Below are 72,089 nucleotides of genomic sequence, written 5' to 3' on the forward strand. Positions count from 1 at the left end.
ACACCAAACTTCAATACTTGTTGACACGCTTATCGAGGCTCATTGCCATTTCAACAACACCTTCTTGGTAAATGAGGGTGGAGGGTGGCACAAACTTCAAGGAATCGTTGGTACACAATTGAAGGTTCGGGACACGTTTTACGAGGAAACAAGGTATGTTTATCGAGGCAAATTGAGTATACGATTGTGGTATTGTAGAGAGATGTTAGAGAGAGAAAGGAGAGCAGGTTTTAGTGTGCCAAGAGTGAGATCCCGACCTTGCTATTTATAGGCAAAATCTGGTGTCCCATCGCGGTACGCGATGGGCTCCTGGGCACCCGTCGCGTACCGCGACGTAGCCCAGGTGAGTCACAATGTAGGTCTGCCACGTGGCGGACGTTGTGCCACGTGTCGGGACACGTGGCGACCGATGTGCCACGTGTGGACACGTGGCTTGCCACGCGTCTCGTTGTCGGACAACCCATCGCGGTACGCGATGGGTGTTTCTTCTGTCTCATCCCGTAGCGCGATGGGTCAGGAAAACTAATTTTTTTCATTTTTAACCCTCCAGTTTGGATTTTGGCAATTTCAGTCCCTAGACTTTGGAAATTTGATACTTTGAACTTGAAATTTTCGCGTTGTTACATTATAACACCACTTTGACTTCTCAAAAAAGGGGGGTAGCCGTTTGGGGGTTGAACTGAAAGAAAATCACAAATTGAAGCTTAATAATCTTGAATCTTAGTTATATTATCATCATTGACTTGTGAAGGTAGCTTGGTATGTAATTTCTAAACCTAGAATTCATGAAATGTAGATGTTTGCCAACTTGTGTGAATTGATGGTCTAATATGCGAATTTCAAGTTAGATTATGTTTAGATAAAGCTTACGTAGTTACATCTCTCTAAGATTATGTTAGATACATCAATCATCATTGTTGAAGTTGTACCTTTGTTGCATGTTTTGGGTGGTGAAGTGAGGGTTGATGATAAACCTAAATCATTTGTCTATTTGTGATGTATGTCAGTTAATTACAATTTATTTAACATGTTTATAATATTAGAAATGTTTGAACTTCATGGTATAGTCATAATGTTCGGCAACAGTATAAATAAATGGTTGCCCCACTTTTTTCCCCGTTATAAACCTCGTTACTACGTTACCCCTTGGTAAAAAATGTAAAAGAATAAAATGGAAATATAAACAAATAATCAATACTCAATCGAAAGTTTGTTAAAAAACAAAGCTATAAAATAACAAAACTAGCAATTTTATAATTTTCGTAACAATATGAGTAAAGCAATCATTTTGTAAGTTATTATTGATAAAGGATATTGAAATGGTTATATATATATATATATATGTGTGTGTGTGTGTGTTATATAATCGTTAATGAGGTTTGGTCACAATTGTCGTTATTATCCCAATAGTTAACAAGAAATATATATCATTGACTTAACGTAAAAAATGAACAGAGTTATAGAAACTGACGAAAATGACAAGATTCGGAAGCCTTAATAGTCTAGATACAAAAAAAAACATTAGAGTTGCGTATGTGACCAAAACTTAGGAACAAAAATGACACTTTACTCAAAATGTAAGCATAAAGTATTAATACGTGAAAATAATATAATTTAGGTCAAACATATTGTGTTTAGTTGAACCCAGGAATATGCGGATCATGTTCGAGTTCACGTGTCACGATTTTCAGGTTGGGTTCGTATAAAATTTCCAAGTTCATGTCACGTTTTGTTTTTAGTTTTTTTTTAACTGAGTATAGTACATACTAAGTTATAAACCCGTGTAACACAAGGGTTTAAAAAATTAAATCTCATTCATTATCTTATTACCATGTACAAATAATACATCAAAACTTTTAAAAAGTCACAAAAGCTGGAAAAAAGCTGCTTCTAGTTATATTGTTGTGTTTGTTTCAACATATATTGCTACTGAATTTGTTGACTATTACTTGTTAGATCTTGCTCTACAATCTGGTTTGGTTTTGTAGTCCAAAAAATCTCGTACCATGACGTATCTGGAATAGTAGTAATTAGTGAAACAAAAAGACTTGTACAGACCACGGAAGTTACTCCATCTCCCACGGTCCAAAGACGGAAATCTTTGGAATATTCTGAATCATTTATGAACATCACAACAAAAATGATTAAAACATTTACGGCTCCTACGTAAATAAGGAGCTGCGCAACAGCTACAAAATGGGAATTCGATATAATATAGAATAACGATATACAAACAAAAACAAATCCCAATGAAAAAGCAGAATAAATGGGATTCAGACCCCCTAATAAAAGACCTAATCTCAAAAAGACTAAAAGAAAATCATGTATTAGTCCAGGTAAATCCATTATATATAAGAGATAAATAAATCAAAATATTGCATAACTTTATTGACGAAAAAAGAAAGAAGCCTCCACTTTTTTCTATTTTATAATAGTTCTTAAATTTTTAATTTGAAAAATTCCATTTTCATGGATATGGATTGATGTAGATGTAGTTATTGGCCTAAACTCTCGAATGAGTAATTTAAATCTATATATTTTCAAATCATCAATTTTCAAGTCATCAATCATCAATATAGACTATAGAAAAGAAATATATTTTTCATATTAATATAAACTAAAACACAATTCTCGCCGCCTAATCCTAATCAATATAATTATGAATATAATTGTAATTATTCACCAATTGCAAGACTTTTTATGGGTATAAAAAAATTACCAAAGGATTCAAATTTAGATTTTTAATGATATTAAATTATTAACCATCCAAACCAACAAAAAATAAACTTGTGTGGCTTACTTAATGTATTTTTTTTTTCTAATTTATACCTTAAGTTATGAAATTAGAAACAAGAGCAATTATATATTTGGTAATATCGGCAAAGAAAATGTAACACTAATAAAGTTATAGGCATTTTATAACCATTTTTTACGGTTTCAAACACCCCATTTTATTAACACATTTTACTCAATTCCAATAACATACAAAAAAACTAAACAGTTATGGTGAGTTTTATATTTGTGTTTAAATGTAAAAAAAAGTGTAAAGAAAACATGTTCGAAACCAAAAGGTTATTTTTTTCTTAAAATTACCAGTTCTGACCCTAACTTGTACCGACCAAATCGGTTCTTATGCGTTGCGCCGGCTTATACGACCCGTCATTTTTGCCGGTTATAAGAGAACACAAGTAGCAAATTTGACCCATTTATTTAAAGGGTAGAATACAGGTTGAACTTCCCCGAATTGTTCCAAGTCATATTAAAAGTGGGCATGTTTCAAATGAAACTTGTTGTGACCATTACATAAATCAGAGTAAAAAAATAGTTACAAAGATTTTATTTCACAACTAAGAAGTATCACACTGAAAACCAAACAATCATTCCTCCCATATATCAAACAATTTTGAGATTCTTGTATAGAATATAGAAAACAAACAAATCATAATAATAAACTAACAAACTTAAAAGAACCATATTAGTATTTATAACAACACCCTTATAATGATTTTGTATAAAATCGGTTTGCAACACACATAGTTACACAATTTTCCTATCATTTATATTAGTCAAGTATACTTTATGGGCTTAACGTGTAAATTTTTTTTTTAAAAAAAAATGAGTATTGTGCCTATAACAAACAACACAATGTCACCATCACTAGGATACTCCTCGAGAAATATGAATTTTGCTTCATGAATATAAATGGATATTATCTAGGAAACCAAACTCACCGTGACATCAGTGTATTTTAGGTATTAAAACAACTCATTTTCTATATCAGTTTGGCCCGAGACTCTAGTTGATGCAAATTTGTGACAATGAATAAGCACAATGAATTTCACTATCAGTTAGCATATATAAAAAAATACAAATAATTATTAGATCTGAAAGAAAGAGTACTGGTATACACCATCATCAAGCCACCATTCTCCTTAAGTGCTTAATCATGTCACTTTAACAAAAGTTATCAATGCATATAAAATGGTTTATATAGAGAATTAATAGTAAATTATAATCGAGAAAAGACGAATCATGACACTCTCTAAATCGGTCACTAATAAACTAAAAACATACAAGTATACAACGTAACTTTACACACACTAAATGAGTTTCAAAAGTTCTGCATATGTTCTTTTATTTTTAATTATATTTTTTTACTACTATAAAATTATAGATAAATCATTAATATGAAATGTTTAAAATATTTATTTATTTTTTTAATTAGATAATTATGACTTTACTATTATAAAATTACAGATAAATCATTAATATGGATTGTTTACAATATTTATTAATTGTTTTAATTATATAGTTATGTCTTTTAAAATTGAACAATATTGATGTCACTTGTCAAAATAATGGGATAATTAGGTGCCATGTAGCACAATAATATTTTTGTTTATTATACTAAGCGTGGTGGGCGACGAATTGGGGCGAGAAAGGGGCGACATGGGCTACAACACCGCCCCAGTGGGCGATTTGGGCGGGGGCGAGAATTTTTTATCTGGCGAAATGTGTTTGTGTGTAGTGTGTGTGTATAGGAGGGTCTAGGACGGAACTACAGGAGGGTCAAAGGGGTCCGTTGACCCTCCGGTCATGCTCCAGCCATGTATGTTTTGTTCCTTTGCCTAATAGGTTTTTTTTTATCTTGACCCCTTAAATCGTTAGTTAAAGAATAGTAGCAACAAATAGAAGTGAAGTTAAAGAATCAAATGTAGAAAAGTTTAAGCAAAATTTCTTTCTGTAACATATATAGATGTTGAAGATGATGGGTGAAGAAGAAGATGTGCACGAGAAATGAGGGGTTATTTTATAATTAAACCAAAAATAATGAAAAGGCTATGGTCTAATAATTAAAAGTCTATGATCTCCACTCCTGCCACATATTTCTTAAATGCATTAAACAGTGTATTTTTAAATCGTGTAATAATAATTAAAATACTAATAATACTATGAATCAACATAAAGTCTTTTATTTTGCCACTATTATACTTTATATTTATTTCTACTTTGTTCGTTTATTTGATTATTAAAAATTTGTTGACTTTAGTTTATCACTAACTTAAATTTTTTTATCGGTAAAAAGGTTATTATTATTAAACTAAAAAGTTTCTGGTTTTGTCGCCGCAACGCTTATGGTTTAAAAAAAAAATCTAAATTAAACATACATTGACCCACCATATAAAAGTTTCTGGTTCCGTCACTGAGGAGGATTATCCTAAAATAAGTAGTTTCCTAGGAAGACTAAGAATAAATCATAGCCATTGGATCATGTTAATCAATGGTTGAGATTTAAAATTGCCAATAACCAAACATAGTTTCCTATAATTACTCTTTTATCATTATAACCGACATAGTTTCCTTGATTATTCTTTCACCATAACTTTTAATGTCAAATGTCAAAATTTTGTTGGTTCTTATCATTCTTAGGAAACTCTTTATTCTTATTGAACCATTTTCTATATATATATATATATATATATATATATATATATAATTAGGCTACAACACAATTACACCCCAAAAACAAAAATCCATCATTTACATAACGCAAAACGCCTCAATTTGTAGTTCTCCACTACGCATAGCCTTATCTATACTATATATAATACACCAAACAAGGGTAAATTAAGACACTCATTTTTAAGTAATTTACAACACTTAAAGCATGAGGTACATGTGTTAGTAAGGCTAAATATGTCTTTTAAACACAATCTATTCAACTTACAAGTTTGGTCCCTCATCTTTAACTATATTATGTTTTTAATGTAACTTGTAAACTAACTTCCCACCCATGACTTTTAAATGACTATAGCCTTTTCATACGCTAATATTTTTATAAACAAATTGCACCATAAAAACGAGCATTTTATTCTCTTTAATTTGGATATAATATTGTTGTAATTTTTTTTTCATTTTAAATAAATTAATATGTTACGTATGGGTGTTCAGTGTCGGTTTTGATGGTTTTTAAGTTAAACTTGTGAGTCCAACCGTTAATACTGATTTTTTGTCGTCCAAAACCAAACTCAACCATTGAAAGTTGAAACCGAATCGTTACTAACGGCCTAGTTCTGGTTTGGTTTCACAATTTAAACTTTAGTAATAAATTTAGTTTAAAATAATTAACAATGTAAATGTACCGTCAATGTTAACTAAAAACCAACATAACATGATACTTGAGATGATCATAAAAAAAATGATAATTTTAGCCACATAAATGGTAAATATTAATGGAAGATTTAGGACGTGAAATAATAACAACAAATATTACAAAATGAATCATATTGCAATTAGGTTAATTTACAGTCTTTTTTGGTTTCATATGGCTGGTTGCCGATATAAACCGCGAACTAACCGTTACTACGGTTTGAAAATTTTGAAACCGAACAACAAACCGAAAGTAAAAAAGAAAAAAGAAGTCAAACCAATGACCGAATTAAACGTTTGCAAGGTTTTAACCGAACCATAAACACTTTTTGTACGTGATTAACAAGTTCAAATACCCGCTGCATCGCGCGGGCACCTGTCTAGTAATAGTATATGTAATTAATATCGGGTCAAGTGGAGCACCGACTATACCTGAAGTTTGACCCGGTTTATTCAGATGAATACACACACGCAAAACAACATAGTTGCCGGTTCATAGCTACTTAAACCAATATCTGCTTTGCTTGGAATCAGGTATTTATTATTATTTCACTTTTGATTTGTTTGTATCAATTTGCAATGAATTTTTGTGGCTTCAATTCGTTAAATTACATATTATAGGATTTGGACTTCTGATTGATCATGTTATTATTAAAATCACGTCAGTAGATTTTGACTCGCCGATGAAAAATAAATTATGTATATATAAATAAACATCTTCACCAACTGATATCTGATTGATAATAAAATAAATTCTAGGGTTTTGCTTTGCCACATATTTGGGGCAAACTGATATCTGATTGATAATAAATTATATACACGCCAAACACGACATCAGGCGCGTAACCCGTGCCGGTACCCGCATAATCCAGCCTGCTGTTACCAGTGCCGGTACGCCCGAAACCCTGCCTGGTGTCGGCACACGTGTAAATTTTTATTAGTTATCTTCTTAAATGATTTTTGTGCATTTATTTTAACCCAACCTTTTCCGACCCCTCCTGTTTGCCAGTCCTATATGATTCTGGATTTGTTTCATTTGTAGATGAATTCTGATGATCTATGCAGTCAATATCGGTGGTATCTCGGTTATCGGTCTGCATGCGGCGATATTTTACCAACATTCCCGATATCAGTGTGAGTTTAATTTGTTAATAGTAGGAGAGTATGCTGAATTGTTGGTGTTAGTGCTATATATATGATATAAATTCCGCATGATATTAAAATTACTGCTATCCCGTCACGATAACCGATATCTCAAATATCAGTCCTCGATCAATATCCAATATTTTATCGCATTAACTGTTTAGCGAATGATTAATATGTTATTAACCAACCTTCTTTTGTTGTTATGCAGATTATCCTTTTGATCTTCCCGTGTTTAGAAGTCTTCATGTGGAGAAAACGTAACGTCATCGTTGCCACGGGCTTGCTAGCTTTTGCAAGTGCGGGATTAGCATTCCCCTTTGACATGGCGTAAGTAGATAGTTCTTCATTGTTAGTCGGTTCGTATTATCTTTTCTTGAACGGTAGTTATATGTTGAATTCAGGACTAGGTCGTCAAAGACACCCCTTATTGATTCATCAAAACCACTGCCACCTCAAGCAACTTTCCGAGGACCTTATATCAATACCGGATCGCGTGACGTGGGTCCCGATTATCAGACTTACTCTAAGAAATAGCTCTTTTTCTTTATTATGCACTGTTATGTATTTACTGGACTATTTTGAAAACAATACTATAATAATGCCTGAAAACTGAAATGAATTCGGTCATGTGGGTGTTTTTTGTTACGGTCCGAGTTGGGTTGGCTTGAAACGCTTTATGTTTAATTCTGTTTCAGTATAATATGATCAACTAGTTGTAAAAATATGATTTATAGATGTTTTGTATTTCAATGAATATTTGGTTGTTTTTGTAAACTGATTTGAGGATTTGTGCAGTAAAAGTAGGTTAACCCTTTTGATCTCTCGTAGACTCATACACGGTTCCATTTTAGCTTACATTTTTAGTTAACTCGTTTGACCCATCAGCGATAATAATTAGAGGATACAAGAGGTATGCTAGAAAGTCAAAAACTTGTTAAAAGGTTGTACAGTTGTAAGGTGGATGATAAATCCAGTTTGCCACATCAACTTACAACTCAGTTTTGTCGGTTTCCGTCCTGTGCTTTGTTGAGCTCACTCTGTCCACCCTAACTGTGGTTTGGAATTTGAAACCAGCCAAATTGGGTCAGTCAGCTAGACCAATAAGTTTTACTATTTTGACAGTTTTACGGTCGTTTAAACCGTATTTTTTTCATATCTAATGGATAAAGATGATCAATGGTTATAGACAGAGATAATTACATCTCGGTGTTTTTCACTGAAAGTTCTTTAAGGAGATTAGTTGAAATTAATATGTTCCCACATGAAGGTTTAGTTTTTGATTGCTCGAAACTCAATATGGATCCCAAAAAAAATTATTTTTTTTGTTGGCGAGCGCGGTTGGATTTAAATACCAACAAAGGTGGCACTTGCTAAACAGATTATTTTCCTTCCGTCGATAGTGTTTGATTTTGCGGAGCAGCCATCGAAACATCTTAATTCTGATCATTTGTTGATCTCATGTGCAACGCGGTTGAGGTATGGAAGCTTGTAGGAGAGTGGTGTAAGATTCTAGTTAGGTTGGGCGGGTCCGTGAGCGAGAGGTTAAAGTTCAAGGAGTGTGCCACACAAGTAGTTGGGTTTAAACATAATATTGATCAACGCAGGGATGCTTTGGAAAGCTAGGAACGGTTGGGTCTTCGATAAGAGGAGAGAATGTCACTTGGAGGAGATCAAGACTATGTTGTTCTTACGGTTAAGAAATATAACTAGTTTTTACGATTGGAACATGTTGTGCTCTTTGCTCTTTTGACATTTGTATGTAATTGGTTTTAATGATCTAGCATCTTGCTAGTTTGTTTTATTTTTTCTTTAATAGTAATTATCTTTGTCGTTAAAAAAACACAATTAATATTTTAAAAATGAAAAATATATAAACAACAAAAGTTGATGTTGCAAGTTCAAAACCAAACCTAATCGTTACTCACAAAAACCGAACCGTGAACAAAAACCTTAGAATTTTCAACGACTGACATGCTTTGATTAAGACAACTAGGTAAATTTCAACAACTTCCTAACACAATTCTTTTCAACATGCCGAAAGAGGATTCCACACGATATAAATCAATAGTCAATCCCTTTACTTACAAACAATTCCATTTCATGATTTCAAATTAAACAAGCATTATTCCTTTCATCTCTATGGTTCAATATCGACCGTTAACTGAAATTAATCGATAATCGACTAACTGAAAATCAAATAAGCCTCGATTATTGGTTTTTTTTTGTACTCTCAGTTAACTAAAAAAACTAAACTGAACCACTCGTTATCATTATACCTAAATTTCATAGGTGTGCACGGTTAGGTTCGGTTCGGTTATTAGCATTAACCGAACCGATCAGTTATCGGTTTAGTTATTTTTTGTTAATAACAAATATCAAACTTGGGCTAAAAGTTTGATTAAAAATACCTTAAATGAATGCTTAAATACATGAAATGAATGTATAGCTACATGAAATGAATGTATAAATTATGAAATTGAGATATTATATTAGTACATGAAAATGATAGTTTTAAACAATTAAAACATATAACACATAAAATAGAGGAAAAAATGCCTGAAAATATGAAGAAAATAAAATGAAGAGTTCAGTGCGGTTCGGTTAATTCGGTTTTCGGTTTTTTCGGTTCGGTTTCAGTTATTGTTCGCCCCTAAAATTTCATGTATTTATAACTTCATGTAATTCTAAGCAAATTATTTTTTTCCAAAGTTTGGTTTTGATGACTAATCGAAATCAATCGAACTAAAAACCAACAAACTAACCGAACCGATTTTAGTTATCTATTTCGGTCGATGAATTTGCGAAAACCGAATTCTGATTTTCGATTCAGTAGAGTGGAATAACCGAACCGAACTAAACCAAACTCATACCCACCCTAGTTCAAGTACGAAACGTCTAGCGTTCAGACAAGGTTGTTAGATTTGGATCTTTGCTACAAACGTATTACTAACTTACACGCATAGTCTTCTTCCTATTATCACACTATCACTTAAACTCACTCCACATCACAAAAAAAAAATCAAATTAAAAAAATAATAATAAAAAATAAAAAATGGCTTCTTTACTCTTCCCAACGCCACCATCAACCACCACCACCAACCGTCGGTTACTCCCATCCCATTCCCGCCCTTTCCACCACCACACACTCCTCCGGCCACCGTCATCTCGCCGGAAAACACTCCTCCGTCCACTCCACGTATCCGCTCCACCGTCACCCACCACCACCACCGATCTCGAAACTGAGGAACTATTGGATAATTCAAAATTCACATGGAGAGATCACTGGTACCCGGTCTCGTTAACCGAAGACCTGGACCCGAATCTCCCAACGCCTTTCACTCTCCTTAACCGGGACCTCGTTATCTGGTTTGACAAAACCAATAACCAGTGGGTTGCTTTGGAGGATAAATGTCCCCATCGGCTAGCACCTTTATCCGTAAGTTTACCGTTTATGGTTTAAGGTTTAGGGTTTGTAAGTAAATTAGTGTTGTCATTTAGAATTCGAGCTTGGCTCGTTTAATTTACACAGAGCTCGAGCTAGGTTCATTTTGATCTTTATTTCTAAAGCTTGAGCTCGGCTTGTGACTAGTTCAGCTTGTTTACTATTTATTAATTAATATTTATATATTTATATATATAACATAAGAAATATTATGTAGTTACTTTATCATAAAACTAGGGGAAAGTTAACGTACAAATGAAATTAGCGTGCTAAACGTGAGAATCAGGTAAAATAATTATATATACAAGTAGAGTAATTATGTAATTACGTCAATTACTCTATGACGTAATTACATAATTACTCTACTTGATTCTCACGTTTAGCACGTTAATTTCATTTGTAATTAATCCAAATCCCATAAAAGTATATATATTAATGATTAAATATATGCTCGACAAGTGAAGCTCGGGCTTGTTTATTAACCAACCTTACTTTTTAGGCTCAAGCTCGGGCTCAGACTTGTTTAGGCTCGGCTCGGTCGAGCTTTTTCACGAGCTGATCTTGAGTAGCTCGGCTCGTTTGCACCCCTAGTGTTGATGTGGATATTATTTGAAGGAAGGAAGGATTGCTGAGAACGGGCATCTGCAGTGTTCGTACCACGGATGGTCTTTTGATGGGTGTGGGTCGTGCTCTAGGATACCGCAGGCGGCTCCGGATGACCGGAAGCTCGGGCGGTTCAGTCGCCGCGAGCTTGTGCAACCATGTTCCCGACTATGGTGTCTCAAGGTTTGTTATTTGTGTGGCCGGATGAAAATGGGGTGGAACGAGCTCGGGCGACCAAGCCTCCGATGTAATTATCTGGATCTTTTAGTATGCATATGTGATCTAGTGTTTAGTTTGGTTAAATGATTAGTTGATTAATCTTGGATATTTATTGGTTAAGTGTTAATATAATATTTCATTAAAAGGCTACTTTTCTAATAAACAATTAGTGTGTTGAAACAATGGTTAGAATCATAATAATATTATACTTTTGAGTAAAATCAAATCATTTAGAAGGTTTTATGCATTGAAAATACACTCTTGACTGCTTGTTTTCGGACATGTTTTGTTTATAAGTGTTGTTCACTAGTTTGCTTTACCCATTTGGCCCGTTAGTTTAAAACCTAATGCAAATTGACCGACCTATTGATAAGTAAATGAGTTGAAGTTTCCGACCCGTTAATTAGTAATTGGGTCAAAGTTTCCATGATTTGAATGCTGTTTTTGGTGATAATATAGGTTACCAGATGACTTTGAAAAGCCAGAGTTTTCCACAGTGACTATTCAACGTGATTTATTCTACGGCTATGATACTCTAATGGAAAATGTTTCTGATCCCTCACACATTGATTTTGCCCATCATAAGGTGAACAAATGCAAGCCCAAATACTTGTATATATTTAGCTCAATTCTTCTTTTTTTTCGTCCATAAAAACCAAAGACCGATTATTATAAATTCGATATACTTTTACAGGTTACTGGTAGAAGGGATAGAGCTAAACCACTGCCATTTAAGATGGATTCAACGGGCCATTGGGGCTTTTCAGGAGAAAATGAAGGGAACCCGAAAATCAGTGCCAAGTTCATCGCACCTTGTTACTATATAAACAAGTAAGTTTAGTTGCATCTCGTATGAAAAATTAATACATCGAAAATATTGATTTTGGTCCACAAGGTTCCTCTGTTTTGTTATTGTTGATGGATATTTTGGTTTTCACACGCTTTTATAGATTTATGAAAACACGTAAGGTATTGTGTATTATGGAGTGTTTGGATAGTTATGATAGAAACTTAATACAATCGTGAGTCGTAATTATGAAAAAGACAATCTATAATTAATAGTTCTATCTAGTAACTTCTGTTGAAGTATGTGTTTGATTAAGTTTAAGTCCAGGGCCGTCTCCGAGAATTTATATACCTCAGCCGAGCCGAAATGAAAAGGGCCCGTAGGCTCTAACGAGTAACGAAATATATAAGCTAATAACCTAAATTTTATCCAATGGATTTTGAATAAAAACTTTTTTTGGCCCGATAAATTTAAACAGGGATCAAAATTCAATTATAATACATAAGAATTATTTTATATATATATATATATATATAGGGTAAGGATCCTAAGACAACCCTTTGCAAATTGAGAACTTTGAGAACCATTTTGAACCACTAAAAACACCTTTAAAAAAATATTTAAAAAAATCATAAAATAAAAATTTTAAAAAAGTAAAAAAACCAAAATTCTTATATTTCATTCCGGTTTCATTAAAAAAATAAAAAAAAAATAAAAAAAACGTCGTATTATACACATATGTATAATTTTATATAATCTTTAGTTACGTAATATACACATATTTACAGTATCATTTATCTTAAATTATACACATGTGTACAAAAAAAACATGTAAATGTACATATATGTATATATTATACATATGTGCATATAATTTAGCTAAACAGAGTTTTTTTTTTTTTTTTTATGAAACCGGGATGATAAAATAAGAATTTTGGTTTTTTTACTTTTTTGATTTTTGTGTTTTTTTTATTTATGATTTTTTTTATTTTTGGGTTTTTTGTAGTCCAAAATGGTTCTCATGGTTCTCAATTTTAAAAAAGTTCTCTCATGATCCTGATCCTAAATATATATAAGAAAAATACATTAAAAAAACTGGCCCCCAAAAAAACTGTGCCCCGGCCGAGGGTGCGACTCGCACACCCTCAAGGCCCACCATGAGTGTAACAATTGTTTATGGTTGAGTTTATATAGTTAAAATGATCTTTATGTTGTAGACACTAAATGCATATGTAATTTGTTTCCTTGCAGATAGATCTTTGTTCATATTTGTTAAGAATTATATAATGGTTTTGCATTGTAAATGTACTTACTCGTTGATTACTGTTTTCGTGCTGCTAGTATTGTCCAAAACTAATTATCTGGTCTCTAAAGAATTAGATAACCGGAAGTAGAATATGTTTATCCAAACTTAAAGCTGGTCTTTAGATCATAAGTTTCAAAAAGCAAATCCAAACACCCCCCTTGATGTGTTAAACCACATATGAAATGATAAGGTTGTATCTTTGTTGTGTTTCCAGAATAGAAATCGACACAAAACTCCCTATTGTCGGTGACCAAAAGTGGGTAATATGGATTTGTTCCTTCAATGTACCAATGGCACCCGGAAAGACTCGTTCCATCGTTTGCAGTGCTCGAAACTTCTTTCAGTTTACGATGCCCGGGCCCGCATGGTGGCAGGTAACACTTTGTTTAAAATCTCATTATACAATGATACAAACTAGGGGTGGCAAATGTGACCTATTGGGTTGAATGGGTTGTATTAAAATGTATATAATGGGTCAAAATGAGTCAAACTAAAAAAAGAAAATGGTTGAAACGGGTCAAAACGAGTTGACATTTCTCAAGTTTTTTTTTTTGTGGAACGAGAAAAGCGGCGGAAACTTTTTAGTACTTTTACTTTTTTAGTTTTTGATTTATATTTCGAGTTATAATTTTTTATGAGGGGTTTTTGAAATGGGTCAAAATGGGTTGAGATTTCAAGAACCCCTCGTTACAAAATTCAAAAAAAATAATTAAAAAATTATAACTCGAAATATAAATCAAAAACTAAAAAAGTAAAATTACTAAAAAGTTTCATCCGTTTTTCTCGTTCCATAAAAAAAAAAACTTGAGAAATGTCAACCCGTTTTGACCCGTTTCAAGCATTTTCTTTTTTTAGTTCGACCCATTATATACATTTTAATACAACTCATGTTGTGGGTCCCGTTTTTGTTTAAACGTCTAAAATGTTGTATATTACAGGTTGTTCCAAGATGGCATGAACATTGGACTTCAAACAAAGTATATGATGGAGATATGATTGTGCTTCAAGGTCAAGAAAAAATCTTTTTGTCACAGTCAACGGACGGTTCCACTGATGTCAACAAAGAGTATACAAAACTTACGTTTACACCCACACAAGCGGACCGGTTCGTGCTAGCGTTTAGAAATTGGCTCAGACGACATGGCAATAGTCAGCCCGAGTGGTTTGGTCATGCGAATACCCAGTCATTGCCCTCCGCGTATCTTTCCAAACGCCAGGTACTACTAGATAACTGATATGTTGGAAGATGAGTGGGTCGGATTTTAATGGGTCTTTTTCGTTTAGGTCGAAACGGGCCGGGTTGGATGGCCTGTAAACTTTTTCTGCTTTTTTACAAATGATTTTTAATGGGTCTTTTTAGACTCTATGACTCATAGTATAATGTAAATTGTATGTTAGTATAGTCGACCAATTTCCATCCCGATCTTCTTTTAACTAAACCTTTTTATTCGACTCACATTGGACAAAAGTAGGGGTGCAAACGAGCCGAGCTACTCGAGATTGGCTCGTTAAAAAGCTCGATCGAGCCGAGCTTAATCGAGCATGAGCCCGAGCTCGAGCCTAAAAGCAAGCTCATTTAATAAACGAGCCCGAGCCTGAGCTTTACTTATCGAGCTCGAGCCTAAACGAGCTTGTCATTTATATAATTTTTTAAAATATATATATAATGTTATAAAAAATAATAAAAATTACTAATTAATACAGTATATATTATTTTATACAAAAAATTATATTAGAAAAAAATATATAAAAATAATTATATTATTTAAAATTAATTTATAAATGGTAAACGATCCGAGCCCGAGCCGAGCTCGAGCTTGAAAATCTACCCACGAGCCGAGCTCAGCTTTGGAAATAGAGCTTGAAACGAGCCGAGCTTGAGCTCTGTGTAAGTTAAACGAGCCGAGCTGTTTATTCGGATCGATATTGACACCTCAATGTTTCATAATATTTTGTTATGTGTGACAGATGCTGGATAGATATGAGCAACATACTCTCAAATGTTCTTCATGTAAAAAGGCTCATAAAACATTTGAGACACTGCAAAAGCTGTTAACCGGGACAGCTGTTTTATTTTGTGCTGCTGCTGGTATTCCTCCCGAGATCCAGTTACGTGTTATTTTTGCTGGGCTGGCGGTTTTGAGCGCAGGTTTGGCTTATTATTCTCATGAACTTCAGAAGAACTTTGTTTTTGTTGATTATGTTCATGCTGAGATTGATTAATTGATTTGTTTGTTTAAACAATGTTAAATACATGTTTTTGTAAGGTGGTCATATAAATTAGAGTGTTTGGTTCGTTCATATATGTATAGCTAGATTGTATTATGTCTGAAGTTAAACCAAGATTTGTGTGCATATAAACTGGTCTTGTACGCTTGTGTTAGCCTACGGGTTTGGGCTCTTGTATTTGTCAGTTTCCTTGGGTTTGTTTATTTTTTCGGTTGAGCCGAACTTGAACAAAAACAGAATTCAGAAGTGAAAACCGAACAAAAAAATAATTGTGATTCATTTCGGTTTCGCTTTCAAACCAAAGAAATGAACTTTTGGGTGTTCGTTGAACCGAATTCTTGGTTAAATGTTGAAAGAATTTACAAGTAGAAAAATCTGCAGCCGAATTAGAAGTGCACAAACCGGTTCGAGTTAAGCGCGTCCGTTTTCGGTCAAAATCAGGTTTTGTTCAAACCAGAACAGTTTTGAAACAGGTGTCTAAGCAAATAAATGCACTGGCTTGAACCCAATTTTAATCGGTTCGATTTTAACCGATTTCAGCGAAGAAGTTATGCTGATGGTTCAATTTGAAATTGGGACTGGTTTCACCAAACCTGTACATAATCAGGTTGAAAACAACCAAATTTTCTTAAAACCAAAAAATCTACCTTATTTATGTTGAAAACCTAAAACATAATTCAGTTTTGCATCAGTATGTAATTAAATGTCAGACACCTTAGTTTAATCTTAAATATTCTGTTTCAAACAGTTTCGCTTCAATATGTAATTTAATATTGAATTTGGGCATTAGGCTAGTTGTTGTGGGCGTTAAACCCATTGTTGTGGGCGTTAAACCCATCGGCGCCAAGTCACTTGTTGTGGGCGTTAAACCCATCGGCGCCAAGGCACCTCATTGCCGTTAAACCCATATATCTAGTTTAGTAATTTTTTTATGTAGCTTTATCGTTTTTATTAGTTAATCAATCATTTAATTCAATAATTTAAAGCATTTTTATAATATTTCTTATTTTCTATAAATTGTTTCATGATACATCTATTTTAGTATTTTATGATGTAGCTTTATCATTTTTATTAGTTAATCAATAACCGTGATAAGTTTCATTCAATGATTTTAACTTTTGTTATTGTAAGAGTAATCGGTTCGATTAACATTCGACAATAGGTCACCCTTGGCTGTTCAACTTTGTTTGTTTATTGTTTAACTTTGTTTTTTTATTGCCACAATAACTTTGTGTTTGTGTGTTGTTTTCGTATTGTTTTCACAGCTTTTGTCGACTACGAAAAAATTTATATAAGGGCACATTTTTTAGTATTTGTTCGGGGTACCCGAGATCTTGAATACAAGCCTAATAAATAATAAAGGAACAAAAACACCAAACCGTAGAAAACAATTATGGGAATGTTTTATTTTTTTGATTTTTTCCCTGAGTAAGCCGCCTGTTAAACCTTTGAATAAAAACCGATCACAAGAACACCCACCGACACAAGTTGCATGAACTACGCACCAGTTTTTATTAACAACACTTAAAACAAGTAAACAAACACAACCCCCCTATATATGGAGTTAGTTTATTCAACCGATCGACCCTACTCAAACTAAGATATATATAAACCACAAACGAGGGAAACATAACTTGAGCCAACTTAATTTCCTCTTTACACTCTGGGCTTAACGTTGCGGAGGCCGTCCCAGCCGGTGTCCATGACGTTGGGCTTAACGTTGCGGAGACCATCCCAGCCAGTGTCCATGCCGTTAGGCATAACATTCTTGTTGCGGAGACCGTCCCAACCTGTGTCCATGCCGTTAGGCTTAACGTTGCTGAGGTCATCCCAGCCTGTGTCCATGCCATTAGGCTTAACGTTGCGGAATCCGTCCCAACCGGTGTCCATGCCGTTAGGCTTGACGTTACGGAGCCCGTCCCAGCCGGTATCCATGCCGTTAGGCTTGACGTTGTGGAGGCTGTCCCAGCCGGTGTCCATGCCGTTAGTGGTGGTTCTAATTGCAGAAACCACAGAAAATGCAAAGATGGCCGTGAAGGTGAGTGAAAAGAGTGCAAGTTTTGCCATGTTTCAAACACTTAAGGTGTTTGATGGTTTGGTAATGAAGGAGTGGGCTTAATTTATAGTACAAATAGTGGATTTGCATGCTAACCACGTGGAGAGGATGCAGATTTGTTGGAAAGTGTTTGACTGACCTAAATGGGATAAGATCTTCACACTCATCTACACTACTTTTGTTTGCGGTGATGCCAAATAGACTTTTACAAGTGGATTTGTTTTTATATGCAGTTTTGTTTTTACACTGCATGCATCATGCATGGGGAGCACGTGGATAGGATTATAATATTAATAATTACAATACTTATAATTTATTTAGTTTTTAATCAATCGCAGGGTGCAACACTCTTGAGTTGCTAATCACAATCGCCGGTGTATCGACCTTTGATTTTAGTTTTAAATTATGATCAATGGAAATGAATTTTGATTTAAATTAAACGTCAGCATCAATGTGTCAAGTGTGAACAAATGAAAAAAAATGTATTAGTCTAACTTCTAAACTCTTTATTGGTTAAGAACTCTGACTTTAAAACTTGATTATGTTGTCCATGTATATAAATCAAACTTAATACACATTTGGCTATAACTATGACTCAACTAATTAAATTTACAATAATTATTGTCTAACACATGTTCTATCATAACTCAATAATATTCTATGATAATAGATAGCAAACTAATTAATTATTAATGTTTATTAGTTGACATCGACACCAAGTTAGGGCATGTTTGGGATTCCTTATTTACACCTCCTTATACCTTATATAAGGAGTTTTTCATAAGTTACAAAATTCTAACAAATGAAAACACATTTTTACTCCTTTAAAATGTTTAATAAGCTATATTACCTAAATCGGTTCGAGTTAAACGCGTTCATTTTCGGTCAAAATTAGGTTTTGTTCAAAACATTTTGAAACAAGTGTTTAAGCAAATAAATGCACCGGCTTGAACCCAATTTTAACCGGTTCAGTTTTAACCGATTTCAGCGAAGAAGTTATGCTTATGGTTCAATTTCCCGCATTTTTTTGTATGTATAAGTATTTCAGATTTCCGATAAAATTTCTGAAGATTAAGCCACAACTTTTTATTTTGTGCAAATGAATCCTGTCTAATTTACTAATTCGTGGAAAGATACTGAACTTTTGTATTTGAAAAATGTTTCAGGAGGAATCACTGAGGTAGATGGCGGTTGATAAAGGAATCCTTTATCCTAATTTCCAATATGAATACTATGCCCAACCTGAAACTTGTGATTAGTAGTAAAACACCGATTATCGCGCTGAGACATAATTCTATCTGGATAGATTTCTCGATATATTTTCTTACGAAGTTTTGTTAGAGCATCTATTATTGCTTCTGATTTAGGTGGACAGCTCAGCAAATAGACATCTACAGGAATTAGCTTATCGACTCCATGAACAGTACTATAAAATTGGGACTTTTTTCACCAACCCTGTTACATAATCAGATTGAAAACAACCAAATTTTCTTAAAACCAAAAAATCTATCTTATTTATGTTGAAAACCTAAAACGTTATTCAGTTTTGCATCAGTATGTAATTAAATATCAAACACCTTAGTTTAATTTTAAATGTTCTATTTCAAACAGTTTCGCTTCAATATGTAATTTAATATTGAATTTGGGCATTTGGCTAGTTGTTGTGGGCGTTAAACCCATCGGCGCCACGTCACTTGTGGGCGTTAAACCAATCGGTGCCAAGGCACCTCATCGCCGTTGTGGCCAGTGGCAGAGCTACCTTTACGGGACCGGGTTCACCTAAACCCGGTCTATTTTCGGTTTTATATAGAACGTATAGTATTGCATTAACGAACAAACTCATTCTTTAACGACAATCGAACCCATTATCATTTTAGAATGAAAGGAAGAGAATATGGAAGATATAGTGGTGTTTTTAATTTCACGTCGGCGGATTAACTCTGGTTCTAAATAATAAAGATAAAGAAAAAAGTTTAGAAGAAGACCCTAGAGTATAAATATAGACCATTTATCAAACCAAGATTAAATATATCTAAATAGAAAAGAGGTCACATCGTACACACATCATTTAATTCAATAGTTTAAAGCAATTTTGTAATATTTATTATTTTCTATAAGTTATCTCATGATATATCTAGTTTAGTAATTTTTTTTATGTAGCCTTACCGTTTTTATTAGTTAATCAATCATTAATTCAATATTTTAAAGCAATTTTATGATATTTTTTTATTTTCTATAAATTGTTTTATGGTATTTCTATTTTAGTATTTTATGATGTAGCTTTATCATTTTTATTAGTTAATCAATAATCGTGATAAGTTCCATTTCATGTAAATTTTGTTATTGTAAGAGTAATCGGTTCTTTTAACATTCGACAATAGGTCTTAACTATTCAACTTTGTTTTGTTTATTATGTTTAACTTTGTTTCTTATTGCCACGATAACTATGTGTTTGTATATAGTTTCACAACTTTTGTCAACTACGGAAAAAAAAAAGAAATTATATAAGGACACATATTTTTAGTATTCGTTCGGGGCACCCGAGATCTTGAACACAAGCCTATATAAATAAAGAACCCAAAAACCTTGAAGCCGTAGAAAAACAATTCCTAACTCCGCATTGATTGTGGCGGGCTAACGGGAGTGAAGGGTGTTTTTGGGATATTAAACCACATCACAAAGTAAGCCGCCTGCTAAATATATAGGCATTATGAGAGTGTTTTATTTTTTCCCATGTTAAAAGAAAGCTTATAATAAGAATTAGATTTTTCCTAAAAAATATAGAAAGTGTGGTTTTCACCATTATATCTAATAAACACAACACAATAAACACACCGTAACTAAAATAAAACACACTCCACAATAAATATATTTTTCATATTCACCATCATATCAACATATCTAACGCACAAAATTACTTTTTACACTTTTTAAACACGCTTCGCTTCTTATTTTGTTAAGCCGCCGATAACAAGAACACCCACTGGCACAAGGTGTATGTACTAGGCACCCGTTTTATTAACAACACTTACAACAAGTAAACAAACACAACCCCTTTATCTACGGAGTGAGTTTATTCAGCTGACCCTACTCAGCCTAAGATAGATACATACATATATATATATATATATAATCCACAAACGAGGGAAACCAGCCCAATTTACTCCTACACTTTGGGCTTTATAACGTTGTTGCGGATGCGGAGGCCGTCCCAGCCAGTGTCCATGCCGTTGGGCTTAACGTCGCGGAGGCCATCCCAGCCGGTGTCCATGCCATTAGGCATAACATTCTTTTTGTGGATGCCATCCCATCCGGTATCCATGCCGTTAGGATTGACGTTTCGGAGACCATCGGGACCTACGTGTATGCATGCGTCGCCTAGGCATAATTCGTTAGGCTTGACGTTTCGGAGGCCGTCCCAATCATCACGGCCTACGCGTATGCATGTGTCGCCTAGGCATATTTCGTTAGGCTTGACGTTTCGGAGGCCGTCCGAATCATCACGGCCTACGCGTATGCATGTGTCACCTAGGCATATTTCGTTAGGCTTGACGTTTCGGAGACCGTCCCAATCATCGCGGCCTACGCGTATGCATGTGTCGCCTAGGCATAATTCGTTACGGAGGCCGGTGTCCATGCCATTAGTGGTGATGATGGTGGTTCTAATTGCAGAAGCTACAGAAAATAATGCAAGGATGGCCGTGATGGTGAGTGAAAAAAGTACAAGTTTAGCCATTTTCAAACACTTGAAGGTGTTTGATGGTTGCTAGTGAAGGAGTGTGCTTAATTAATTTATAGTACAAATAGTGGATGGGGGCGGCGTGAAGGGGCAGTTGGGGGGTGGGGGGGATTCGCCTAATCGAGTGTGAACAAACGAAAAATTAGACACAAGATATAAATGAATTAAATTGAAAACACACAAACTGACGAACATAAATGAACGAACTTAAACCAGCGTAAACGAAAGAACATAAATTAGCGAGTGTAAATGAATGTTGGCAAACATATATAAACGAATGAGACGTGTGTTCATGTTCCTGCTTTTATTATATCAACGAGCATAAACGGACTTCCTACCAAACAGTTTTGAGTACATTGATCGTATCTTTTGTTTACAGGCTTAACATGGCGTAACAGTAACTATTCGTACGTGTCAAAAATTAACACCTCAATGTTTAACCATTCTTAACATGTTGGTTTCATATTTCCTTTTATGTTTTATTAATTATTTTGTAATTTATGACATATACTGGATTATAGATATGAACAACATACTTTCAAATGTTCTTCATGTAAAAAGGCACATAAAACATTTAAGACATTGCAAAGTTGTTAACCGAGACGTTCTTATTCCTCCCGAGATCGAATTACCTGTTACTTTTTTTTTTCGGTGGGTCGGCTTATTATTCTCCTGAACTTCAGATGAATTTTGCTTTTGTTTATTATGTTCAAGCTGAGATTGATTGATGAACTTAGTCTTAACAATGTTAAATACATGTTTTCGTAATCTGGTCATGAATTGGAATTTTTAGTTGGATTATAGTTCATAGATGTATAGCTAGATTATATATAATCAGACTTTATGTTTGAACTTGAACCAAAATTTGTATGCATATAAAATTGGTCTTGTTTAAGCCTCTGCCCATTTGGTCTTTTGCGTCTTTAATTTTAGCCTTTTAGGGGTGTTTATCAGTTTGGGTTTGTGTTTCGGGTTCTTGTGATTGCCAGTTTGCTTTTTGGCTTGACCATTTTTTCAGTTGAATTGGTAATGTGTACCAAACAGAATTTGGAAGTCAAATCAGACCTATAGATTAAATTTTGTGTATTCATCACTCCAAGTGATTAAGTAAAACTTCAAAACAATTAATTAAAGAATAATTGGTTTCTTAACTCAAACCAGTACTGCTTCTATCAAAATCCGACTCTGATTAAATCTAGACAGCATCGAAAAAACATTCATACAGTTTTTAAAGGGGCTGATAATAGCATGGCATTAACCAAGAGAAGTTCATAACCCAACAGCTCAAGTTTAAATTGGAACACTCTTTAACGACTTCCATTACACAAGACATAACCAATTTTGATTTCTTGAAACAAAAAATAACTAATCTGATCATGTTAAAAACATACATAATTCAGTTTGCAATTAAATAAATACCAAACACCTTATCTATATCTTAAATTCCAAACAATTTCACTTCAATTTGCAACAAAATAATAAAACTGGAATCTTGGATTAATTCTATTTCTCACAAAGAAACATTGACAAGTGCAGAGTCAATTAAACCACCAAAACAGATAAATTTTTTTACAAACCCTAAGACCAACACAAATCTAAGAGCTAGTAAACTTAGTAACCGCCTTCGTCCCCTCGGAAACCGCATGCTTCGCCAATTCACCAGGCAACACAAGCCTCACAGCCGTCTGAATCTCCCGGGACGACAATGTATTCTTCTTATTGTATCTGGCAAGTCTAGACGCTTCCTGAGCAAGCTTCTCGAATATATCATTAATAAACGAGTTCATAATCCCCATTGCCTTGCTTGAGACCCCAATGTCCGGGTGCACCTGCTTCAACACCTTAAAGATGTAAATCTTGTACGTCTCCACACTCTTCTTGCTTCTCTTCTTCTTCTTGTCGGCTGCGCCTGCACCGGCTTCCTTCGGTAGCTTCTTCCCGGCTTTCAGCTTCTTCTCGGCTGGGGCTTTCTCGGCTGGTTTCTTTTCTGCTGCCTTTGGCGCCATTTTTTTGAAATGATTTGGGTTTTGTAGAGAGAGAAAGTATTAATGTTTTGGGTGTTGGGTGAGTGAAAGATGTGTGGGTTGATGGGGTATATATATGTGTTGAGAGATGGGATGTGATTGGTGGATATTGGTGGTGTTGGATGGTGAATAGGAACCGTTGATCTAGTGGGTTTTTTAACGGACGGGATTTGGTTTATGGAAAAGTGTGGATAGGTGGATTGACGCAATCTGGCATATATAAAAAGAGGTTTTTCTTTTTTATAGGAATATATAAAGATTTCTATGTTTATCGAAGTAAAGTGAATGATTTAGACTTGAATATTAGTGTGTAACAATTTCTAGTATACAACGTAAAATAAAGTCATGGTCTCATGGAATGTACATTGGCTGCATAATACGACCGTGGATGGTCCGTTTAGAAAATCATGTCGTTTGAAAAATCAATAAAAGCTATTGTTTTAGTTTATTCAAAATGATGAAGTGTCGGGTGATTATAAATAAATAATATCAAATAATGAGACATGAAAAGCTATAAAGTGATCATTTGGAAATCTATTAAGTTGTTAAGTCCGGGTTTTATGAAACGGTAAATAAAATAAAATAGCAAAATGCTTATAGTTTTTATTATTTCTCATGCATTAAATATCATTTTGCTGTTAAAATGAAAGATATGTAAAACAATAAATAATCTTGAGAAGGAACTATTTTTTAACTAGGCCAAATAGGGTTGGAGGGTCCCTGCCTGGGTCTTGAACTTAATATTAAGAAAACCGAAGTATTTTGGCCGTCGTGCAATGGGGTTAAGGTGCAGGAGGGGGTGTTTCCCTGTGAGATTGGAAGACCGGTGCTAGGTGTGAAACTCCTCGGGGGAGCCGTTAGCCGGGATGTCGGGTTCATCAGTGAACTTGCTATGAAAAGGGCTTCGCGAGCTGTGGAGTTGATGAGCTATCTCCCGCATTTGTGGGACCCACAATGCGAGCTCCTTTTGCTCCGCTCATGTATGTGAGTTGGAAAGTTGTTGTTTGGTCTCATAACATGCAAACCTGTGTATGTAGGGTAAGCAGTTTCTGTGTTTGACAACGGCCTTCGGGGGCGATTGAGGACATCGTGGTTTGTGGTGGTCCCTTCTTTGGAGATTTTCAATGGAGGTTGGCATCACTTCCGACTCGTTTTGGAGGTTTGGTTTTATGTTCAGCTTCAGAAGTTTCTACTTATGCGTTTGTCGCCTCGAGGGCGCAATCTTGGGAATTACAAGACCACATTCTTCGAGGTTGTGGTATTGACGGGTTTAACTTTGATTATGGGAGTGCGATAGATCGGTTGCACATTTCACTTCTCGATTTTGACATTAGCGGTTTCTCTAATAAAGACACCGCCCCCCCTAAAGCCCAATATGCTTTGGCGAGTGCCCTTTATAGTGGAATCATCAAGAGTTTGGAAATGAAGTTTGATTTATCCCCTCGTCAGAAAGCGGTGTTTGAGTGTCTTCGAGCTCCTCGGGCTCAAGATTTCTTAAGTGTTCTCCCTATTGAAGGATTGGGCCAACATCTGTCGGCTTTGGAGTACCGGGCCATCCTGAAGTATCGGTTAATGATCCCTTTGTTTCCGGTAGATGAGCTGTGCCCAGTTTGCCGTAAGGTTTGTTTGGATTCTTTTGGCGAGCATGCGGTTCACTGCAAAGAGTTGCCTGGGTTTAAGTACAGACATGATTTGGTGAGGGATGTTCTATGCGATGTTCTTAAATGAGCCGGAATTTCGGCTAAAAAGGAAGCCCCCGTAAACTTTCTTACGAATCCTCGAGAAGAAAGATCTATATTACGACCGGCCGATATACTTGTTTTTGGGTGGGTAGGGGGAAAACACGCTTGTGTCGACCTCACAGGAGTGTCCCCTCTTGCTGGGATTAGGGACACTGGATTTGTAGCAGGCCAGACAGCATTGAAGGCGGCATTGGACAAGGTTGCTAAACACGAGAGAGCTTGTTTGGAGAATCAACACGTGTTTATCCCCTTCGCCTTTGACACTTTTGGTTTCTTAGCTCCGGATGTCGTAGACCTTTTGAATAGGGTTCAGAAAGTTGTGTATAGTAACGTATCAGCCCATAAGAATTAAAACTTTGTTTTTAGTCGGATTGGGTTTGCTATCCAAAAGGGGGGTTGCGGCGCAGCTTGTTGCCCGCTTACCTGCCACTTCGTTGTAAATCGTTTGGATGTTTCTATGAAATAAATTACCCAAAACATATACAAAGAAAAAAAATTAAAAATAATAGGTCTCTACACGTGATATTTATTATAAATTATAATTTGTTTGACTCAACTATCATGTGTTTGTCCAATATTACTTTGTGTAAAAGGTACAAGTGAACATAAGGTATCCATGAGTAAAATTACCCACACAAGTTAAACAACGGCTAACTGTAACCACCAAAAGTTACCGATCGATGAACTAAAGTTGATAGGAACTCATGGTGTACCGTTACATGGCTTTCACGTGACTTATGGTATAAACTTTTGTTTTTAGCATACTTCAACCACACACAATGAATTTACATGTTTTCCTCCTTACAAACTATTTGTTTCATGTGTTTTCTGGCAACGAGTGGCCCACCGTGTCCATTACCCGATCAACACCCTTATGCGACTAAGGTAACCTACAACAAGTTGGTAACTCTTATTTTATAGTTATGCATGTATACACGTGAACATTGGTGAGATTTTTTTTGAGTTTTTTACCAGACTAGTGTACCTGTTAAAATTATTTACCAAACTAGTATAGTTTAAAACATATTTATTAAAATGGGTATTTTTAGTGGGACCCACCACCCACTCAACCATTTCTTCTTCCCAAACCACACTTTCTCCCTCTCCCTCTCCACCCTCTCTCTATCTAGAACAACACCAACCATCTCCGGCGGCCACCCGATACCTCCGCCGTAAATCGCAGTCAAGGAGGAGTTGGACATGGAAAAGAGGGCTATACCTCCTATCCTCTCTCTTCCGTGCAATTTCTCAATCCCTAATTAATTGCCGCTGCTGTTAATCATATGGTCGTTCCAATCCTCCGAATTATTCGATTTTCGGTGAGAATCTGTTTGATTTGCGTTCGTTTTTTGATTGAATTACGCTAGATTAACGAATTATGTTGTGAATTTTGCAGATCTGGATTGATTACGATCTGCAAGTTGAGTTTTCGGCAAGGATTTGTTCGATTTACGTTTGGTATTCGATTGAATTACGCTTAGGTTAACGAATTGTCCAGAACTGGTGTTTGGGATGCTAGAATTTGCAGATATGTGGAGAGTGTACAATGGTGTTTGGTGGAATGAAGCAATAGAATTCTTTATTTCTTCATCGTGGTGTTTTTTGTGTGACCTGTTCACAACACCATCGCGTATTTTCGGCGGAGGTATCGGGTGGCCGCCGGAGATGGTTGTGAGAGTTGGTGTTGTTCTAGATGAGAGAAAGTGTGGTTTGGAGGGAAGAAGAAGAAGTGGGTGGTGGGTTCAATTTAAAATACCTATTTGAATAAATAAGTTTTAAACTACACTAGTTTGGTAAATAAATTTATCAAATACAATAGGTTGGTAAAAAATTCGATTTTTTAAAGTTATTATAAGAAGACAAAAAGGACATTGCATAAACAAGAAGGACATTTCTTGTTGGGGCGGGAATCATGTTGTACCCCCGTCACATGACTTCTCACATGACTTTTTAGTATAAGACTAAGGGGTGTGGGGCTCCAGCAGAGTTAAAAACCAATAATATTATGACGTGTGGCAGAGAGAGAAACTGGATAAGGGGGGTGTTGGAGCCCCTGGCCCCTGGTGTGGGTAGCGCCCATATTAAAGCCCCACATCCTCTCTCTCTTCTCCCGCTACCATGCTCACGGGTGGTGTTTGCGCCTCGGTAGCGCCCCCTCTAGCGCCCATTTGTAAGGTATTAGCGCCTGGGGGCGCGAGCGGAGGGGCTCTAGCGCCCCCTTTGAAGCCCCCACACCCCTCAGTCTAAACTTGTGTTTTTTTTCTTTTTAGCCCACTTCGACCACACACTTAATCAATTCACATATTTCCTCCTTACAACGCTATTTGTTTCATGTTTTTTTCTGGCAACAAACGACCTACTTTTTTAGCGAGGGCCTCCTGAATGAGGGTAGGGAGGTCGACCGCCTTAGGGCTGATTATCCCGAAGGCCCAAACTTTTTTTAAAAAATTACATATATATGCTAGTAAACCTTCTAACTCGTTTTTATCAGCCTTATAGCCCAATTATCATTGTATCATATATATATGAGCTATCGAATTTATATGTTACTTAAGCCTCGAATTTATATTTGTCGTCTACCTAAATTTTTTTAGTGTGTTTAGAGACGGCCCTGCCGGCAACACACATCCATACATATGCAACTAGGGTACACAGAACAAGTTAACAACTCTTATTTTACAGTTGCGTGTGTAGAAGCATCACGTTTTGAAAATGAAAACCAAACATAATGATAATTCCGGTAACATCGGTATTGGTAACGGAAACCCCGTTCCGGATATGGAACCGGTTCACTACAAATCGGGTCCGGTTTAGGTACGGGTTGTTACTAATATGCATACCATATATGTACTCTACGGGTATGGTTGAGTACAGATTCGAGTATTAAAAACCCGGCTATAAAAAATGGCTACAGTGTTTTTTTCCAAGTCCATTTCCAGGTTCGGGTTTTTTGTGCACCTCTACTTATAAGTGAGTCCGCCCCTGCATACCCGGCACATACCCACGAAAATTTTTAAATCCTAACCTCATACTTGGCCCATACCCATCAGATTTCGGATATACCCGTCCCAATTGTTTTTGGTACCCGTCTAAGTCGGGCCTTTTTACCATCCATAGTTAAAATCCTTATGGAATCTTCTTATAAAAAGCTTTACAATTCCACCACCTCCAAAAAAAAACTTTCAAACACAATTGTTAATTCCAATTCCAATTATTGTTCCTATCGTCTCTACCAAACATGATAATTTATATCCTCATTGGCCTGCTACAATGAAAATATAAATATAAATAAATGAAGTCAGTTTTCAAATCAATTGTATAACCGCTTCGGTCACAATGATTCCGTTGTTGATCACTCCGCGCCTCCAACCTCAACTGATTATTCGTGTTCTTTCGTCGCGTTTGCCAGTTCAAACTTTGAGGGTGAGGGCTTCGTCTGATGATCAGCTTTCGTCACGATACATACTAATCTCATTTGATTTTAACTTAATTGCAATTGTAGGTAATTTATTAATGTTAATTATAGAACATACACGTGCTAAGTAATATTATTTTAAAAATATTTTAATATTTTTTTTACAGGAACAAACACTAAAACTTATAAGAAAGGCATCTTTTAAAGGATCAAACACCTCATTTGATTATGTGGCTGCTATCATGGATTATATTAGCATGAAGAAAATAATCCAAAATTACTTCGCGAAGAACAAGAACGTGTGGCTTGTGCCACCGACAATTGCGGTATGGGTGGTTTACAATCACGCTCTCTATACCCAATTCGCACTTCCAATGAAGAAAACAAATGAACCAAAAGATGAAGATGTTCGGGAAAAGAAATAAAAATAGTTACTTTAGATTTAACTTTTTAGTAGTGTATTTTATGATATATTGAGTCATTAGATGAAAAAGAGACCCGGTTGCAGCACGTAAAGATGTATTCTCTGTTTGCTTGAAAGTTTTGGGGGAAAAAAGAAAAGGAAGTATTAATTACATCTTTGAGCTAGATCGGAATAAAAATATATGAAAAAAAATTATAACTTTACAATTATGTTATCATACCAAAATGAAAAAGAGAATTAAAACATGGTAAATTAGTAATATTGTTATGAGCTATAAAGTTTTCTTCACAACCGTCAACCAGACCATATTTGACTGGAAAGTTTTTGAGGAAAAAAACCCTAACTTTTCTTTATATTTTCTTTGTTTTTTTTTAAAAAAAACTCAAGAATGAAAACAAAAAAAATCTTATTTTTCTTTTTCAAACCCTTGAATAAAAATCTCAATAACGAAGTGTTAAGAAAGGCTACCTCACACATCTTTTACAGGATCAAATACCACCTTTAATTATGCTGGCTACTATAATGGATTATATTGGCATGGAGAAAATAATCCAAAATTACTTCGCAAAGAATGTGTGGCTTGTGCCACCGACAATTGTGGTATGGGTGGTTTACAATCACGGTCTTTATACTTAATCCGCACTTCCAATGAAAAAACAAATGAACCAAAAGACAAAGATGTTTTTGTGCACCTCTACCTAGTACGACGGACAAATAAATCAGTCGTTTGAGATAATATGATCAACCGATAAACTACCGCAAACACGAATACAAACATGAACATATAACGAAACTTATTTTTTTTATATCTAAACAAACATAACTAAACAATCATAAACGAGTCACATGAGCATAATCGACCAACACATAAATGTATACAAACGAACATGATTTAGCATTAATGAGCACTGACAACAAGTCTAATACATCAACATTCATCCAATAGCACATCTTAATTATTGAAGGCGGCCAAGTAGGAGTCGACACACATGAGAGCTTGTGAAGAGGAGGTGACTGTTGCCTGCTGAGCTTTGTGTCAAGTGAATAAAGGAACAAATCCCCTTTTATGTATACTTTTTATATTTATATAAATTTAACTACTTATGTATTTCAGTATTTACTTAAATTTAGACGCACATAAACAAACGAACATCAACAATTCACTCTAATGATTATTTAAAAAGTTCCAAACCAACCCATATACTTTCCTTAATATCACAAACCAACCCATTAACTATTATTATTATCTTCTTCAATGTACGCTCTCCGTACAAACCCCAACTTCAACTCCACATGACGGCACCAAATCAATCCCCTATGCGGGTCTTAATCCGACCACCATCATCTCCGGCCATCACTCCACCGTCAACCACCACCACTCTGCCACCACCGCCGCCACTCCCACCTCTGCCTCCACCGTCCCGACAAACCGGCGTCGTGGTGGTGGGTTTTATCGGCCGCCGTAAAGCGGACGTGAGCCAATTAATTAATCGGATTATAGATGATAATGTGTATGGGTCCGGGAAGGGTGACGTGGCGTATGGAATTGAGAAAACAGTTGAAGGTGTGAGTGAAGAGGTTAGGGTTTGGTTTGAGGAGAGAGGGGTTAGTTATTATTATGAGGAGTCAAAGGGGGTTTTGTATTTGCAGTTGTGTTGTAGTAAGTGTCCCGTGTTTGATTCCGAGGATGGTTTCGGTTCGGGTTTTGAGAAACATGAGTTTGGGGAGATGCAAGGGATGCTGTTTATGTTCTCTGTGAGTTTGTTTGCTTATTTGTTTGTTATAAAGTTTTGAATTTGATGTGTTACGGCTCGTTGAAAGTTTTAGTTATGCCTGTAAATGAACCGAACAAATGATTGAACACGAACAATTAAACGGACGGAGTGTCTTAATGTTTGTTTGTTGGTAGATGGACGAACGGGTTAGGAATGCAAACGAATGCAAGTGAATGGCGTTTACTGAAACATAGATGAACGAACATAACTGAGTGACTGTCAATATGTTGGATGTTAAAATTTATAGAACTAGACTAAGTTGTAATCGGTGATATGTTAATTTCATAAAATTAGACTAAATGGTAACGAGTCTAATTTTTATTTATTGAATATGTAAACAAACTAACAAACGTAATAGGACGTAAACGAACAAACATGAATGGATATAAATGACGAACGTATGAACGACATGTGTGTAATGTGTTCATGTTCGTTTAGCTAAATGACCAAAAACATTTATTCGTGTTCGTTTACTAAACAAATGAACATAAACCGCTTCTAGTCGAACGGTTCACTGAACGTCTGGTTCATTTACAGGCCCAATTTATGTTTATAAAACTTAGTGTTGATTTTCCTATTAAGGCTATTATGTTCTTTTGAGCTAACTAGTTTACAAGATCCGTAGTACGGATCATAAGAACAACTGTGGATGTAGGCAATTGCTGGATCACACAATTGGTTTAGTACAATTTAGGGTTTATTTGATTCTAATATAGCTGTTAATGTTTTTGGACAGATAAAACTTGTTGATTTGTGTGAAAACTGTTATTCTAGATGACTAGGAACACAATTTGACTTAATTCCGGTAAATTAAGGAATGAGAGTGTATGTTCTTAGAGCTAACTAATTTTCAAATTCTACTGTAAGATTCATAAGAACAAATACTATTTTTTCTTGTGTATGATTGGTGATACTCACAACTCTATTGATTTCTTGAACATGCCATGGTCTTCTTTGTTAGTTCAGAACTACAAATTTGATATGTTATGACTTGTAGAAAGTTCAGTAGTTCACATTAAATGTTGTTTGATTCTAGTTAGGTTTGTATACTGTAAACAAACTGAATGAAACAAACATGGTATGTTTGTCTTGGTTCGTTTAACTTAAATGAAATGACCGAACTCGAATTATTAAACGCACGGAGTTTCTTGTTTGTGTTCGTTTGTTCAGAAGATGAGTGTTCGTTTATGTATGTTCGTTTATAGTATAAACGAACGGTTCACAAACGTAAACATACACAAACGGACAACTTAGTTGCACATAGATGAACGGACATTAATTGAAAGTAAACATAAACAGCTATATGTTGGATGTAAAAAAGCAATAATGCTAGACTAAATTCTATTGGTGATAGTTTAGTTTCATAAAATTAGACTAAATGGTAATGCTCTAGATTTTTTTAATGAACGTGTAAACAAAAAAACGTAAACGAACAAACATAACGAATTTAAATGACGAACGTTCACAAATATAAGTGAATGAGCAATACATGTGTTCATGTTTGTTCGTTTAACTAATTGACCAAAAACATTGTTCATGATCATTCGTTTATTAAACAAATGATATAAACAAACTTCTTGTCGAACGTTTGATTGATTTGCAAGCATAATTCTAATTATTTTGTTATTAAGTCATTGTGATTTGAAATGCAGGTCTGCCACATGGTCATACTTCTGCAAGAGGGCTCACACTTTGACATTCAAATTCTAAAAAAATTTAGACTTTTGCAAGGTGCGAAGCGCGCGATGTTTCCATATATTAAACCGCAAATGCTTCAAGCAACATCATCAAGATCACACACATCACCTTCTTCAAGAACTTCTCAATCTGGCCCACCTTCCAAAAACCGATCTCCCGGTAAAAACGGTCCATCGGTCACATCAACATCGGGTTCGGGTTCATTTACTTCTTTATTTCCTGGACATTATACCCCGGTTATACTTTTTGTTTTTATTGATGATATATGTGACCCGGATGAGTTAAACGAGTCCACATCATCAAACTCGTCTTCAAATTTGAATAACGTAAAAGGGCCCAGTTCAATAGTTGTATTATCACGCCCCGCCACAAAACCCGAAGGGGGGTTGAAGAAAAAGTTACAATCGTCTCTCGAGGGGCAGATTCGGTTTCTAATTAAAAAGTGTCGAGTGCTTTCGGGTTCCGAATCGGGTCCTCCCGGGTCAAGAAGTGGGCCTGTTTCAAACCCTGCACCTTTGTTTTCACTTGATGCATCGAAAGCGGTTTCGGTTCTTGACCGAAAGTCGAACCTGAAAGGTGAACCATTGGACTTTGCTACGAGTATTGTGGAGAATGTTTTAAACGGTATCTCAACTTCGGATTCACTTTTACTTGAGAGTCATAGTCAAAGTTCAAATAAAGAAGATATTGCTTTTATTAAGGAGTTTATTTTTAAACAATGTGATATATTAAGAGGTCGGGGCAGTTCGGGTTTAAGCACAAATAATGTGTCGTCTGGTGGTGTTGGAATGGTGGCGGTTGCAGCTGCCGCCGCCGCTGCCAGTGTAGCTCCCGGAAAGTCTTCGACAACTCCTGAACTTCCAACTCTTGATGTTTGGTTGACTTCCAGTCAAACTATATTGCACCGGCTTCTTTCTGCTAAACCCGGGTTAGTACCTGAACCTGACCCCATGCCCGATCATAACAAAAGACGACCCCGGCAAAGAAATATTAGTATGCCAACAGTTGAAGGCAATCATGACCCGTTGGAACTTGCAGCAACGTATTTGGATAACAGCAGAGAACTCAACACTAAGTTTTCAATTTCATGGTGCCAGCGGGCCCTACCTGTTGCTAAAGACGTTTACTTAAATGGGTTACCAACTTGTTACCCGACGTCGTTGCACGAAACCCATTTGGTCAAAGCATTGACTTTTTTTAAGTCAATGGTCAAAGGACCCGCCGTGCAACATTATTTGAAAAAATTAGAGGACGAGTGTACATCAATTTGGGTTTCGGGTCGACAACTTTGTGATGCGGTTAGTTTGACCGGTAAGCCATGCATTCGCCAAAGGCATGAGTTGACTAGTCAACCGCATTCTAGTGGTTTTGTGTTTCTGCATGCGTGCGCGTGTGGTCGGTCGAGGCAATTGCGATTAGACCCGTTTGACTTTGAAACCGCTAATGTGACTTTTAGTTGTTACCCAGAATGTGATAAGCTTCTTCCGAGCCTTAATTTATTAAAAGGAAACACAACCGGGCCGGTTCAATCATCATCTTGGAGTTTGACCCGAATTGGTGGGTCAAGATACTATCAACCGTCTAAAGGTCTACTACAAAGCGGGTTTTCATCCACCGAAAAATTTCTTCTAAAATGGAAGTTTTATCTTGAAAAACATAAAGAATTTGCGAGTTTACAACAACAGGGTCTTTTACACGGGCATTCCACAAACGGGTCTAGTAAAGATTCGTGGGTCGAAGCAATTTCAGATGAAAAGGTTAAGAAATCAGGAAACGAGGTGGAAATTCATAATAAAGATAATAAATTTGATGAAAACAACAATAATTCTTCTCAAGTGGTTGCGGGTTTTACTATGAAAAAACCATTCTCTGAGGTAGTCGCGGGGCCCGCAGCTACAAACTCCGGGTTCCCGCCACTTCAATCAAAGAAAAAAGTTTTGGAAAATGTTACCATTGTGAAAATGCATGATACTAATGATAATCAAGAATCTAAAAAGATGGAAAATATTTCATCGTTTCATGAAACTGTTAATGGGAACGGGAATGGTAGCCCGTTTTTGCAGAAGGGAAGTCTTGGTAATTTAGCAACCATGAACAATAAGGAAAGTTCTTTAAACCAAGCGGTGGTGTATATTGGATTTGAACACGAATGTCCATGTGGACACCGATTCATATTAACACCCGAGCATCTTAAAGGGCTCGGATCAATTTATGCACTAGATGAAGTTGAAAATCTTGACCGCAAAGGGGTAGATTTGTCAAAAACGGGTGGTAAATATGGTGGTCACGGGAAAGTCAACCGACAGTCAAATAGGCCAGTTAGAAATTCGGGAAAGTCAAAAGAACAAAATGGTCTTGTGAAAAGTGATAACACGAAAGAGATTGAAAAAGGCCTGCATGCGATGACACTTGATGATGATGATAATGGCGTTTTTGCTTTACTTAATAGAAATATACCATTATACCTAAATTGCCCTCATTGTCAGATTCATAAGAACAAGACTGACCAGCCAAATGTTCAATTTGCTGGCACTATTTCACAGCTTCAGAGAATTTTTCTTGTAAGAATTTTATTTCATGATGATTTTATATACGCGTGATTATTTGATTGATAGTATTATGCAGGTCACACCTCCCTTCCCTGTTGTCTTGGCTACATGTCCAGTTATACAATTTGAGGTACCTTTTAAATGCTTCAAAAACTTGTATATATTTATATGTTAATATTAGATTATTACACGGATGGTCCCTGCGGTTTATTTATATTGCGCGTTTAGTTTCCCCACTTTTCTAAAATTACACTGGTAGTCCTTCTGTTCACTTAAACATAACACGGATTGTCTTTGTAGTGGATTGACGTTAAATTTTCTGTTTAAGTTTGAAGGAAATGACCAAACTAGCCTTGTGTTAAAATAGTAAAAATATATATGTATATAGATTACACATTTTTGGGACCAAACTAGAAAAGCGGGGACTAAATATGCAAACCACAAGGACCATCCGTGTAATTATCTCTTAATGTTATGGATAAGGGTATAGTTAAGAATATGAGATTCGTTATCTTTTACTACTAATTATATGGTCTCGTGCAAAATTAAAGTTGACCCTTAAATCAGTATAATATGACTAAAATCGTCACCTCTATTTGTACGGTGTTTTATCTTTTTATAAAACTGATTAGTTTCTCTTGATTGAATTTTCAGGTGTCGTGTTTACCTCCATCTGTCCCTGAGCGTGAACAGAAGCTGCAGTTCAGCATGGGCAGTCTGGTAATTTTACCACCCGAGAGTTTTCTGTCACTTAGGCTACCATTTGTTTATGGTGTAAAACTGGAGGATGAAAGTCTGTATCCAATCAGACCTTTTGAAAGTCAACCTGAGTTGACCGCTTGGATCACGAAAGGCACGACTCTACAGGTTTTGTCAAAGGGAAGTAATCATGAAGTGATGCAAAATTTTTGAAACTAATGGAAACAATCTTTGCATTCATTGCTGCAATTTGCAGGTAATGAGTTTCAATCTTCTGATACAAATTTAGTTTTCTTTTGGATATGCATTTTTATCTGTTGATTATCCTTAAATAATTATATACCCAAAAACAGTAAAAACAGCTGATCATCGGATTTTTGGAGTTTATATTTTCAATTTAGACCAAAAACAAGAATCTCATTGATGATATATTTTGGGTACTTGATACAATGTACGACACCAAATACAAAATAATCATATGAAAGTACCCAAAATATATCATAAATGAGATTCATGTTTTCTGTAAATAATGAAAATATAAACTAAATATGTTATTAATTGCTTATATATTTACTTTTTGATTAAAATGGTTCAAAGTGCCATACGTTTCATTCAAGCGTATGTTTACAAGAACATTCCGTCATCATTCTTTGAAAGTTCAAGTAGTGCGTGTTGTAGCTTCTCGTAGCTACACACATGTGATAATATTGGGTTGGTGTGATTTTATGAGGAGCGCAACTTTTTTACATGATCTCGAACACTCCACAGTTATGATCAGGCTAATTATATTTATTAAACCGGTTAAAGTTAATATCAGACTACGTACAAACCAAACATGTTTCTAAAACAAACTATAAACGCTTTTTAGTGTCTTAAAAAAAACTCGGCTTATTGCAACTTAAATTGGCAAAAACTCATAGCATATCCTATTATAATCAGTCTGTTGTACCTGATTATCGAAAATATGACAACTTGCAAAACGCATAGTATATCCAAAGTCTGAACGCCTGCTTATTTCTGTTTCTAGCTATTCAAATCAATATGGATAGATTTTTGGCTGCAGTATACTTATGATATGCAAATGAAACTGTTAAATACCATGTTGTTATTTAAAAATCATATTTTTGGATTCTTGATGGATTTTATGTGCCATATAGTTGATGCTGACTGTGCATGAGGATGGGGTTGAAAAGTTGCATGTTATCAGGTAGTTCACATATGAACTGTGAAATTGATCACATTTTAAAAATAAGTAGTTATTTCATCCTGCTGATTGTGTATTCATCATTCTGTTAACAGTCCTCCAAGAAATGGCTGCTGTTCTAAGGAATTTTTGGACATAAACATGCTAAATTGTGTAAGTACTACTTGCCCTTGACACTTTGCTTTATAGAACTAGAGATTATTAGGTTTTGATGGTATATTGTCACATGCTATTTTATTTTTGTTGGCCGGTCCCATGAAGAAGTAAAATTTGGATTTTGTTTGCCCAATGAAAGTTTGTTTGCATGCATTGAGGGGCAATTTGACTCATTTACTTATTAATGTGTTGATTTGGGTTGTGTCTTATCTCAATTGGGTCGAATAAAAAACAGCTGTTATTAATGAGTCGATTTGGGTTGTGTTTTTATCTAAAAACGGGTAAAAAATAACAGAAAATTGACCCGTTTACTTATTAATGAGTCGATTTGTGTCGTGTTTTAGCTCTAACGGGTCAAATAAAAACAACTAATATTTTGACTCGTTTACTTGTGAATGAGTTGATTTGGGTTGTTTTATAACGGTCAAATAAAAAAAGCTAATATTTTGAGCCGTTTTGAAATTTTAAAAAGCCAATATTTTGACACGTTTACTTATCAATTAATTGATCTGGGATCTGTTTGATCTCAAATGAGTCAAATAAAAAAACAATGAATATTTTGACCCATTTACTTACGAGTGAGTTGATTTGGGCCGCTTTATTTCAAAACAGGTAAACGAAACAAGCTAATATTTTGACCCATTTACTTATTAATGAGTCGATTTGGGTCGTTTTATCTCAAAATGGTTAAATTAAAAATAACTAAAATTTTGACCCATTTACTTTCTAATGAGCCGATTTGAGCGGCCAACTAAAATAAAGCTAATATTCTGACCCATTCGCTTATTGACGAATCAATTTGGGTCATGTTTTATCTCAATAGGGTAATAAAGCTAATATTTTGACACTTTTACTTATCAATGAATTGATATGGGTTGTATTTTTATTTAAAAATGGTTCAAATTAAAAAGGCTAATATTTTGACCCATTTACTTGTTAACGAGTCAATTTGGTCCCATGAAGAAGTGAAAACATGATTGAACATGACGAAGGAAATTTTGTTATGTATACTTGGGCGACAATTTTGACTCGTATACTTATTAACAAGTAAATTTCGGTCTTGTTTTAACTGAAATGGATCAGAAAAAGGTAACTAATATCTTTTTTTAAGATTATTATTGTAATACTATTCTTTTTGTAGTCATAACTAAAAAATGATCTTTTGCCTACATATTTTCAAAACAAAGAGAACTAACTCCTTTTGTGTCATCCTGACCTGTTACCATAGCGCAATGTGTTTCAACTTGAGCCCGTTTTGACCAGTCACCGAAGTTGACCCGCCCATTTAGACAATCACCTCTCAATGTGTTTATATGATCTCTTTCTTTTCTTATATCATAACAGCAATGCCTACAAGACTGGTTTAAGAGTTGCGCATGCTGGTCGATCATTGGAACTACAACATCGGTTTTTGAAGCCATAATGAAAAGAACGAGAACAGATTTATCTTGATTGGCATCAATGGAGTATGCAAAATTGTTTAATGTAAAGTTTTATCCTTTAGATTGTCTCTCTTGACATTTGAATTCTGAATATGCTGTTATTGCAACTTTAAGATTATATATGGATTTGATGTTTGCAAATAATCGATATGCTAGTTATTTACTAATTACATATTTGCTTTAACTGCATAATGAATTTTTTTCACTGCTTAATTTATGCAAATCGATTGTATCAAGCTAAATTGAAGTCTTAATCTGTACATACCTTGAATCATGTATCATAAATATGACATGTATAACCTGTTTATATAAACGAGTCAAACATGTTTGGCGAATTGTAAATGGCTTGATGGTTGTAAATGAGTAACGAGTAGTAAACAATTTAAGGGAGTCAAAGCCTGGTTGACGACTGTAAATATAATGTATTACTAAATGAATAAAATAAATCTTAAATGAGGATACATATTAACCTTGCAAAACATGAGTTTTGTTAGCGTATTGACGGGTTGATATGTTTAAATATTTATGTTAAACAATTATTAACGGGGATTGATTTCTTTTGAGAACCACTTTGAGTTTTAAGAACCCGAAAGAACTTAACGTAACAATTTTTTTTGAATTTTCTTTTTACACATATGTAATACGTAAGTGTAAGTAACGTAAAAAAAATTACTGAATTTTTTTACACACTGAATGTAACTAACATTTAAACTTGTGTAATTATCAAAAATGTTTATTCTCTCTCCTAATTAATTTTAATCAGATTTATTCTCAGCCAAATATTCAATACTCATTTAATTGATTGTGTGATTCATATTAAGTTCTTAAAGTTCTTACAACTCATCAAGTTCTCAAAAGATCCCCTTACTAACGGCACATAACATTAAACAAATTACAAACGCTAAACATAACGTGATATGTTATATTAAACATGTTAGATGTTATAACCTAAAGTCTTGTTATCTTAATGTTGAATCCATACTGTATCAGAAATCAACATAAGGGTTTATTATAGTAACAAACATATTTTTCATAAAATAATTTCTTTGTTGCTGATTTAATTCAATGTCTCGCTAAATAAAGTTTTTGATGATTCGTGAATTAAAAAGTGCATTAAATGCTTCAAAGAACCAGAACAAATTTCTTTTGAAAGTCGGTATTGTATTAAAACGGTAAACAAGCGAAGCTAGTCATCAAAATCATCAAAAAAGAAACAAAGTACAAACTTACATATTTACAACATCCAAATTACTACCAAATATAAAATTGGTGCATTTCTATTTATTTATTTATCGGGTGTAAAAGTTAAAACCCGAAAACATGAGGGCCCACGATTGGAGATTGCAGTCAATCAGGTAAAGCCCAGCCTGGATAAGCACTGTGACTTGGCCCAGTGGGTCCCAATTCCACAGATCCACTCACGATGTTTGTTTTTTAGTTTCTAAATTTATGTAATTTTTATCAATCGTGTGACTGTGAGTTTGTTTTAAACGCCCCTAAATATTAAACATATTGTTTTTTACATTATTTATATTTATATATATATATATATATATATATATATATATATATATAAATAAGAAATGTAGTTTTCTAGAAAGTGCATGAAGAATTTAAAAAAGAGCACACAATGTAAATACGACACTATACTATGTAAAATGAGCATTAACTGCTTTGATCTAAAGACTCAGATTTCATATGAATCATATTGTCTAGTGAAAATTTACATGAATGGGTATTTTTAAGTGAAAATATATTCATAAAGTTATACTCCGTAATACTTTGGAAGCATTTATAATTTGTGTTTTTCCACATGAATCTGTAATAACTTCAATTTTATTTTAATAAACTCTCTCTTATTAGTTTTAGTGTAATAAGATTTTTTTTATTATATTTATTACGACAGTATACTTATTAATAAAGGTACAAACATATCTTATGTGGCAAAAGCTTAATAATTAATAATAAAATAAAACAGTATCTAAAAAATGAAATGCATGTTTTTTGCAATAGCAAACATGCAAAATTATTTTTAAAACAACCTTGTGTATTGGCAAAGGGACGATTTTTGTGTTCCACGTGACAATAATTACTAGGTAGTAAAGTGACTGTCGGTCAAATATTTTGGTACGTAAATGTACCTGGTTCAATTACAACCGTACACGTGTTATGATCTGAATGAAAAACATGTCATGCTTAGCTGTCGTCATGGGTGTAAATAATCCACCAAAATCACCCACTCCTCTACTCGTGCCACCATCCATGACACCTTTTGTTACATCATCACTTCTTGTTTGGTGCTAAGAGTCGATATATTTAAAGTTCCTTCATTTTAAAACTTACTATGTATAGTGTTAAATTATTGAATGAAGGTTTCTTTCTGTATATATTGATTGATCACTATTCATAGACTTACTTTTATAATAGTTTGAACGGTTTTAAATGAAGTTTCAAGTAATACATATTATAATATAGTATAGAAGTGACTATTCTTTATCAAGGGCCTTAGTTACCTTCACATCCGGTCTTCTAGAAAATGTAGGTGTGTGTGTTTGATGTTGACTTGGATTGTTAAAATTTTTTTTTGACAAAGTTGTTGAGTAGTGAAGTTCTTGATCATGAGCGTTATATTGATTAATATATGATATAAAGAGTGTAGTGACTAGATATATAGTCGATCCATGGTACGACCGTGCATGTATCGACCATATAAAAAAGTTGTAACTTCTTTTCCTTCTTGTTCGCATGGCTCTTTTAATATTGTTTTGAAAAGGGTAAGTCACATACACATTATTATTGTAGTTAGCAAGCATTCAAGTAAAATGCTTATAACATATCGTAGAATAACCGAAAGAGATGTATATTAATATGTGAACATACACAATTATTTACACATGAGAAGCGAAAACCTCGAGCCGATTGACACAAGTCACACAACGTGTTTGATTTTAATTTAACGATATACATAAGTAGTTAGACATGGGTCACACACCTTAGACCTTACAAATTACAATAATAAAGTGTATAATGCATCTTTAAATATTTCTAAATAATTGCTTATAGCATTTGTATGTTTTTCTTTGTAAATGTTCAAAAGTCAATACGTTTTAATGAATACAATAAATGTACTTTATGAACGGTGTTATTTCTACTTTGTTTTCATCTTTTTGCTGTTACTAAACTCACTATACGAGTGTTCATCAATCCACTGGAATGAAGTAGAAAACACTGACTACAAAGATGGCTTCGATATTGGTGGCCGATTATGAAAAAAAAAATGATTTTTAGAGATCTATAATTATCATGACTGTTATTATACTCGATACTTATTCTTGAAATACCTAATTCATTGATATTATGTAGTATATTGAACTTTACTCAAATACACACAACCCCGTTTACTTTTCTATTTGTAAATAGTTGCTCTAGTTCAATCACATTGGTCGTAGTCTTGGAATTGGTTCCATGGTTTCTCGATTCGTATCTAAACTTTTGCTATGAGGATAATGATATAGGCACTTTGGTCCCTAAATAGTTGTTCTAGTTCAAGTGTATTATGCTTTTCACCCATGATATAGGCACTTTGGTCCATTTCTGTTCGGCTTCTAAAACAACACAACATAATAATATTCATTCTTTTAACACATTTCTCATGGTAACTATTTGTTGGCACCAAACAAACACCGGAATGGATTATGCTTATTCTGGATAACACATTAACACATGATGTAGGTATCTAGAGAAGGGTGAAGGAACTCAGGAAGGTTGACTGAAGAGGCAAAGTTTTAACAATAATTTTTTTTTCATTTAAAAATTTCTAAGCTTACGCCTTCAAAGATTTAAACTCACGGTTATACTTTTCATTTTCAATGGACAAACTCTATATTTTAACAAGTCACTTTTTCTTTTTTACAAAAAAGCTAAAACCTATTCTCAATATCATATGTTAGAACATTCTCAACTCATTCTCTAAAGTTGTTAAACCCATATAATTTATGGTAAATTTTAAGAAAACAATCAAAATCACCTCTCCAATCCATTCCCTATTATATGGATGAGTTATATGACAACTAAAGTAAATCTCTAAATATAGGGACTAATTTTTAATCCATACCATATAATATGTCACATATCTCCCAATCATCATTTGTTATATAACAAGACAAAAGAGAAAAACATAATAAAGAATTAATTTATGTATATGAATAGGTTATAGAATGTGAAAGAATTTTAACAAATGATTAATAAATTTATGGAATAATATTTTTTAGCTAAATTATAGGGAAAAATATATGAAATGAACTGAGAATGCTCTTAAAAAACCATACACGCATCACGCATGTTAATAATATATGCGGTTTTCAACTTATCTATATTATTTATCCATTTTGTTATTTTGTTACATAGATCAATTATCAGCTAGCACGACACAAAATGAACATAAAAATTGAAGTTTGGCATTGCATATATGTTCGTTTATTTTCTTTACTTCTAAATAATTGATCTCATTACACACTCATCCAAATGTGTGTTTAGGCACAAAAGTCTGACTCAAATGAGTACAATAATTATCACTTTATGAAAGAAGGTGCCAATTTGTATGTCTCTCTTTTACAGTAAAATCTCAAATCACACATAAAAAAAATTTCAAAAAATATACTCGTACTTACTAAACAACAATCATTTATTAACAAAAAAAAAAAAGAAAATTTGGAAAAAAAAGATTTGAGCTAGCTTGTATAAGGTTGTCAGTTCGAATTTCAAGTCTATTTAAATTTTCGTCTCACCATGTGTTACGTAAAGATTTCAGCTCTTGTGACGGTATAACGTCTGTCAAGTGTCAGCCGACGGTATGGTTTCCTGAGGAACAACTCTAAAACCAATATGAGTCCAGACAATATAGTTTGACCAGAGCGAGAGCATCATAGCTCTTCAAATTTGAAGAGTGTGTTAGCTCAAATACAATAAAGTAGCCATCCTTAAAAAACAAAAAAAAGTGACTGGCAACCGGCTATACCAGTAACCCAAATCCCACCACTCCACAATATAAACCGGTCACCTACACATTATCATTCACACATTATCATTCACACACACCATTTTCTCAAATCTCTAATCATGCCAATGCCGAGACACGTCATCGACAGCATAGCCATCGGCCGGTACCAAGATGAAGTCCAACACCCAGGTGCCATAAAAGCCTTTGTGGCCGAGTTCATAAGCACCCTTATTTTTGTGTTTGCCGGACAAGGGTCCGGCATGGCTTTTACCAAGCTAACCGATGGTGGTGCAACTACTCCGGCTGGGCTAGTGGCGGCGGCACTAGCCCATGCTTTTGGGTTGTTTGTGGCGGTGTCGGTGGCGGCTAATATCTCCGGTGGTCATGTTACTCCTGCTGTGACTTTTGGTGCGTTTGTTGGTGGTAATATTACTTTGCTACGTGGGGTGTTTTATATTGTCGCTCAGCTTCTTGGGTCGGTTGTTGCTTGCTTGTTGTTGTTTTTTTCCACTGGTGGTTTGGTAAGTTTGATGATATTATATTTGTGCAAATGTTTGTTAAAAACTTAAATGTTTATAAACTTTTTAAAGTTATATAGTCGAGAGTACTAACAATAAACATGGTTTTTGACATAATCATATGGAGATTGTGTAAACATTTTGTACATACTTAGAATGTTGTCACAACATTAACTTTTTATTATGGTCAACAAATATCATTTTGTAAAAAAAATTATAAAATAGATATATTTACAACTTACAAGTATCATTTTTTAAAAAAATTATAAAATAAATGTATTTTTGAAAAGTTTAAAACTGGACAAAAGGATTTATTTTTATATGTTTGGGATTGAGTTTGAAAAATTCTTATTGGCTTATTGGTGTTTCAAAAAGCTAATAAGTTAAAATGCGTTTGATAATTATATTTTTTTTTTGTATTTAGCTTTTTGAAGGAATTAAAAAAACAGTTTCCCGAAAGCTCAAATTCTTGGTTTTTCAAAATGAATTTTTAAAAAAACTAATAAGTATTTTCCATACTCAATCACAAACGTGAATGAAAAATATTTTTGCTTTTTGTGATACTAAGCTATATGATTAAGTTATCTTTTAAATATAAGTTGTGTAACTTGCTTTGAAAATAATAATCATGCACACTCTTTTTTTTAAATCCTCTTAAAAGTTTTAAGAAAATATGTTTAAAAAAAGAAAGATAAACTAGACGGAGATTTAATCTTGTAAAAAGGTAAATGACTAACATTTTCTTATAATTTTTTTAACATGAAACGATAAAGCTATATATACTTGATTTATTATTATTTTTTCGTTTAAAAATCATACAGACAACTGCCGGCTTCGCATTGGGCGCAGAAGTATCGGTATGGAACGCGTTCGTGTTTGAAATCGTGATGACTTTCGGGCTAGTTTACACGGTGTACGCCACAGCAGTGGACCCAAAGAAGGGAGATATCGGCACAATAGCACCCATTGCAATTGGGTTCATTGTTGGTGCTAACATTCTAGCTGGTGGTGCATTCACGGGTGCATCAATGAATTATATTATATTTGAAAATCCCAAGAAATAAGTTATAAAAATATTCTAGACGAATGTTTATATATACAAACGGGTCACTATTTAATGTTGTATTCACTGGCGGATCTTTCTACTGGCCAAATCGGGCCGCATTTGGGCCATCTGTTGTTAGCTGGGACTGGACAAACCACTGGGTTTACTGGGCTGGGCCCATTGTTGGTGGTGGTCTTGCTGGGCTTGTTTATGAGCTGCTATTCATTGGACGCTCTCATGATCCTTTGCCCGGATCCGAATATTGGTTCAACCGCCCATGGTCGGGCTTATTATTTGCCTTTAGCATGTAGTTTATGTGGTGTTTAACTCGTGTTATTTTCTTTTCGTGTTCGTCTCGTTGTGTGTTTGTTTCCGTATTATGATATCATAATTCCGTCAAGGGATTATCAAGTGTTAAGACTTGTTTTATTTAGTTTATATCGTGATCCTATGGGTGTGATATATTGATATAACATGGCTAGTTAATCGTTGTTATATAGTAGTTTGCTTGTCAAATCGTTGTTATATAAGTTACTCATTGGTTTAACTTGAGTGATTCGGTTCTTTTATCTTTCGAATCAATTTGGTTTTGGTAACGAAAACAATAAGGTTGCTCATATTTGTTTAACATTAAATATACAAATAAACACTTGTTTGTATACGTCTTATAAGAAAATAAACATGTTCATGTTGGTTCAAGACTCTTTAAATGACGTCAGCCCACTGTATCAATATTACTATTTAGTTTTTTTTTTTTTGAACAACTTTCAATAGAAATCCACAACTAGCAAGACACTAGAGGCCAAAGCAACATAACCAGGCTAAAACAAATATTTACACCAATTTTTGCAAGACAATGATTTGAAAGGAGAGTATTACTATTTAGTTGATTTAAGTATATAATCAGACATTTAAATATATCATATCATGAATAAAACTATAAAAGTGATAGACCAATGGGCCTGGCCCCATAGTTAGCTCAGCCCATATACTAAAAAGGCAAAAGTGCTTATGTTTGAATGTTTCACATGACTCATATGAACTAACCCAATTCATTTCATGATGACATGAGCCTTTAATTTTCATTTTGGTCCTACAAACAATAAACATGACCCGAAAATATTTGTTCCGTATTACTTGATTATTATAAACACTGACTGAAACAGCTGGCAGCGTAATATAGAAATACATACAAGTAGGTAACAAGCGACTAGATAATATTTTTTATTGTATAACGGATTTCAAGGTTATAAAATATCTTAAAAGGGATAGCTATATACAATTTTTATTGTGTATATAGATTTTTAGTATAAATTACCCTATTGAGTTGAAACTGGTATCTAACCAAAACAACCCGGTGGTTAGGGATCACCATTCACCGGCTACGCGTTTCCGAGAGTTAACCAATAACCGGTTATTTTGACAATATGAAAATCGGTTAACTAGTTATATCTATTGAATTAAAGTAGAAAAAGAAAAGAAACTAGTTGTTTTCTAACGACTATATATACCAATTAGGAGCCGTTTAAAAGGTTTTTTTTATCCTTTTTAACCAGGTTTGGGGTGTATTGGTTTGATTCCAACATTTATCTAGTTCTTCGAAATGCAAAAAATAAAAAAGTAAATAAATAATAAAGGAACCTAAATAAAAGAGTGGTTAGTCGCCATTTGGGCCGGCATTGAATACCTTGCAAAGCTAACGTCATGCTCGTGACATAACTTTCATCGGACGCGTGTCACGATCATGCTAAAAGGGAACCTAAAAAGGATTGATTAAATGAGGAAGGGGCCGAATGTGCTAAGGCTATAGATGAGCCTATGTCGCTTAGCCGTTATAAGTCAGCTAAGCTTTGCAACGATTCTAGTGCGAGCTCAAACGCACGGTGTCTAACTAGCTCAATTATATGTCACTATTTATTTAATTGACCATTTGTTTTGAAAAGTGGATTTTCAATGCCTACTTTGAATAATCTCTTTCCTTTATTTTAGAAATTTTCCTTATGTAACTATCTAACTAATTAACTATGTTATTAAAACAATGATTTTCTAACATAAAATCATTTTAGGGCTTTCACATAAAATGTCATGTAAGTAATTTCTTATTTTATTAATCCAATAAATTATATTATATTTGAAAATCCCAAGAAATAAGTTATAAAAATATTCTAGACGAATGTTTATATATACAAACGGGTCACTATTTAATGTTGTATTCACTGGCGGATCTTTCTACTGGCCAAATCGGGCAGCGGCCCCATCACCTTTTTTCGCTTGATTGTGTATTTTTTCCCGAAAAATAAAAAGATATATAAATGTATTGAGTCCGGCCCAGCCAAGTTATTTGAGTCCAGCCCATTCATATTATTTGAGTCCGGGCCAGCCTTGAATTTTTTAAAAACTAAAGTTTGTTTAAAGCCGAAATATGAGGAATCATTTACGAAATACATGTAAAGATGCAGAGAGGCTAAGAAATAAAATTTCATAAGACCAAGCCTAAGCACAAATAATTTTCTTTAAAAAAAACTAAACATGTAGCCCAAAATCCAACCCTACCATCTAGTCGATGTTCGAACATGACAACAAGGCGAGTTTCCATTGTGCGCTGGCCGCTATGTGACTTACTGACTTATGAGGTTCGACACATAAGTCGGAACCTAAGCTGAGAAGCAAGCTGGTGAATTGGTGAAATCGTTTGGGTGTGAAATTAATTAATTGATTGATTGATTGGGCGATGTCGTTATATGCTAAATCCTAAGGTTCGATGCTGACTCGTGTGGGGGTGAAATCGATTAATCAAAATAGTCAAAATAAACAAACAGAGGGCAGGTTCGATTGGCAATTCGCATTTCATCATTTTGTATTTCTTTCAATTTGGTAGTTTAGTGTTTGGAATTATTGTTTGACCCAACCCAAGCCAAATTGCCGACCCGAAACTTATAAGTCTGAAAAAAATTGGGTCTTATGATGTAACATCCTACTTTTGTTTATAATAATAAAATAAATTTCGACTATTTTATAGTGGGTCGTTATCGGTTTAGTTAAATAGAACATGAGTTGGGCTAGTGTTGGGTATATGAATATGGGTTATGGACTTGGGTTGTGAAAGAAAGAAGGGAAAGACCATGGGCTTAAGCCCATTATCCCTAAATATATAAACCATTAATCACCATTTAATCCTCATTCACACATATTCCATACTCCACCCAAAACACACACTTAAGCTTTCTCTCTAATTCTTTTATCTCTAGCCGAAACCAAGAAAGAATCCGAGCACCGACCCGAGGTAATGATAGTTTAATATTGTGTGAGCTTAACCCGTTAGATATAGTCACGAAACGACGATTCGACACCGTTAAACCGTTTAAGTCATGAGATCCGGGTGGAATCGGGTATAAAACGAACCTAAGATGAGCTTAAAGATCGCCCTAGCTCAGATCTGGATCGAACAGGACGAAAAACAATGAAAACGGTGGGAAAACGAGTGAGATCTCGTTTTTCCGGTGAAAAAGCGGTTTTTCGGCAATGACGGCGCCGGAAAAGTTTGGTACGAGGTTAGGCGTCAGAGAATGTTTCTGACATTCTCAGACCTAACCCTAATTTGTTAACAGGGAGTTAACGAATTAGAGGTAATTCGTTATGACAATTCGCTAAGGAAAGGATAACGAACTAGACTTAGTTCGTGTTCAAATCCGTTAAGGGTAATATAACGAACTAACTTCCACTTCGCTATGACCATTCGTTAACTGAGATAACGAATTAGAAAGACCAATTCGTTACATGGACTGATTCGCTACATGAACTGATTCGTTATAAGGTCCAGTTCGTTAACAACCAGTTCGTTAAAGGGTTCAATTCGCTACTTGGACCAGTTCGCCAAGATAACCCAAATTCGTTAAAGACTGAATAACGAACTAGAAAGTTTAATAAAATGACAGAACAGTCCCTAGACTTAGAAAAAGAATGAATTAATTGCAATTAAGCCCTTGAACTTTTGAATTAGCGAATTAAGTAATAATTCAAAATCTTAATGGAAAATGTGTTATGATAGTTAGTGGAAATAAAATTTTTCCAAGCTGACCTGGCAGCTCGATCCCAGCCAGGGGCTCTGCCCCTTGGACCCTACTAGGGGCTGCCGCCCCTAGACCCCGCTGTCCCCGGACCCCCGTTCGTTGAGGGTAATAATTAAAGATAGAAATACGATATGAGATAGAATAGTTAATTGATACATGTAAATATTATACAGTTAGCCGTGCAAAGCTCAAGAAAGAAATTACCATTAACGGCGAACGTAACCGACTTCAGGTGAGTTTCTAGCCCCATTCCTTGTTATGTTTCGGGGCTGTGTGCATACTCGATGTGATTAGTCAATACACTTATCCTAAGTGATAAGTGTATGCCATATATGTATTACGTGAAATGTACGAATGATTTCTTGACGGTACATGAACGATCTTCGGAATTGCATGTACTGCCAGGAAATGGTTGATGTTATATGTATGTTGTATGATGAAGAATGAATGAATGATGTATGTATGAAACTTACGATTATGTATATAGAAAAGTATGTTATAAAGGTATGGAAGAAAGGGTACCGAACCCTAATAATATCCGAGGATGAAGGGTACCGGACCCTAATAATATCCGAGGATGGAGGGTACCGGACCCTAATAATATCCGAGGTATGTAGGGCGAATGCTCTTTATAACGTAAGGTTAGTTATGTATGTGTATGAACGATTGATGGACATGTTAAGTATATAACGCGTACCTTCGGGCACGTATATGTGTGTGTAAAGTAAGTTATGTGATTAACTAGAACTCACTCAGCGTAGCTGACTTTTAGTATGCACGCAGACAAATAGGTTGAGGCAGTTCGCATGATTGAAGACACATGACATGGAAACGAAAATACTCGCATCTCGAGGAAATTTTGTGATGTTTTAAAGACTATGTTTGTTTTAAATGACTATGAATGTTTTATAAGACAAGATTTGGAGGTTATGTAAGATATTATGGTTGAAGTTTTATATTCCGCGTAAAGTTTTAATTAACTCTGATTTGTAGAATTATGTTTATGAGTAAATCCAACACCAAATGTAGGGCTACCGGTAACGGGGCCTTACATATGACTATCGGCACATCCATATTATATGTTCAAGATCCGTCACTAGCGTATTTAAAGAGGTTTTAGAGATTTATAAATTGTAAAATTTTGTTTATCATTATTTATATCTTATGAATCTATAAGGTATGTTATTGTGTATATTATTAAATTTAACTTCTTTGTTGTATTTTTTAACCACTCGTGTCACACGAGCTCTATCTTAATTATAAAGAATTTATTGAACTGGTATTTAATGCTTGGAGTTAATTCTTTAATAAAACTTATACGAGCCAAATAGTTGAGCTGAACTTGATCAATTATCTAACGAACTAAGTGACAAATGAGTTACAAGCCAGTAGTGTAACTTTCAGAAGACAAAATAAGTTTTATATTATTTTTGTTACAACATCCATAAACCATCACAAGTAAAGACAAAGGTACATGTCGTTAGTGAGACATCGATACGTTTTATTAAAACATGATCTCAAAAACAACTCGATCAATATGCATGTGCGTGCATGTGAGCGTTTAAAAATGCCACACAAATGCATGCATAACAACGTTCCTCAAATGGATTAATTCAGGCTATGGATTATGGAAACGTGTTGAATTCAAAACCTTGGTTGATAAAAGCACTCGAAAGCCATAGCTTAAAATTTGGCATGTTTATGTCAAATCTGCATACCGTAACCTATAGATTTGTACACATAAAGAAGGTGGTTAATAAGTATTCAAGCGTACCGTTCTGAAAACATTGCTATTAATATTTATCAGATTTAACCGAAGAGAGTTTTCTTACAAGATATGAAGTTAAACTTACATTTAATGTGAATGTCAAGACAAACTCGTCACCAACTGTCGATACATTTGAATTTTGGACTTGAAAGCTCGTGATCGACTCGAGTGCTCTATGAAGTGAAACCGCAACACCTCGTCCTTTGTTGCAAGTGAGTCTTACATAGTATCCTCTCTCCTCAACTTGAAACATGTCCAACTAAAATCAAAAACACAAAATTAGGGTTTTACTTATATGCATATGAATTCCAACGTATGTAAAGCAACAATATATACACAATATTATGTTTTCCTTGTAACCTTTGTTATCTTCTTCAATGCGTCTGAAACATGAACCTTTTTCGAAGTCTCGGTTGATGTCATTTTTAGGTTTTTAGTTGTTTCCAATGTTGCAATCTCAGCCCTTAAATTCCTTGATTCTGTTTGAAGATCTTGTATGTAGAGTGCTGCATCTCCTACAATTGATGCTTTATCCATCTGCCATAAAAATTTTAAGAATTAAACGTTCAAAATGTTATAATAATAATAATAATAATTATTATAATAATAATATTTTGGGGTACATATTGGATATATATAATAATCTCAACTTTCATCTGCTGGTCGGAATTAATCCCAACTAAAATAACGTTTATAGACGGTCTCAGCTATGAACACACATTTTCTTCTAGCAATCCCATACATCTGTAAACATTTCTAGAGTTGATATTAAACGTTTAAACTATTAATCTTGGCTGGCATATGAAAGTTAGGATTATTAAAATCCAGCAACCCTAATATTTTTAGGGTTACCTTGGTGATATTGGGTACTAACGACCGCAACTCGTACAACTTCTCCTTCATTCCATTCCTTCTTTTCCCCTCGGAAATCAAAGTCCTCGCCCGGTCTCCCTTCGCACCACCACGGGTCTTCTGTCCGGTGGCTTCTTGTTTATCATTATTCGCCATCTCGGACGAATCATCGCAGAAAACCTCATTAACCTTTATATCTTCCATTTCATGGTTCCATATAAGACCCGGGTTCGGATCCGTCATCATATCATAACCCCCCAAGTCAGCACCAGCACCGGATGCAAGGACCGCATCATGGTGGCTATACAACGGCAATGGTGGCAGGTCCGTACAGGTGTTGGTGAAGTGATTGCATTGGTAGTGATCTGAACAAAAATTTTGAATTGGATCTGTAGTTTCGCCTCGAATGGCGGAAATCAGGGTTTCAAAATCGGTTTCGGGTATGAATTCGGGTGGTTGGAACATGTTGAGATTAATGTCATTGAAATGGTTGATTGAGTACTCAGAGGAGCCTGGTCTGCTGTCATGATCCATAGAAATGGTGACACATACAATAATAATAATACATGCATTAACAAGTACAGATATATATAATAGAGATTGGTGTGTAAACGGAATCGTGGGGAAAGCATCTGCTGTCGGTATGGTTATTAAGAAATTAAGAGGTGATCAATGCATTGACATTGACATTTACATCTTGTAATAGATAGATAGAGACATTGGAGGAATATGTCTCATTTTATAATACATGTACAGTAAGATCATATATAGCTAGGGTCTGTAAATACTTTTGAGTTAATCTTTACTTTTTTCTTGTATTTTAGTTAGGTTATGTTTGTTCAAGTTTGATCAACTATCAAATTTTTTTAGCAATTGTTTGTTCATGAGTTGAGTTATTTGCAATGTTTTAAAAACCATTTTTTAATTTTTTTTAATTGTACCACTTTAGGCTTAAAAATTACATAACCGGTTGACTGAGTGATTTGGTTGAACTGACTAGCTAACCCTATAATTCCATAAGAATATAATTTCACCTAAAACATAATACATAAGTGCATGATTACATAATAAATAATAATCGAAATGTTGATCCATAATAAAAATAATAATCCAAAAGTTGCCCGATGAAAATATTGAGAGCAATTCGATTCGATGGTAAATTACTCAATGGAACTAGATTAAAACTAAAAATTGTGAGGAAAGTGGTTCATGGATGGGTAACTAAAAGTTCTTGCTCTAAAATCTGAACCCAGAGTATAACTTTGGGCTTAAAACCGGTATTATCGTTAATTCTGACAGTTCAACCTATTAACCGTTTGTTGAATTTACCGAGCCAAAATGTATCGGACTAGCGAGCAGCAACCGATATAAAACAATTTTTAAAACATTGGCTATTTGAATAATGAACCCCAACTTTGGTATATGATAGGTTTTTAATATTTTTACGAACATAAGTTGAGTGTTGTATTAACTTTTTTTTTGCTTAGGTTTGAACCTGTAACCTTTCTTCTAAAAGGCGTGTGCCTCTAACAAGTTGATCAGTCTCACATTAGATATTAAGTAATATTTAACATGGTTAATTGATTACCTTAAAGATATATATAATTGTTTCCGTGTCATACTAGTTCGTAAAAATTTCATTTTTTACTTTTTAATTATTTCATTTCGTTGGGTAGTAAATCTACCAATTCACTAACTTTTAATTTTATTGGATACTAAATGAATAATTACCCAACGGGATTAAGCCAAATTATGATATGATTTTATAATCAAGTTTTGAGAGCTATTACCAATATTCACCTCATCTTTATTTACACCCATAGCCACCTTCATTTTCGGACATCTTGAGACTCATTTATGGTGTGGATAACGCATCACTTCAGGTACCCAAGGTGATGAGGTGGATTGTAGCAACATCAAGCTAAAGTGTTGTTTGTTTTTTTAAAAGAAGTTTGCGCAGCCTCTTTTGTCTCTGTCGCGCAGACCACGCGCAAACATTGTCATTTGCAGACTGTTTGTTTTCTCGAAGACGTTATATTGAAAAACGTCTGTGCAAGCTCTTGTTGATGAAAACACGACATCCAATCAACACCCATTGTCCACCACCACCCACCGTTCACTACCACCACCACCCACCACTGTCCACCACCCCGCCGTTCGCCGCGACCATCGCCTACCCCCACCACCCACCCACCATCCGCCACCACCGTCCGCCATCCGCCACCACTGTCCACCATCGCCGCCACCATCCACCACCACTACCACTGTCACCTTTAAGCACCACCGTTACCCCAATTCGTACACCAACACCAGTTTATTTTAGCAATCCATAGACGTTAAAAACCAAACATTTTTCTTCTTATTGACTGCTGATGTTTGGTTTACCTCTTCTACTACAGATATCTGCAGATGTGGTTCGCAGACTGCAAATATTTTATCTATGAAAAACAAACAACACCTAAGTCTTCATCGCAACTCCCCACTAAAATAATTTTTGAACAGCTAAATATAATATCGTGCACTATGGTAATTGAACTCTTAATCTCCAATTTTACACCCAAACCATCTTACCATCCTCCAAAGTAGAATTTGCGCTCCCACTAAAATTAATTTTGTTTTAAAAGTTACCGTTATATAATATGTCATTTTATAAATAAAAATAAGTTAATAATAAATAAATAAATAAACTTGTTTACTTCTCATATAAATAAACCCTTGCTATTTTACCCTTTTTACACCATAAATCTCATTTATCTTAATGATAATTAAAAATTAAACTCAACGGTCATATTGTTGGGTTATGAAGGCTTTTTTTACTTTTTGCTTGACATTAGAACACCAGGAATTGATGGAAGAACCGTTTAGTTTTCTTAGTTCTTAAGATTATTAACCATGATTTTATTCTATTTATAACCGCATAATGTAATTGTAATCTTGTACCGAGCTTAACGAAAACCTATTTGCCGCCGGTAAATGTAAGTTGCCTTAACCGAACTACGTTAAATTGCTGTGTTCCTATTTCCTTTATATTATTTTTGTTCGTTTGTTGAATATTCGATTGTGCAATCATGTATTGGTTCCGCTACGCTACTAAATCTGAACGCATATGACAATATAATTTAACAGAAATTACATTTTATAAATAATAAAAATATAAATACATAAAAAAAAACCTATTCCAGCATATTAAAATATAAGATGTGAGATGAATAGTGAACACCCAAAAATGAGGTTTTACTTTTATTTTGATATGAGATATGGAGATAGGACTCCAATGTAGTAGTGAAAATGAATAGATCAAGAATTTTCCTTATAATTTTGATATAGAGTAGAGGGTGGAGATTTCATTGTAAATGCTCTAATGTAGTCCATGTTAGGGGTTAGCTTGGTACCATTGCGGTATTGGCCTCGATTTTCCCGATCCCAAATTTCTGAAAGCCTTTGTATCGTGTTAGTACCAAAATGCTCGTTTCAATACCGGTTCAATACCAATGCCCGCTTACCCAGTACCATTTACTCATCCATATTCCATGTACCATAATGTATGCTATGTAATGTTACATAATATAATCTTTACATGGGAGACGTATAAAATGAGACTGTAGATGGTTCCACTGACTCAGGAAATTCAGGTGAAAACTAGACCGGTTGAGGAATCATATCTTGGACTCGGTAAAAACGAATCTATATATATATTGTTTTATAATTTTAAATTTTAACAACAGTACATAGTGTTAATGATACTATCTTTAGAAAGAGCATTATTGGTTTATATTATAACTAGTGGTATTATTGGCGGGTTGCGCCGGACAGGTTGGTAAAACCCAGACGCGCGACAACAGAACCTAAGTGTTGTTGGTTCTAGTCGTTGATATGCTAAGTCGATGCGAATTTGGACGGTTTTCATCATGTTCATTAAGACACCTCAACAAAAAAATGTCATTCAGACAGTATTCGTTATGTTTGTTGCGATACCTGACTTAGGGGGTGTTTGAGATTCCTTATTTTACCTCCTTATAACTTATTTAAGGAATAAGGTATAAATTACAAAATTGTAACTTATACCTCATACACTCACAAAACCTAACTTTCTCAAACACCTTATAACTTATAACCCATAAGTTATAAGGTATAAGGAGCAAAAATAAGGAATCCCAAACAGGTGAACAACCCCTTAAAATAAAACACGGTGAGTCAACACGAATTTGGACGGAGTCTATCACGTTCATTACGGTAACGTAACAAAAACAAAATTGACATTAAGTTGATTATCCTTACATTTGTTGCGATACCATAATTAAAAGGAAAAAAAACAAAAATGTCGCGGAAAATAAGGTGTCGCAAGGCGGCCCGATAAGTCTTTGTGGCACCAAAGTTGTGTTTTATACTTATTAGTAACTAGCTTTTGAACCCGTGTATTACACGGGATTTGTCAAATAATAAAAAGAAATTAGATCCTTTATTTCAATTGTGATTCTCAAAATATTTATAAATTAATTTAATGTAGATTTAATTGGAAAAAAAAACAAACGGGTGATTAACAAAAGTACTAAAATAGCATGGTTTTAATGGAAACGTCAAGAAATTTAAAAAAAAGTACTAAAAGTACGTAATTGGTCAAACCTCATGTGTGAAAATGAAACTTAATTCAATAATGAATAAAATCCACACTATGTTATAACCCACTTGACAAAATGGTTTTGACCCATGACCCATAAATAGCTATAATGAATGAGATGAAAGATTAGAAATTAGAAGAAATGTAAGCTTGACAACTAAGCTTCAACATTTTCTTTTATTAGTATTGTAAGATAGTAATAGTAGTAAATAGGATGTATTGAGACAAAATGTCAACAAAAGATTTTGATATAAGTAAGAGCATTCTCATCTAATTCCCTATAAATATGTGAGGGAAGTTTGCAAATTATAGGGTGGGGTGATGAGTGATTGTGAGTGTAAATTATAGGGTGAAGAGAGAATTGTAATGATTTTTTGTAAATTTGGGGAAACATTGTTTTCCCTATTTATTTTTTAATATTTGTTGGATTGGTTGTGAGTAGAGGAGAGAGAAAACTGTAATGATAAAGGTATAAAAAATATTATTTAATTAAGCAGGAGAGAGAAAAGTAGTGTTTTTTTAATGTAATTATAGGGATAGAGATGGAGAACGGGTTGAGAATGCTCTAATATATTTATGGATACATGCGGTAAAGGACAAAAAGCATAGGTGATTTCGTATAATTAACCTGACATGTAATAATAAACAATAGTGCATACCTAAAAGCATCCCCAATGTAAATGAGTTGGCATTGTCCAGATTCCACAAAATTAAATAATTGCTAATCCATGTCAATCCTTTTCAAGAAATGGCTACAAACAACCCGAATAACTGACGTTTTAACCTTTTAATAACCGGAAAACCCATGTTGTCAAAAGAAACTTCTTTGACTTGCGCCCTAATATCCATATATCTTTACAATTTTCAATTTTCATACATATGTGTGAAAAGAGAAAATAAAGAGTAGCAACTAAGTTTCACAGGTTTAGAATCAGCCTCAACGGGAAAATAAGAGAGGTATGCGGAAAAATTTGGGAAAACATCGACGCTTGATGGCTTATTTGTCAAGACATAGTATAGCTCATTATAAAGAATTAACAAGGTAGTTTGAAAGTCTTTCAATTAGGTCATTATACAATTTTTGTCCAAATCGAGCATCACTGAATTTTTTGTGCACGCCAAGAAAGCAATGGAGGAGAAGGTGTAGGGGATCCGGATAAGCAATATATGTAGTTATGTTTAAAAAAAGTTATTTATATTAAAAAATAAAATCTACGCCACCATTCCCGTCAATATAAAAAAATAGAAAGAAAAAAAGATTTATGTATTGAAACAAAAAAAAAACTAAAAAAAAAACATGTTTAAACCTATAGTTTAGTTATAATATGAAAGTTGATTGACTTAATAGAAACATTTTTAAAACTTCAAAACTTAACTCAAACACTTTAAAACCCCGATTACTATTCTTCAAAGTTAACCCCCCCCCCCCCAACTAGGGGTGCAAACGAGCCGAGCCGAGCCCGAGCTCGACCAAGCTCGAGCTCGGCTCATTTAACTTACACAGAGCTCGAGCTCGGCTCGTTTCGAGCTCTATTTCCAAAGCTCGAGCTCGGCTCGTGAGTAGATTTTCAAGTTCGAGCTCCACTCATTAGTTATTTTTTAAATAATATAATTATTTTTACATATTATTTTCATGATCGGTACGGCACAATCATTTGTGGGGGCGCTATGTTTGCCGCAGCTACGTCGGATGTTGTTCACGAGTCACAGGGGTATACCGCATGGCCTAAGGGGTTACAAGTTGTACATACATAAAAATATCATCATCATCATCATCATCATCGTACTCAGTATATCCCACCAATAGCAATGCTATGGTAGGGTCTGAGGAGGGTAAGATGTAGACAGCCTTACCTCTATCCCATAGGGATAGAGAGGCTGCTTCCGGTGAGACCCCCGGCTCGATAGTAGTTTTGCATCAAGCCTTGGACATAAGGCACATAGCACTCAATCATCGGGACACCGGCTGATCGGTGCATGTGCCCTTGTCTTTCGGCTATCAACGCCACCACATGATGCCTGATTAACCTTCCGCCACTTTTAACGTTATTTTCACGAGATTAGTAAAATAACGTCAAAATTAGTGCAATTTTACTTTTGCCCACCCGAGGGTTCACACATATATACATTATATGCGCGCACCGCAAGCAGGGCGTACATACATAAAAATATGGGTTTAGGAAAACGTTAGTAAACGGGTGGGTTTTATAAAACCGTTCACCCACGACAAGATCAAAAGGCTTTTACTTCTCTCCCTCCGTCGCATTTGTTGCTACAAAAATGAATCTACAATTCTTTTCAGATTCTTGTCTCCTCATACCTCTCCGACACAATTTTGCAAATTGAAAAAATAAGATTCTCTTCACAACTCACAGATCGATTTAGGATAGATCATTTCAGAAACATGTTGATGAGTCTGTAGTCAACGTATAACACTCATAAAGGGGAACATGTTATCTTAAAAACAAAAAAACAAAAGTATGTCTAAATACACAGCATTATAATTGAAAAAGCATAACTTAAATATCTTATTCATTATCATTATATTAATATTAATATGAGAAGTGGATTATCATATCGGAATGTTACATAGACATGTCGGATGCACGAAAGACAAACGCTGCATGTCAATAATGAGATTCAAATATTTGCACATTAATTAAAAGCATAGACTAAAACTTCATCAACGTGCATGTTTACAACCATTAACAAGTAACAAATCGAGCAAGCAAGTAACGACTATTCAAACCAGCAAACACGCAAAAAGGTGCATACAAATCGAACAAACAAATAACATAGAAAACCACATACCTTGATAAACCAACGAGTTTTAAAACAGGTAAATCAAAAACCTTGTCGAAGATTGGGCTGATACATAAAACAATTAATAAACCGAATTGGATTCGGTTTTCATTTTTTTTTCACATCCCAACATCCAGGAACTCTCCTAGCCAATTTACCAAAATAGCCCTGATGAAAATGTAAGACGAATTGTAGAACGAGATGTTTTAAAGGTCCTGGCTTCGGTCAAAATCGAGCCGGTCCAAGTCCATCGTGCTCGCCCTCAAGGCCCTAACTAGAAAATAGAATTAAAGGAATAAAAGTAGGGATGGCAATGAAACCCGAACCCGATGGGAAAACCCGAAACTCGACATAAATGGGACGTGTAATACCTGACCCATTAGGGTTTGGGACGGGTTTGGGATTAGTTTTGAAATTTTTCGCGGGTTTGGGACGGGTTTGGGATTTCTAATATACCCGACCCGATTACCCGATAATATAAACCCATTTACCCGATTATATACCTGATGTACCCGATATAACTTATTATATTATATATATACTATATTCCATATATATTATTTGCCAAAACTTGTTTATGTCAATTATTTGAGACATTTTATGCTTATGGTAACCATCTTTGTAATCCATTAGTTATATTTTGTCAAAACCCGGTAGAAACCTAGCGAGTTTTGAGTCGGGTATACCCCACGAGTATTTTATCAAAACCCGATAAGAAACCCGAAACCCGATGGGAAAACCCGAAAACCCGACGGGTAATTACCCGATTAAAACCTGACGGGTTTGGGACGGACTTTCATAACCAGGTATGGGTTTGGGGGAAGCAATGGGTCGGGTTTATGTATTCCCAAACCCAGTTGGTGTTATTGTTTCAAAGTGTTCTCATTTGACATTTAACCCTTCAAACCTCTCCCTAAGGCCTAAACCATCAAAGGTCACAAATATACATGTTCCCAAAATAATTTACCTTATAGATTATTGCAATACATATATAGTATAAAAAATTTAGAAATAAAACGTGAACACCAAAATCTCAACCTCATCTCTTCACGTGCTTCCCACAAACACACACGCGCGGGCACAAAAAATAAGTAAATAAATAAGGTTGCTTATGATAAGACTTCTGGATCACAGAACTAGAAAACTTGCCTCTTGTTTTGTCATGCACTTCATCCGCCTGTTCCACATCTTGATGCCTTGCAGAGATTAATAAAAAACCAACTTATAAATACAATTAGGGTGATCAGGTCAGGACATAATAAAAACCTCAATCCTGCTTTGCTTTCTTTAAACACTTTTAACTAGATGTAATGAGCGTGTTAAAAAATAAAAAATAAAAAATAAAAAAAATAACAAAGTACTCATCCTCTTCTTTTAAAGTAAACTAACAATAATTTGGCCTGTTAAGTGAGAACCATATGAAAAGTGAATGAAGAAAACAACATGATCACGTACCTTAAAAACTCCACCATGTAAGAGTGCAAATATAACACCAACTGAGAATACCTCAGGACCCCTCATGCCGGTTACCAACGATATCATTGTTAAACGAGACGATATTTAAGGGCGGTTCGGTAAATCTCATGGGGTGGCTTGGAGGAGATTTAAATAATAATTCGTTTATTATTTATTAATAAGTTAGTCTTATCCTAAATCATATTTGAGTTGGATTCAAATTGTGTATTTGAGTTCGAGTAAGACTAGGCCAAAGGATATCTATATAAGCCTTTGGTATTTTGATGTATTATTAAGTTTTTTAGTTCATCTTTTCTTAATAATAAAAAGTTAGAAGTTTGTTTGTCAATCGGTGGCTCTGCATTCTCCTGTTGGTTCCTTTGTTTGTTATTGTAAGTCAAATAATAAACAAGAGTTAAATTATTGTGAGGTCAAGGAAATTGCTTGAAACCAAAAGTAATATGTTTACTTTCTGTTCGTACAGCAAAGGGTATTAAAAGTGTAATATTGGTCCTCTGTTTCTTTTCTTTTTATTCGACTAAAGCAACAGTAAGCAAACTTGGCTTTCTTGTTCTACAAATTAATCAAGATTAGTTCTTGAGTACATCAGCTTGTTGTCGGCTCCACTTAGATTCAACAATCATCTGCCACCATACTGCAATGATGTACAAAGATCATAAACATGCATGCCGTGGCAGATATATTTTGTAGAGATGGTCTACAAAAATTTGCTTCTAAGTTCTAATAAGTATTATGTTTCCTCGTGCATATAACTCCTATATAATGTAGCAAAAATTGAAATTTCCCCCTTATTTGATTGTTTAAGTTTAGAAGTAGCTAGTTAACTAGTTAATTCACCTTGTCTCGACATCCTCTTTGCCTCTTATGTTTTTTAGGTCAAGAAACATGGCTTCATAAGAAGTGTTCATGAAGAAACACTAATCGACCCCGGGCAGATTACGGATAATCTGGGGGTTAAATAGATGTTTCCCACGAGGGGTTAGATCCGGCAAAGATGGTTCTTCTGATAACCTGCAAAACAGACACCGTGAGCTCTTCACTGAGAAGGGGGGGTACCTCCTTGTGACCACCCTCCGGCGTGAGAATCAGACTAGATCGCTCTTGAATATAAGTGTATATTAAGAGAATGACTAGAGCAGATATCAGGTAATATATCAAGATATAAGATATGAGATAAGATGAGATGATCATACCATTCCAAGGTGTTGGAGTATTTATAGCCGAAGGTAGGTTTCCAAGAAGGTACAGCCGGCTGAATAGTGTTCCTGTTCTGCCAACTGTGGGCTACGCACATGCCATGCTGGTGGTTGGTGGGTAGGCAACGGCTAATAGTGACCAGGCCGGCTGTGTACTATTCCTGTTCCACCAACTGCAGGCTATGCACGTCCTCCGACAGGTTGGTGAGTAGGCAGCGGCTAATAGTGACATACAGTACAAGAGCGTGCTGCTCGTCATACTGTTGTCAGTGAGCTGTCGTATCTTTGGTCAGATCTTTTGTCCATACCTCGTCAGGTACAGTACAAAAGATCCTCCAGTATCGTACGGACTGGCTCATTTGGGCGGGAGTATTCCCGGCTTTGCTCATTCCTTCTTCAGGTGACTACTGAATTATTATGAGAGTTAAGTGCCTTATGCGTGTAGCCTTGCTGCGCGGGTAGCCTTCCCTGATGGCATGTATCCGCAGCTGCGGGAACAGGCGGAGTACTTCACCATTGGGAGGCTTTTCCTGCGGGAACAGCTTGCGTACTGCGCGTAAGGACGTCACGTCTCTGAGCATGGTGGGTCCTGCGGATCCAGTTGGTCTCTGCGCAGACGTCCCTTTAAGTTAAGTCTTGCGGGTTCAACCGCGCAGACGTCCGTTAAGGAGTCTTGCGGGTTCAACTGTGCAGACATCCCTTTTCAAGGTGAGTCTTGCGGGTCCAACTGGGCTCTGCTGGGACCTACCTCTTCAAGTCCCCCCAGTCCAATATTCTTCTCATGAATTGTTAATGAGGTGAACTTTTGGACTTTAAGCAAGGGGTTTTGAAAAGGGTTTAGTTTTAAGGTTTTCCATGGGGATTCTTTCCGCGAAAGTCCTAATGTCACGTGCAGAATTTCCCACTGTTCTGCTTGATCTTTGGGTGTGATGCGGGTAGGTCTGTAACCTCCTCGCAAGTCAGGAGCGTTGAGTTCCACTTGTGTAGATTCTTCATGAGGTTTTGGTAGTTTTGAACATAGTGATCAATTATGTTTAAACAACCAATTCCATCTTGGAGGTTCAAACAATCTAGTTCTCGACGTTCCCGCTATGCGGGGATGTTATTCCCGTTTCCGCAAGCACTGCCCAGAAGATCCTTCTTGGTTTCAATTCCCTGCGGAGTGCTAGGTATGTGAAGGGTTTCGCCTTGACACTGTACCCGCACTCGTCTTATAGTTACTTTACTTCCAAGGTATTCCTGGCTTCAATTCCCTGCGGGTGCTAAGTATGTGAAGGGTTTTGCCTTGACACTATACTCGCACCCGTCTTATGGTTACTTGGTTGCCGAGGTATTCTTGGCTTCAATTCCCTGCAGGTGCTAAGTATGTGAAGGGTTTTGCCTCAACACTGTACTCGCACCTGTCTTATAGTTACTTGGTTGCCAAGGTAAGGGGTATATTCCCGCTTACTTTTAAATCTTTTTGAATCTTTTTTTTTTTTTTTTTTGAATTTCGTTTTTGAAATTCGAAGAGTTGGTGAAAGGATAAGAACAGTCTGACCTGTTGAAGGGACGTCAGCGTGGTCTGACGGTTTCTTCTGACAGCTCCACTACGTGCAAGAAGTTATGGCGACGTAACAGTATACGGTCATTCCAGACGCTTTTTCGGGCGCGTGGGCGCGAGTTTTCGGGCGCGTGGCCGCGAAATTTATGGCACGCGTCCTATCAACAGTTGTTGCCAGCTTGCTCTTTGCCACGTGTCAAAGTTTCATTGCACCTGCGATTTCTCTCTCTTCCGCATTAAATTCATCGCATTAATTGCGATGAGTATATAAAGGGGGAGAGGGTGCATCTTAATCCACACCTTCACTCTTCTTCTAAGCGATTTCCGGCGAATACTCAAACTTTCTGTCGAGCATTCTCCTGAAATCACTTCTTTAGATCCAAAACATGTCTTCTACTCACGATTTTGAGGCTGCCGCCGAGGAATCTGATGTGCACGTCGAGATCCCGACGTCTACGTCAGATAAAGACGATAAGAGCACTGCTGGCGAATGCCAATGTGCTCTTCCCACCGAGCTTTTTCAGTACATCGTCCGGAAGTTCATGCTCGAGCCGTTCGAGCCTGAGTTTCCGGAGCCACACCAGACGGTGTACGATGCCTCCAAGGGCAAAATAGGGGTGTATGCTGCATTCTTCGTGTATGGGAATCTCAGGTTCCCATTGACGAAGTTTGTATACCGTGTCTTGGAGAGGCACGGTGTGCATTTGACGGAGGTACACCCGATGGCGATCGCCAAGATCCGCCACTTTTAGTGGGTGTGCCTCATTCTGGGCGTGGAGCCCCATGTTGACCGCCTGATGACCTTCTATTCTTGGAGGTGCATCCAGGGGTGGTATACCTTGGTCAATCGGATCAAGGGTCTGAAGATCTGCGCAACCGAGCGCAGTCTTCGGTCTTGGAAGCGGGAGTTCTTTTATATCTCCGCTCGCGTCGTCCCGATAGCGATGACGTTTAAGAATGGGAGAGCACTCCCCGCCCTTCACGCCGTCAACTACCAGGAGGCGGAATGGTTCGCCAAGATCTCCCGGATCCAGACTCCGGTGTACCGCTTTGCGGAGTCCGGGATGGTGATGCTCGGGATGAGCCGGGTATGGAAGGAGGCGTCACAGATTCCCATCGTCCTCGAATACGGTTTGAACTCTGTCCCTTACGGTATGCTCTGTCTTCTTTGTTGATATAGGTTTTTCTTCTATCTGTTTCTTTTTTTATTTCAGAGGGAAACGACTTGCAGTCTCTCCTGCAGCCGCGGGAGAGTGATGGTCCCGCTCGGATGGGTACTCGTGCTCTAGATGAGAACGAGTTGCCTATCCTTGAGCAAACGGCGGATCGGTTCGTGGAGGTCTACCCGCCAGGCCACGAGATCCTGAGCGCCAGGTGGCCAGGTAAAGAACTTTTTGACCCTCGCCCTCTCAGTGCTCAAACCTCTGCGGGAATTCCTCTAATTTTGTCATCTTCTGATGAGGAATCCGCAGATGGTCCTTTATTGGCGAGGAAGAAGAAGGCTGCCGGCGGGAAGGGGAAGGCGAAGGTTGCCTCCACTGCAGATCCAGGGAACCGGTCAAACTCGGAGACCGAGAGCGAGGAGGCGGCGGGGAACCCAGGTGTTGTTGAGACCACTGCTCCGGAGGCTGAGACGACTGTCACCTCCGAGCAGCCCAGGACGACGACGGTGACCGGTATGAAGAGGCCGGCTCCATCGGGTTCGTCCCCGCCTGTTCGCACCTTTAGGCTCAAGAAAACCCGTAAGTATAATCTTCCTTTACTTTTACTGCATAGCTTTCCACCATTATACTTATATCTTCTTTGTGCAGGCGTGGATGCTACCGCATTCCAGGGTGGAGCGGGGAGGAGCACCTCCGGACCCATGACGGTAGGCTTGGTCAACCTACCTGAGGCGATGACCCAGGCGACTGCGCCTGCTTCAGTTGGTTCAGTTGCTCACCCAGTTGAGCCAACTGTTCCAACTGTGACGACATCTCCGCCGGCTGTCAGTGCCATATTCACTGATTCTTTCACTGAGCCGGCGGTGAGTGTTTCTGTGGATTCTTCCGCAGCCGCGGCCGCGGTTGTGAGTTCACCTCCGGTGAGTTCACCTCCGCTGGTTTCTACCGCGGCGGCCTCCGCTATGCCTCCTCCGGCGCCGGCGACTACTGCCGGTCCTTCAGGTATGTTCGGGGTTGGGGCGTCAAGCCAATCTCTGCCTCCTTCCCATCTGCCTGACCTCTTGGATGGATATCCGTTAGGTTCGGGTGATGGGTTTGGCGGCTACAGGCCTGTCGTCGACCCTACAGGCACGTAGGGTTATTTTGGCGTTTATTATATATATATATATATATATATATATATATATATATATTTTATCATCTTTTCCTAACTGCTTTTTGCTTTTGCAGTGTCGGATTCCAATGAAGTGTATGATCCACGATGGAACATCCGCCGAGTAACAACCCTTAGGACGCCTGTAGAATGCGTCGAATGGGCGCGCCACGCCGCCACCGCCGGTGCGCTGGGGGAAGCCATCTCCAGCTACTAGGAGGGTAGGCTGTCGAATGAACTGCGGATTCTCCTTGCCCGGATGCAGCCGCGCGTCGAGTTACTTTGTCGTGAAAACGACAAGTTAAAGACGGCGCGTAGCCTGGAAGTGGCTCAGGCGCGGGCCATCCGGGAGGAGAACAAGAGGCTTGCCGCAGTGGCTGCGGAAAAGGAGAAGGCCTTCCAGGCCCTTGAAGTTGAAGTTCAGGCCCGTCTCGAGGCCCGTTCCAAGGCTGCCCAAGCTGTTAACGAACAGCTTCTGCTGGCTAAGGAAACTGCACGGAACGCAACTAAGAGGGCCACCAAGGCTGAAGCTGTTGCTGAGCCTCTACGCATTGAGAATGAGGAACTTAAAGCCAAGCTAGAGAGGCTCCAGCAGGCTCATGATGCCTTGGCTATGGAAGACGCCAAGAGGCTCCAAGAGATCTTGGACCAGAGGGGCGTGCTTGACCACACTGAGCGGAAGCTAAAGGGCGTTGAAGAGGCTGCTGCTAAGGAAGTGTTGCTCGCCAACCTTAACAAAAGTGAAGCCGAACGCGCCCGTAACCAAGCTCAAGCTGCCCTCCAGGAGGCTCTGGTTGCCAAGGAATGGCTTCTTCGAGAAGCGTTGTCTCAGGTATGCGTAATTTCATAATATCTTTACGGTTTTCTTTGTACATAGAAAATGTTTTGATACTTGTATTTTTTCTTGTAGGTTGTGCATCGAGTCTTCACGGACACATCATATGACAATGCCATGAGCGCAGCCCTCAACGCTTCTCATGAGGATGGGGAAAAGGTCGGCTTCCTGCTTGGTCTAGGGTTCGTTGAGAAGGGCATCCCGCCTTCCAACTTCCCTTTATATGATGTGGATACTGAAGCTGTATATGACCAAGCAGTGAACCAGTATGCCGCATTCCCGCATCCGGTGGTGGAGAAGGTGAACGAAGTTGCTGCTGCTGATGATGGGCTAACCATTCTAAAGACCTTCCTTGAACCGCCACAGCCAACTGATGGTGCGGGTACAAGTGGGTTTGGAGGGAGTGGTCCTGAAGCTTGAACCTTAAGATCCCTTCCCACTGTTAGGATAGGTTTACATTGTATAGATTTATATTCCTGTAGGTGGGTAGATGCCCGGCCATTCTTGTAATACTTTATTTATTATGAAATATAAATCTTTGTGCGGGTAGGACCGCTACTTTCACTGGATGACTTGCTTTATAAACGTTATATGACTTGCTCATGCATACTTTAGTTTAAATTAGCAACCTTCCAAGTGTTCTGAATAAGTTAACCTTTGAACGTGGTAGATAATAGGTTGAAGTTTTACTTCCTCCTTCGTGATTGTGCGGGTAAGACCGTCACTTGCACTTAGTAGGATGGCTAAACTTCACCTATATCTGACCTGCGTGGAGGTTTTCCTCATCCTTCCGTTAGAAATTTTCTAAGTGTTTAGAATAAGTTAACCTTTGAACGTGGTAGATAATAGGTTGAAGTTTTGCTTCCTCCTTCGTGATTGTGCGGGTAAGACCGTCACTTGCACTTGGTAGGATGGCTAAACTTCACCTATTTCTGACCTGCGTGGAGGTTTTCCTCATCTTTTCGTTAGAAATTTTCTAAGTATTTTGAATAGGTTAGCCGTTCGACGCGCGGTTGTCAATAGGTTAGTTCGGTTTCTTCTATCATGATTTGTGCGGTTAGGACCGGCACTTTCATTTAGTGGGATCACCAAACTTTACCTATAACTGACATGCGTGAAGGTTTTCCGTTTATTGTGTTTACGCGGGTTTTGCCGCCGTCCACACGCAACGATTTCTTTACACTTATTTATGCGGTGAAAACCGGCATATCAGTGTTTTGAATAAATTAACCGTTCGACGCGCGGTTGTCAATAGGTTAGTTCGGTTTCCTCTTATCGTGATTTGTGCGGTTAGGACCGGCACTTTCATTTAGTGGGATCACCAAACTTTACTTATGACTGACCTGCGTGAAGGTTTGCCGTTTTTTGTGTTTGTGCGGGTGTTGCCGCCTTCCACACGCAACGACTTCTTTCCCCACTTATGTATGTGGTGAATACCGGCATATCAGTGTGGAAAGTTCATAAGTATAAATGTAAGACCATCAGCGTCAATGTGATAAGGAGAATCATTTCCATTAGAAGTGGCTCTGGGCCTTTTCTTTTACAAATTTGGAATTGATCTACATGCAGATTGTGTAATTGAGCTCCCTTCCATGTTCTTGGGAGTGTCATCGAGCCTTTCGAGCCGATATGCACTTGGTTCGGAATCTCGTTGTTTACGCAGTATGTAGTCTCCAACATTGAAGCTGCCGTTTTATTCGTGTTTTCCCCAACTGGGGTTCTACACGCATCAGCCTGCTCAGCGTTCGTTACGCCACGAGGTGCGCAAGCGTCCCATCTCTGACAAATTCTTCGACGATGTCCTTCACGTCTGTGCATTCTTCAGTGTTGTGGCCTTTTGTCATGTGAAAGTCACAGTATTTGCTCCGATCAGCATTGTGACGATGTCGGATTATTGGAGCCTTTGGCCATGGGAGTTTCTCAGTGGCGAATATCTCGGTGACGCTTTTGATGAGTGGCGTCCATCTGGAGTTCTGGTTCGACTGTACGTTATCCCTTCCGCCTAACCGATGTTGCAAGCCGGATGAGGTGTCAAAGTTTACCCTTGACTGCCAAATGCCTAGCTTCCGCTTTTTGTTTAGTCGGGCGGTAAGGACGTTGTCTTCTCTTGTTTTCTGGGTGTAGAGGTTTGTGCTCTGGGGGAGATCTCTACCCAGTTGCTTCTCCGTTTCCGCAAAGCGTTTAGCTGCTGTCATGATGGCATCCCATGTGGATGGGATGCCATCTTTACCCGTTAAGGTGCGAATGAGCTCTGGGTCTTTCGCGCCCTGGATGAAAGCAGCGCGAACAAGATCTTTGCTAATATTACCCAGACTTAGCTTCTTTGAGTTGAAGCGAGTGATGAAGTCTGTCAAAGATTCATCTTCCTCTCGAATGCAATTGAGGATTGTCCATTGCTCTTCGGTATACTTTCTTTGTTGGCTGAAGTGTTGGCTGAACTTCTGCTGGAAGTCTGCCCAATCGTAGATGTGGTGGACCGGTAGACGAGCGAACCACGCTCTAGCTGCCCCTACAAGCGTCATTTGGAACATGTAACACCACGTAGGTTCCGTCCAACTACTGACGGTTGCCCCCGCTATGAATCTGTTCAAATGATCGTCTGGATCAGATATACCATCGTAAGTGCCGATGTTGGACATCTGTTTGGCACTTTTCGGGGCGATTGCTTCCGCAATGTCCCTTGCAAATTTGAACGTTCCCGCATTTGCAGCTGGTCTAAATGTATTGGAGAAGTCACGTGGGTTTTCACCCGCGTTTTTTGGTTTGAAGGTTTCTCCAAAATGCCTTCTCGGTTGGGAGTCCGTTTCCTTACGCTTCCCTTTCGCCCTATGACGAGTGTTTGCGTCACTATCGGATTCCTCCGAATCATCGTCCAAGTACTCTCTGAATTCATTAGCCTGTTGGAGTGAACGTAAGCGTTCATCCAACTCAGTTTGGAATTCTTTTTGACGTGCTTCCGCCCACGCTTTAACTTCATCGAGTGTTTGGCGGGGGAGCCTCGTTCGTTGTCCCCCTAACTGGGTATCGGTGAATCCCAGTGAGAGATTATTTACTGCACTTGCCCCAGCTCGGGTAACCGGGGTAGTGTTCGTAAAAACTGTGTAGTCGCCGGTATTCCCCCCAGTAGCTGGGGTTGTGGTTACCGGGGTTTCTTGGTCACTCATTGGCCTTGGCAACGGAGTAACCTTAACCATCTTTCCAGAAGTTTGAAAAAACTGAAAGTAGTTCTAGCTTTTATGCACGGATGGCGCCAATGAAGAAACACTAATCGACCCCGGGCAGATTACGGATAATCTGGGGGTTAAATAGATGTTTCCCACGAGGGGTTAGATCCGGCAAAGATGGTTCTTCTGATAACCTGCAAAACAGACACCGTGAGCTCGTCACTGAGAAGGGGGGGGGGGTACCTCCTTGTGACCACCCTCCGGCGTGAGAATCAGACTAGATCGCTCTTGAATATAAGTGTATATTAAGAGAATGACTAGAGCAGATATCAGGTAATATATCAAGATATAAGATATGAGATAAAATGAGATGATCATACCATTCCAAGGTGTTGGAGTATTTATAGCCGAAGGTAGGTTTCCAAGAAGGTACAGCCGGCTGAATAGTGTTCCTGTTCTGCCAACTGTGGGCTACGCACATGCCATGCTGGTGGTTGGTGGGTAGGCAACGGCTGATAGTGACCAGGCCGGCTGTGTACTATTCCTGTTCCACCAACTGCAGACTATGCACGTCCTTCGACAGGTTGGTGAGTAGGCAGCGGCTAATAGTGACATACAGTACAAGAGCGTGCTGCTCGTCATACTGTTGTCAGTGAGCTGTCGTATCTTTGGTCAGATCTTTTGTCCATACCTCGTCAGGTACAGTACAAAAGATCCTTCAGTATCGTACGGACTGGCTCATTTGGGCGGGAGTATTCCCGGCTTTGCTCATTTCTTCTTCAGGTGACTACTGAATTATTATGAGAGTTAAGTGCCTTGTGCGTGTAGCCTTGCTGCACGGGTAGCCTTCCCTGATGGCTTGTATCCGCAGCTGCGGGAACAGGCGGAGTACTTCACCATTGGGAGGCTTTTCCTGCGGGAACAGCTTGCGTACTGCGCGTAAGGACGTCACGTCTCTGAGCATGGTGGGTCCTGCGGATCCAGTTGGTCTCTACGCAGACGTCCCTTTAAGTTAAGTCTTGCGGGTTCAACCGCGCAGACGTCCGTTAAGGAGTCTTGCGGGTTCAACTGTGCAGACGTCCCTTTTCAAGGTGAGTCTTGCGGGTCCAACTGGGCTCTGCTGGGACCTACCTCTTCAGTTCATGATAAGATAATCACGAGCAGTTCGAAAGGTCCCTCTAGCTATTAAAGATCCTGCTAATGGTTTGTGCCCTCCAGAAATAGAGAAAAACTACATGGGCATACAACAATAATAATATTATTGTTGGATGAATAAGAACATGTATGAGCTAGTGTAGAATAGTTATACCGGTTACAGTGGTGATGGTCGAGGAATAGAACGAGCTGTGCACACAGTATCGATAAAAGCATTAGTAAACACGGCCATGCTTACGGAGGCCAGGACACGGTCGACAACAGCCTTGAAGGGCACCGTGGGTCCCACGGTTCGGCTTTGGCAACGCAATTCTTAAATCTTTTGCATGTAATCTCAAAATCAGCTCTCTTTTCATCCCCCATCAATTCAGTTGTTTTCATAAAAATGACAATAAACACAGCCATGATTCAGTTTCCAATCATTAACAATTTCGGTGAAATGATAATTTATTTAAATGGTTTGTATTAATAGTAGACGTCACGTCGTGTGAACATCCACTCCTCCTAATGTAGTAATGTCTAACCAAGAACAGTTTGTTGATTAGAGCCAACCCGCCACTTTAAGGTCACGTCATTTAAATCTTAGCGTGGGGGTTGCAACGAACTAAGTATCTTAATAATAAGAGTTAAGTGCCATTTTAGTACCTGTGGTTTGTCCAACTACGCAACTTTAGTACCATTTTTGAATTTATTGCAACTGGCTACTTCAAGTTTCTAAAACTTGCAATTTTAGTACCTTTTCTAACTCCGTCTATTTTGGTCCGTTAAGTCAGGGGTACTATGGTAATTTTGTTATTTTCTTTATTTTTTCTTTTCTGTTCTTTAAAACACCTTTGGAAGCCTAGCTAAAGTTTGAAATCAATTAAACCCTTTTGCAAACTCTAGGGGCCACACTTTCCAAACACACAAACCCAACCAAAATCCCAC

The 72,089-nt window shown here is 36.7% G+C and overlaps 5 protein-coding genes, 1 long non-coding RNA gene and 1 pseudogene across 7 annotated transcripts; 5 read left to right on the forward strand and 2 right to left on the reverse strand.

Moving 5' to 3' along the window:
- The first annotated feature begins 6,550 nt into the window (after nt 1–6,550).
- Nucleotides 6,551–7,830, forward strand: LOC143580981 (uncharacterized). Its single transcript, XM_077063874.1, has 3 exons — nt 6,551–6,684; nt 7,505–7,623; nt 7,698–7,830. Exons 2-3 carry the CDS (start codon nt 7,541–7,543, stop codon nt 7,828–7,830), a joined length of 216 nt encoding a protein of 71 aa, XP_076919989.1. The 5' UTR covers nt 6,551–6,684; nt 7,505–7,540.
- Nucleotides 7,831–10,280: 2,450 nt separating this feature from the next.
- On the forward strand, nt 10,281–16,036 carry LOC143580972 (pheophorbide a oxygenase, chloroplastic-like; annotated as a pseudogene). The gene is made up of 7 exons (XR_013143751.1): nt 10,281–10,732; nt 11,354–11,588; nt 12,020–12,146; nt 12,255–12,391; nt 13,868–14,027; nt 14,592–14,870; nt 15,622–16,036. The product of XR_013143751.1 is annotated as a pheophorbide a oxygenase, chloroplastic-like (transcript).
- A 7,111-nt stretch (nt 16,037–23,147) lies between these two features.
- Nucleotides 23,148–23,715, reverse strand: LOC143580982 (histone H2B.2-like). Its single transcript, XM_077063876.1, has one exon. It carries the CDS (start codon nt 23,681–23,683, stop codon nt 23,273–23,275), a length of 411 nt encoding a protein of 136 aa, XP_076919991.1. The 5' UTR covers nt 23,684–23,715; the 3' UTR covers nt 23,148–23,272.
- Nucleotides 23,716–30,460: 6,745 nt separating this feature from the next.
- Nucleotides 30,461–36,283, forward strand: LOC143580973 (uncharacterized). The gene is made up of 4 exons (XM_077063869.1): nt 30,461–31,037; nt 32,710–35,316; nt 35,381–35,434; nt 35,959–36,283. Exons 1-4 carry the CDS (start codon nt 30,576–30,578, stop codon nt 36,214–36,216), a joined length of 3,381 nt encoding a protein of 1,126 aa, XP_076919984.1. The 5' UTR covers nt 30,461–30,575; the 3' UTR covers nt 36,217–36,283.
- An 83-nt stretch (nt 36,284–36,366) lies between these two features.
- LOC143580974 (uncharacterized) lies at nt 36,367–38,949 on the forward strand. The gene is made up of 3 exons (XR_013143752.1): nt 36,367–37,210; nt 37,303–37,360; nt 38,708–38,949. It is a non-coding gene; the product is annotated as an uncharacterized LOC143580974 (long non-coding RNA).
- Nucleotides 38,950–43,890: 4,941 nt separating this feature from the next.
- LOC143580975 (aquaporin TIP1-1-like) lies at nt 43,891–45,708 on the forward strand. Its single transcript, XM_077063870.1, has 3 exons — nt 43,891–44,325; nt 45,144–45,364; nt 45,483–45,708. The coding sequence occupies exons 1-3, from the start codon at nt 43,924–43,926 to the stop codon at nt 45,676–45,678; spliced, it is 819 nt and encodes a 272-aa protein (XP_076919985.1). The 5' UTR covers nt 43,891–43,923; the 3' UTR covers nt 45,679–45,708.
- Nucleotides 45,709–51,062: 5,354 nt separating this feature from the next.
- On the reverse strand, nt 51,063–52,591 carry LOC143580983 (transcription factor FER-LIKE IRON DEFICIENCY-INDUCED TRANSCRIPTION FACTOR-like). Its single transcript, XM_077063877.1, has 4 exons — nt 52,058–52,591; nt 51,566–51,742; nt 51,291–51,464; nt 51,063–51,161 (listed from the first exon to the last, which is right to left on the reverse strand). Exons 1-4 carry the CDS (start codon nt 52,589–52,591, stop codon nt 51,063–51,065), a joined length of 984 nt encoding a protein of 327 aa, XP_076919992.1.
- Nucleotides 52,592–72,089: the final 19,498 nt, after the last annotated feature.

Source organism: Bidens hawaiensis, unplaced genomic scaffold (genome assembly GCF_021521415.1).
Source record: "Bidens hawaiensis isolate Kalapana, Puna unplaced genomic scaffold, B.hawaiensis_p1.1 tig00030777_1, whole genome shotgun sequence".
Classification (NCBI taxonomy): Eukaryota; Viridiplantae; Streptophyta; class Magnoliopsida; order Asterales; family Asteraceae; genus Bidens; species Bidens hawaiensis.

What these genes read in the sequence shown, in the direction of transcription:
- LOC143580983 (XM_077063877.1), bottom strand. Translation starts at nt 52,591, where the DNA reads ATGGATCATGACAGCAGACCAGGCTCCTCTGAGTACTCAATCAACCAT. An exon ending in TAGTACCCAATATCACCAAG is followed by an intron (nt 51,743 to 52,057) that starts GTAACCCTAAAA and finishes TTTTTATGGCAG; the next exon opens with ATGGATAAAGCATCAATTGT. An exon ending in CATTGAAGAAGATAACAAAG is followed by an intron (nt 51,465 to 51,565) that starts GTTACAAGGAAA and finishes TTTTGATTTTAG; the next exon opens with TTGGACATGTTTCAAGTTGA.
- LOC143580981 (XM_077063874.1), top strand. Translation starts at nt 7,541, where the DNA reads ATGTGGAGAAAACGTAACGTCATCGTTGCCACGGGCTTGCTAGCTTTT. An exon ending in GCATTCCCCTTTGACATGGC is followed by an intron (nt 7,624 to 7,697) that starts GTAAGTAGATAG and finishes TGTTGAATTCAG; the next exon opens with GACTAGGTCGTCAAAGACAC.
- LOC143580975 (XM_077063870.1), top strand. Translation starts at nt 43,924, where the DNA reads ATGCCAATGCCGAGACACGTCATCGACAGCATAGCCATCGGCCGGTAC. An exon ending in TTTTTTCCACTGGTGGTTTG is followed by an intron (nt 44,326 to 45,143) that starts GTAAGTTTGATG and finishes AAAATCATACAG; the next exon opens with ACAACTGCCGGCTTCGCATT. An exon ending in GCATCAATGAATTATATTAT is followed by an intron (nt 45,365 to 45,482) that starts ATTTGAAAATCC and finishes GCCAAATCGGGC; the next exon opens with CGCATTTGGGCCATCTGTTG.
- LOC143580973 (XM_077063869.1), top strand. Translation starts at nt 30,576, where the DNA reads ATGACGGCACCAAATCAATCCCCTATGCGGGTCTTAATCCGACCACCA. An exon ending in AGCTTCAGAGAATTTTTCTT is followed by an intron (nt 35,317 to 35,380) that starts GTAAGAATTTTA and finishes AGTATTATGCAG; the next exon opens with GTCACACCTCCCTTCCCTGT. An exon ending in GTCCAGTTATACAATTTGAG is followed by an intron (nt 35,435 to 35,958) that starts GTACCTTTTAAA and finishes TTGAATTTTCAG; the next exon opens with GTGTCGTGTTTACCTCCATC.
- LOC143580982 (XM_077063876.1), bottom strand. Translation starts at nt 23,683, where the DNA reads ATGGCGCCAAAGGCAGCAGAAAAGAAACCAGCCGAGAAAGCCCCAGCC.